The sequence below is a fragment of the Helianthus annuus genome, chromosome 13, assembly GCF_002127325.2.
Source record: "Helianthus annuus cultivar XRQ/B chromosome 13, HanXRQr2.0-SUNRISE, whole genome shotgun sequence".
NCBI lineage: Eukaryota > Viridiplantae > Streptophyta > Magnoliopsida > Asterales > Asteraceae > Helianthus > Helianthus annuus.
This window is the reverse complement of record NC_035445.2, coordinates 146,492,738-146,564,826: the sequence shown is the minus strand read 5'-3', so window position 1 is coordinate 146,564,826 and position 72,089 is coordinate 146,492,738. Positions and strand designations below refer to the sequence as shown.

At 37.8% G+C, this 72,089-nt stretch overlaps 2 non-coding genes and 1 pseudogene across 2 annotated transcripts; 2 read left to right on the top strand and 1 right to left on the bottom strand.

The window, feature by feature from the left end:
• Positions 1–16,488: 16,488 nt before the first annotated feature.
• LOC118486183 lies at positions 16,489–16,596 on the top strand. Its single transcript, XR_004878038.1, has one exon. It is a non-coding gene; the product is annotated as a small nucleolar RNA R71 (small nucleolar RNA).
• Positions 16,597–38,820: 22,224 nt separating this feature from the next.
• On the bottom strand, positions 38,821–40,698 carry LOC110901897 (annotated as a pseudogene).
• A 16,245-nt stretch (positions 40,699–56,943) lies between these two features.
• Positions 56,944–57,050, top strand: LOC118486196. The gene has a single exon (XR_004878051.1). It is a non-coding gene; the product is annotated as a small nucleolar RNA R71 (small nucleolar RNA).
• The last annotated feature ends 15,039 nt before the right edge of the window (positions 57,051–72,089 follow it).

Here is a 72,089-nt window from a genome sequence, read left to right as displayed (position 1 = left end):
ATCCAACCCCGCCGCTCCATCATTCACAATAGCTAGATCCACACCAACAACAAGGAGCCTCGCAACAAGGTGGAAGTGGTAGCGGTGCATTCGCTTTCGGAGAATGGAACGAGATGATGTCTTCCATTTTTGGACCGCCTCAACCGCGCTACTATAAGTCAGGTCGTGCTCCTTCTTGTGTATTTTGTGAATATGTGTTGTTTTGTTATGTTTATGGTCGGGTGGATGGGTGGTGTTAGTTTGTGTGTTATGTTCGGTTTGGGCGAGTTGGTGGTGTAATGTTTAAAAAAAAAATTAAAAAAAAACATAAAATGAAAAATACCAAAAAGAAATTTGTGGTTTGAGTGTTGAGCTTCAGTTGGTGTTAACGAGTTTTAGCGATCAAATCCTCCTAAAACCATACATTGGGGTCAATGTATCCCAAGTGTGGGGATGGCGGGAAATTTTTGAAGTTTTTGAAAATTTTTAAATCAAGCAAAACAATGTGAGAATTTGAACACCTTGGGCTAACCCCGAATAATGCACCGGCAACCCTTAATACCCTTTGTTCTTGGTGAGAGTTGAAGCCACACATGTAAATAAATAATACTTGTCTTTGATGAGAGTGGCGACGAGTGGGGGTGCATTAGAACTTGTGCCTTAATACGGTTTGAATCCTTAGTTGAATGTGAATGTAAAAAGGATAAGGGCAATAGGTAACCTCGTCTTGGTGAGTGCGAGTGTGGGATTTACGGGGTTGGACCTCATTAATTATATATATATGAGCATGGTTGCGAGAGGGGCGGGGGTTTGGACATTTAGTTGCCCAATTTTGTGCCTAAAAGCCTATCGTTTGTTACCCCGTAGCTAGTTCCTAAAAATTTACCCGACTTAACCCGGTCTTATAGTGTTAGTCGTGTTTTAGTAGTGTGTAGATATGTTATTGAAGGCTTGCTTTGACAACTTTATTTGTATGTTGAAAAAAAAAAGCAATGAAAAGAAAAAAAAAGAGAAATGATGTTTAGTTGTCTTGTACATAGAAGTTTAAGTTTGGTATTTGTTTCGCTACTTCATATATATTCCATTTCCTACCTATTCGCCTAGCCTCGTTACAACCATAAAAGTCCCTTTGATTTGCATTCGTATTTAGCACATGTAGGAGAAGGACCGATTTAGGAACAAGCCTATAGTTGTGAACCACCCGTTTGCCTTTTGTGTGACTAGCTCATAGTTGCTAGTGCTTACTTGTTGCCGAGAGGAGAGACATAGCGAGGGGTGCGTTATTTTGGGTGTTAAGAAAGGGTTGGTAAAAGGACTACATGTTTATGCTTGATTTATGTTGATCGCTTGTTTTGAAAATGGTTTGATGAGTTGCTTGGGACAAGCAACGGTTAAGTGAGGGGATGTGATGGGTGGTCCATAGGACAACCCTTAATGATGTTAAAAGACGAGTTTATCCCTCACTTGATCGTGTAATTATCTTGAATTAGGTAACTACGGTTGCTTATGTTTTAGGTACAGTTCGGGAGCTAAAAATGGATAAAACGCTGCTTTGGACGGATTGAAGTGGAACGGGTCGTGCATGGAAGGAAAGAAGAAACAAAACCCAAGATTCAGGGGTCTACCGTAACTTACGGTGGCTACCGTAAGTTACGGTAGCCCTGAAACCTAGATTCCTCCACCGTAACACAGTACAGATCTGCCGTAACTATTTGAGGTCCACCGTAACTTATGGTGGGTACCGTAAGTTACGGTGGAGATGACGGAAAAAATCGTAACTGCTCATTAAAACCGTTTTTGATGGTGTCATTTGACATTATCTCGTCATTGGACGTTTCTCTGGAGTTCTAGGGCGAATTTTGGCTTTGGCAAGTGTTTGTGAACAATTTCTAACATTTCGGTTTGTCTTTTGATTCATATGAACTTCAATCTTGATGTTATGATGATCCACCAAACAATGTCCGGCTAAACTTTCGGTGATCATCTTAGGTGAAGGTTTCTTATGACTTTTGTGTGATGAATCTTTATTTCTAGAATAATAGACTTGGTATGTTTGTTATGTTTATTATGGTGCATGAATGTTTGATTGTAAATTGTTAATTGGTATTGCAATTCTAGTCTAAATCGTACGTTCTTGGTGCCGTTGACAATCGAGATATCACGGGAAGGGTTAAGGTTGGATATTGGTTAATTGATCATCGGGTAACAACCTCGCGTTTATATAATCCGAGTACTTCGTTCCCTTTTATCACAACAAACGTTTATGCATGAGTTATGTCTATGTAACTCTTTCTAGTGGATTTGTGCACAATTGTTCATGGAAACCGGAACCTGAGATGGTCATTTTATCCTAATCTGTTAAACAACCAATTTTGATTTGCAATTAGCTAGTAATTTAGTTCTTAAAACCAAACAAACCAAACTCTTGAATTTTTATTTCTGCAAATTAGTTTAATTGTAGTTAATTCGCAAAGCTAGAGAATCAATACATTTTCCACATACTCCCTGAGTTCGATACCCATTTACCACTATCTATTAGTTGTTATTTGGATTAAATTTGCGTGTACTACGACAACACGTCAATGGTTCCAAAAAATCTTAAACTTTGTCACAAGCGCTAGCCATATCAGAAATAACTAAATTTAAACTATGACAACCACATGGAGCATAAAAGGCTCTAGGATTAACTTCTAACAATCGTTTTTGTACTCCCTTATGTTTTGCTTTCATATTCGAACTATTATCATAACCTTGACCTCTAATGTCATCCACATTAAGTCCTATTCTATTAAGTTCCTCAATAATAGAATTAAAAAGATCTTTATCGGTTGTATCATTCACTATTAAAAATTCTAAAAAGTATTCTTTAACTTCTATTGAAGTTGGCGAAATATCTAAACATCGTAAGATAATGGACATTTGTTATTTGTGGCTTATATCGGGTGTGCAATCAAGAATAATTGAAACATATTTAGCTTCTTTAACCTTTTTAATAATTCTTGTTTTGACCTCATTTGATAATAAATGTATTAGTTCATTTTGCATTCTGGGTCCAAGATAATGATTATGAATTTCCTTATTTTGTATGCGTCTAACATGTTCTTGCATTATCGGGTCAAATTCTGCAATCATCTCAATACCGGCTAAAAATAGAACCATTGTTTTCTTCATACAATTGTTCATTTGTCCCACGAAATGCTAAATTATGTGTACCAAGACTCTTTTACAAGGGCAATAATTCTTTTTAGCACATTTCTCCAATGTTCTTTTTCTTTATTTATTTGATTTTGATTTTGTTTATCGATTGTCTTATTTTTCACCAATCTTATCTCTAATTCCATCCATATTCTCATATTGTTAATATGTACTTTACTTTTTTCATGTTCTTTCAAATTTCCTACTAATATTTTTCCAATCGTTATTACCTTCTTTAGCTAAGCTACTAGTACATTGATTCACGTTAAACAATTTACAACAAAAACAAAACGCTCTATCTAAATCTATAGAATAAATCAAGCATTTTCTTTCTAGCGTTTCACCATTTGGTAATGTTCGCATATAGTGAGATGTATTAAAGCTTCTTGAGTTTTCATCTTATGGAAAATCATAATCATGAATTTTAATCGGACCTTTTTCTACGAGTATATCTCTTAGATCAATACTAATATTATTCCATTGACTTGGATCAACAAAATTTATAGGTATTTCATCGGTTGTAAATTCATCATTCGTAGGTTTTTCGTGGTTTGTAGGTTCATTACTTGTAGGTGTATCAATATTGTTTGTAGGTTCATTATTTGTAGGTGTATCACTATCACTATCGTTTGTAGGTTCATTATTTGTAGGTGTATCACTATCGTTTGTAGGTTGACTTGTTGTAGGTGTACAAAATTTTAGAAGTGCTCCCTTTTGTGATTCGATTAAAGCTTCTTGTTTACGTTTTTTTTTTCCTTTTTGAATGACCGGATTCAAAAGATCGAATTCGATTTGACATTGCTAAAATATAAATCTATTTAAGAGATGGATAATAAGCCCTAATTCCCTAAACAACAATTTTATTCAGAAAAATAGCAAATTATGAAAGAAGAATAAACTGCTAAACAACAACTTGATTCAGGAAAAAAATAGATATCTAACCTGTGCGGCTATGCCACTGACTTCCGAGTTCCGAGAATCTAAGTGTTGAGACTCTATGCCACTGCCTACTGAGTTCCGAGAACAGATGAACCACGGGACAACGTCTGCCACAAATCAAGAAGACAAGAACTATCGACGATTCAAATCAAGAAGACAAGGAACTTATATCAATTCAAATCGAAAACTGATCCACGATTCAAATCAAGAAGACAAGGAACTTATATCAATTCAAATCAAGAACTTATGTCAAATCAAATCAAGAACTGACATTAATACCTGTAACCAATGGCAATCGAGAGGATTGAGGCGACGATTGAGGCGAAGATAGCGTGATTTCCATTTTTCAACCTCACAAGCCGCCGTTCATTATTTCTTCTCTGAGAGACCGAGACAAGCGACGTTTCTGTTCGTCAATTTTGTGGGAGACCGAGACAACCGACTTTTTTGGGCCTTTTATTCACTAGGCTTTATTTCTTTGGGCTTCTTATTATTGTTTAGTATAAAATAAAGAAAATGGGCCTAATATATAAAGAACCGTCAAAAAATTTGGAGACCTTTCATTTTGGGTGGCCCTAGGCCTAAGCCTAGGGTTGGAAGCCCATTGGGTCGGCTCTGCTTAGTATTAATGTCTTTGAGTTACGTTTCTTCGTATCTTCGATATTATTCCAAGTTATAAAATTATTTGTTAATATAATAAATATTTTAACTTAAATTATATTTTTTTTTTAAATTTTGGAATAATTGTTAAAACAATCTATATTAACTTAATACTTCCCAAGTATTTATACTTGTATATTTTTCCCAAGGATGGGTGTATTTGTATTCGTATTCTTATACTTGTATATTTTTGCCATGTATTGGGGTCGTATTCTGGTGTGTATTTATACGTACGAGAATACATATTTTTATTGTATTCATTAAGTATCCATATACTTAATTTCGTATTAACTTTCCGAAATAATATCCTTAATAAAGGTCCACCAATGTATATTTCCAAAATATATATTGTAATAAATATTATTTAGAAAAAATTATTTATAATTTTTCTTTTGACAAAAATATTTGTATTTTCTCATAAGTTTCAAAATTAATATATTTTCAAGTCCAACTTGGAAAATATATATAAACTCATTTTTCTACAAAAATGATATATTTCATATTTATTTGAGGAAATATATCTTTCACCCCAAAGATATTGTATTTCATGTTTGTTTAAGAAAATATATATTTCTTAAAAATAATATATCTTCTAAAAATTTCAAGAAAATATATATTCATACTTGCCAGAAATAATATATTTTTCCCTTGTAAAAAATATGATATATTCTTGTAATAATTGTAAAAATCATATTTTCATTTCCTTGGTGTCCAAAATATTATTTACCAAAATGTACTTTGTGAATAAATTTTTCGGAATATTTTGTAAGTCTTATTCCATAGTTCGATTTTACCAATATTTTGTGTAGAATGTGTATATTTATTCCTCGGAATTTTGGTAATATTTTGGATTGTAATTCTTGGTATTTTGATGTGTTATATTATTTGATGTCCTAAAATAATATAACTAATACACCAAATATACAAATAATCACACACATGGTGTCATCTAAATATATATTTCCTAAATACATATTTAGTCACTTTTATTTATAAAAACCAACCTCCAAGAATTATAATTTTTTGTAACAAAAATTATGGCAAAGTTTTTGTAACAATTTATGGTTTAAAATACACTTGTAAATATTTGTTTAGAAATATTTTTCTAATTGTTTATATTTTTAGAAAATTTTGCCATAGTTTCCCCTAAAAATGGAGGTTTCCATGCTTTCAAGCATATCATTTTCTTTTGTAAAATCAACACAATCAATCCACAATCAACAATAAACAACCTGTACTTACCAATTTTGCCGCAAGCAAGTAATAACTACTACTTCATGAACTTGAATATTTGTAAAAATTTGTAGTAACTTACTAGTGTAATTAATAAGCCTTGTTATCCTTTAAGATGTGAGTGATTCTCTAAAACCTTCATTTTTAAAGAATATGGATCTTTACAACTTATGATCACATCTTCTAAAAATGTTTCTTTATGAAATTTTCTTATTACACAAGTGTTTCTACACTTGTTTATCCACCAAAAATAATGTTTGTTTATGTAAGAACCAAGATTTAATAAAACTTATATTTTTAACTTGGTTTCTTTAGAAACCATCCCTAAAATTTTTAGATCTACATGATTAATAACTTACTTTGATCATTTCTTAACAAGAAACAACTTTATTCTTTCAAGTTCATGATCTTTGTGTGGATGATCTATCATCCTACATCATTTCTATTCTCTCATCTTGCTAGATTATGTTTTTAATCATGATCTAGCAAGATCACATGATGATCAACATCATTTTCACAAGCAATCAACAATCATCAAGCATAACAACTCATATTCATCAAGATTTCTTCATATTTCAAGCTTATGTTCAAGTTTACTTCTTGTGATTCTTAGTGTTCTTCAAGATTATGATTATGATTCTTCTTTTAACCACTTAAAATGGAAGTAAAATAGCAAGATCAAGGGTTCTTACCACTAGCACAAGGCTAGGGATGATCAAGAGAAGAAAACAAGTGGGTAAAAGCAAATAAGAGGGGTCCTTGAACTTCCGTAAGCTCCTAGCTCCTTTGTATGTCTTCTAACACCTTTGTATGAGCTTGGATTGTATGAGAATGGGTGAATGATGGTGGATGTGTGGGTGTTTTGGGTCGGCTGAGAGCAAGGAGGAGAAGAGGAGAGAGTTTGTGTGTGTTAGTGTGTGTGAAAATGAAAGTTATGAACATAAGGGTTATACTTATAACCAAGTTTAGGTGTTTTCCAAAGGATATTATATTCTTAAGGTTGCAACATGATCTATTATAAAATTGAAAGAAAATCCCATGTGGGTCCACATGTTGGGCCGTGAATAGTGGGGGGGGGGGGGGTAGTAGGCTAGGGTAAAACTAAATTGGTTAGTTCAAGGTAAAAATGTAAGTATCTAGTTAGTTATATTAGTTACTAGATATTTTAGGAAGTGTTATGATGTTCGGGGACCATAACTAGCTTTGTAATGTTAAAACAGTGTTTCTAGTGTAAATTTGGTGTTCCGGGTAGTGTCCGGTTGCTCGGTTGGTTACCGGTTCGTTAAGGTGCTAAACTATGCAGTTTAGTGTGCTTTATGTACCCTTTTGTGACACTTTTGATTCCCGGCACTTAGGAAAGCATTTAGGACCATTTAACCATATTTCTGCATAATATTTGATTGTTTAAATGCTGATTTTGCTGAATTTGTGAGTTCTAGGCACTTTCCGGCACTTAAACTATCCCTAAAAAGGCAGTTTTGTGATCCTTACTTTCCTACACACTATACTAGTGTCATACTTGGTTTCTGGCCCATTAAGTGTCTCAACAAACTGTCTGTCTATGTACTGAGTTCTGTCAGCATTTTCCTGATTTATCTGATAACTATGCTAACGGTACCTAATGCATCATTTGAGTCAAATAAGCTTTCATGAAATAATGACATAACATTTGGCAATATATGATGCACATGTATGTATAAAGCAGTAATTAGAAAGCAGTTAATTGCAATTCAGCACAGTCATTAAGCACTAATCATTGTTAATTAATTATACGGATACCTGAATTTTTGACAGTTGTCACATATACGTCCTAAAATACACCCCGTATACAGAAAACGGGGCGCGACAACATGACACCAGGCCGCACCCAGTTGCGCCACGTGTCTGTTACGTGTTGGGGCTAGGGGTTGAGTCGACAAGGCTAGGGCCTACCCTAGCGTCCTCGCGGCACGCGAAGGCATTGCCTTCTATCTCTCGCGGGACGCGAGCGAGCCCGGATCAGACCATATAAAAGGGGCAAAAGGCCTCAGTTTACCTCCGCTCATTTCTTTTATTCTCTCTCAAATCTCTACAAGGCAAATATTATCGGGTATTATACCCCTAAAAAGCGAAGCTCTGCCTCGTTGTAAGTATTATAACCCCCGGTTACGTATTAGTTACTCTGCCCGATTGATCTAGAGCTCCGTAACGCATGTCAAGGCTCTGCCTGACTCAGTTGTTGGAGTTCTGTCTCGGGGGTATAGCTAATGTAAATTGGGTTATCTTACTAACACGTGTGCATTGTTTAATTTAATAGATTATAACCAGGAAGTCACCAGAAAGCAGTAGTAGTATCTAAATAGCAATGTGAGTACATCTACTTTTTGTAAACTGTATTTACAAAATCACAATTATTTTAAAGTATATTTAACAGTGATTGAGTCTATGTATTCTACAATTACTGTCGGTATGTTGGGGTTTTGTATACATTAGTTGTTACTACACAGTGAGTAGTAGCATGACCAAAAGTCAGGATTGACAGTACCGTGGGTGGTAATTGGGTAGATAAAAACATTGTAATCGCTCTCAATACTGTAATATTATAAAAGTTTGTTTTGATTAAACTGGGATGCACTCACCAGTATTTCTTGCTGATAAAATTTTTAAAACGCGTTTTAGGTAACAAAATATGAAAGCCAAATAGAAGCCAACTGGAGAGCACTGAAGGCTTGGAAAAGTAGCTATAAAAGTTATCTAAACAAGAAAGAAGTTTTATTTCAATAAATTGGGGTTTATCCCTATAAACATATTGTAATGGAAACTTGGGTTTTTCCCTTGTATTTATTATTTATAAAAGTGTGGTGTTTTAACTCTGATAAACTATTTCCTAACTACGGCTCTGATGTAAATTTCCGCTGCCAAATTAATAAACACCAATACCACTGATACTGTCCTCGCGGCCGCCCGCTCCGGGGTAGGAGTCGGGGGTTGCAACATGTGAAATCCACCACTTATGAACTAGCCAAACATATCATTATTCGCTATTTTGACCCGTTTGGTTGTTCGTGTTAAATCCATCACTTATGAACTAACCAAACACAACTTTATTCGCTATTTATCCATTCAGTTCATTCGTGCGAAATCCATCACTTATGAATGAACCGAATTTCACAAGTATTACTTAATTAATCGACATATATATCAATACAAATCTATTAATGAAATCCTACAAAGCATAAGCCATGTACCTTACAGTTTCCCTTTAAGTCGCGTATCGCTCCTGGCTTTATCACTCGCCTTCTCGCTCGAGTCGCCTATAGTGAACAACCCGACTAATTGTTAAATTGTCACTATAAGAATCATTATCACCAAATTTTGTCAAGAATCATTAAATATGATTCTCATCAAGTTTTATCGTACTACAATAGTTTAATACTTTCACTTAGGCAATTTATCAAACACCATGTGCGTATGATTTTTACCAACTATGTTAAATCAAATTTTAGCAAATTCCTAACCATGAAATCTCAATTCAACAAGTAGGTATGTTGATTATAGATGCTTTGATATCACTTTTCAGTTTCTTATGAATTCATATACCAAATTTAACTCTTTAAACTTCATGGACTCAACCTTATTCATCAAAACCCACTTATATCCATATGTGCATCCAACCCTAACACTCAATCATGGCAATTATTCTACTACCATTCATCAAGGGTTTGCTTCTAAGTATGTAAACATATCACATATAGTTATAACATCAAAATTTCATATTTGAATTGAAACTTGTGGTGATCAACTAGTATTATAACATCACCAAACATCAAAATTCGGCATACCTTGAATTACTCTAGCTTAGGTGATTAGTTATTGCAGTTCATGCACTAACTTTAGACCCGATTTCCCTTTCGATTTGAAGAAATTTATGATTTTAGGTTATGGGGAGCTTTACCCCCTTTCTTCCCCTGGCTCTGGTCGACCAAAACACACATCAGTGTGTGTTTTTGGTGTTTTTCACCTTTTTAACATTTTGTTTTCAAAGTTTACAAGTATGGACCCCTAAGTTTAGTTCTTGACCATTAAACATTGTAACTGGATGTTTTTAAATAACTTAATTCTTATTACTATCTAGGTTATTTTCCTTTAGCTATTATGTAATAATAATATATGTGACAACCCTCATAATTACATGTATCCGTACGATTAATTAATGTTAATTAAAGTGCTTGATGATTGTGCTGAATTACTTAACTGCTTTCTGATTACTGCGTCATACTTACATGTGCTTGTTAACATACTAAGTCTTGTGCAGAAAATTGACTAAATGGTCCTGTATGCTTTCCTAAGTGTTGGGAATTAAAAGTGTCACAAAAAGATACATAAAAGACACTAAACGGAATAACTTAGCACTTTAACAAACCGGTATCTAACCGAACAACCGGACATTACCCGGAACACTAAAATATTGCAAAAAGTATTGTTTTTATTTTTCTGAGCTAGTTATGGTTCCCGAACACTTAAACACCCTACATAATGCATGTAACACACTAAACATTAGAAATTACACTTAACCCCTAACTAATTACCTTTACCACAACAATTTTCATTTAACCCCCCCCCCCCTCTTGTTATAACCGGCCCCAAAGGGGACCCCACCCAAAAGATTGATTAAATCTTCCTATAATCTTCCCATAATCTCTTCTTGGAATTTGGAGGATTGTGTTTGTACTTAATGAAACATTGGAACCATTGGTTAATAAGACTTAGAGGTTATAAGATCAACTTTACCTTCAACATCTCACCACTTCAACACTCCCTCCTCCTCCCTTGAACCTTCGGCCGACCCTATCCCCCACCACCACCATTTTTGTTGTTGCAATCTCAAGTATTCCAAGTATATCTCAAGGCGTATCAAGGTGAATTAGAAAGCTCGGTGTTCACGGAACATGAAGGACCTCATTCGTTTGCTATTATCCTCCACTTTTGCTTCTTGATCTTCCCTAGCTTTAAGCTAGTTGTAAGCTTCTTGTTAATCCTTATTTACTTCATGTTTTTAGTGGTTAATAGATATATCATGATGAAACATATGAACATTAAAAGACTTGAATCTTGAATCATGAAACATAAGCTTAAATAAGATGAAACATGATGTAATATTTTTAGTATGATGTTGTTTGGTATATGTTGATGTTTGCTTGATGATTACTAGTGATATGATGATTGATCATCATATGGAACTTGTTAGAGAATGATTAAAAACATGGTTTAACAAGTTAGAGATGATTATGTGCTTTCATGAAATAATCATCTTCTAGTCTAAACATGAACTTGAAAGAAAAATGATTTTTCTTGAAAAATAATAAACCAAGTGAACTAGTGATTGATGTGCGTGAAGTGTGTTATATTTTAGGTATATATTTTAAGCCCTTTTTACACTTTTTAGCCAAGTTTTAAATTTATAAACACGATATTTACTAACACTAAACACACATATGGGTAAGTGCACCCATCGTGGACGTAGTATAGTGTTGGTAAGATACTGCGGTCGTCCAAGGACATAAGAGCTTTTAGTACCGGTTTATCCTCAACGACTAACCAAATCAAAATGTTAGAAAAAGGTTTTAAACTAAGAAAATAAAAGTAACTAAAATGCTGAAAAATAAAATAAAAATAAAAACAGATAGACAAGATGAATCACTTGGATCCGACTCGTGTGTAGTGTAACCTTTGATTATTTTCGCACTTTTGCACTTGTTTAAGAGATTATCTTAGTTATTGTAGTAGGCCCCTCTTTTGAAGGCGACGTTACCCTCAACCCAGTAGTTTGAGTCAACAAGGATACAATCCTAAAGGGTCGGATTATTGAAAGATAATGAATTAAGTTATTAATGCATAATGTGGTAGGCCCCTCTTTTGAAGGCGACGTTACCCTCAGCTAAGTAGTCTGAGTCAGCAGAGATACAGTCCTAAGTAGCTGGGTTAAAGTTTTAATAGTAGTTTAACTTATGAGGGGTTCAAAGAGTTTGGACACCCGCCATCCAATACCTTTGGGTATTGAAGGAGGTCCCACTAAATTTGACCCAGGTCCTTTGCAGGATCTATACACTGAACAATGGCAAGACTCTTACCAAACCGTTCCCCTAACCCCCGACCGGGTAGCCAACATACCTCCATATAGACCGTGGAGATATGAATGGTGAAAATCTTGTATTTTATAGAGATCGTAAAATAATGCCAAGACACCACGGATAAACGATAAGGAAGAATCACCTTCAACATAAGGAACTAGTAATTAAAGTCACTAACACAAAACCAATTAAAAAGTGCAAAAGATTAAAAATAAAAAGTATTACACTAAACACTTGTCTTCACCAAGTGATGTAAGAGACTTAGGCAAACATGGCTTGTGATTGTCAAGAACTCTTACGATCAATCTTGGATCCCGAGACGACTCACACACTCTATGATTGACAATGGATGATGGTGGTGGATGATGGTGTTATGGTGGTGGTGGGTGGTGGGTGAAGTGTGAGAGAGGTGGTGTGCCAAGGGATAGGTTGCAAGAGCTCCAAACACTCCTATTTATAAGCTGAACAGAAGCTCAGGCACGGCCCGTGTCCGCTGGGCACAGCCCCATGTCCATCTGACTCTCTCTCTTCATTAATTGTAATTCGCAATTACAATAAATGCGCCTGCAGGAAGTTGACCGCGCCCCCCGTGTCCGTTGGGCACGGCCCCGTGGTAGGCAACAGAAGCTTCTATGAGTTTGTCTTTTCTGCTGGCACTTGGGCACGGCCCCGTGCTCACTGAGCACGGGGCGTGTTCAATCTTCTGTCTTCTTTGTTTTGCTTGGGAAGATGCTGTCGGGGGTCGGGCATGTCACTTTCTTGTATTTATGTTAGATTTTGCTGTCTTTTTGCTTCTTTTGTTATTTTGAGCTCTTTTAATCCTGAAAATACAAAAGGAAGACAAAAGCAAAAGCATACTTTTTCCAACATTAGTACTAAAACGGGTTAGTTTTATGCTACAATTGATGTAATTTTTATGTTGCATTTTGTGCACATCAAATACCCTCACACTTGAATCTTTGCTTGTCCTCAAGCAAAACTCTTTATAATGTGGCTTTATTCACTCCCAAATGGAATGGGTAGAAGAGAAGGTTTTTGGGCTTGTCATAGATTGTCGGGATTTCCAAGATTATTTAGGTTTTATTTTTATTTATTTACAATTCTATTCGTTATGATTTATTAAAAACGTTTCTTAAGATAAATTACTTATTAGGGCATAACATACCTCTTTAAAATTCCATTTATATACAATTTCACATACCTTACGGGGAATCACTCAACACTCGGCCGAAGGTGTATTTTTAGTGAATCACTCGAGAGCGGCATGGAACTTACTCCTATCATAAGCTTGCCAAGCAATCAATCCTCCTCATTTTTAACTATATACCTTTGTAAATATCAAGAGGACTTTTTTTGGGTGAGGTGTTAGGCTTGGGCTAAAGGTGGGTGGTTGGGTTAGTGGTTAGTAAACGGGCGAAAAGCGTAACAAACGTCGGTTTTTGAAAGACTTTTTATTTTTCATTTTATTTTGATGAACCACTTGTTTCAAACAAAGTTATATCTGATGAACTTGTTTGTTTGGTTTCATCAATATATATATATATATATGTATTTTAAGGAAGAATCATTAGAAAACCGAACGTTGTTACTAAAAGAAAGGGTTAATAATAAAAAGGTTTAGGTGGATAAAAAGGGTGATTGTTTTGGGTTAAGAAAGGAAAAGGTTTAGGCTCAAAGGGGTTAACTAGGGGGATTTTGGGTAGGTGGTAAAAAAATGAAAAATAATGGTGTAGAAAGAAAAAGGGTTAGTCCTAATGCCTCCATCATTTACTTACTCGGGTTTAAGTTGGTAAGGACCGGGAATGTATTGTTGTGGCAAGTTCTAGAGTCGTACGAACCAAGCGGCTATTCACACAAGAAACGAAAAATGAGCATTTAGTGTAAAGATATGTATTTGTATGCTCGATAAAGGCTCAAAACTCACTTTTGTGGGAAAGGGTTTTTTATGTGATCAAGTATATATAATCAAATTTTAACTAAGTTTGTCATGCCTTTTCATAATTTTCTTATGTTGGTTCTTTTTATCACGATGCTATCGGTTGTAAACTTGTAAAAATATAACCTTATTAGAACTTGAATTTCCAACTTAAACTTAGACAAGTAAAAAAAATGAAAATTTTTGAAATTTTTTTTTGGGGTGATTAGCGGTTCCAATAGAATTTTGTATAAGGCTTGTTATTAGGACTTGCAAGATTCAAGGTTTTAGCATTCCCCCCCACACTTAAATTACACATTGTCCTCAATGTGTCCCAAAAATAAGTTTTTAGGTTGATTGAATGTGTAAGATGGTGTTAAAAGCAAAATTTTATGTTACTGGCATCCTGGACACGGCCCCGTGGTGACTGGGCACGGCCCCGTGTTCAGGTGCCAGCGACAAAAATTAAGGAAAAGAAACAGAAGCCTGGACACGGGGGCGTGTTCAGTGAACACGGCTCGTGTCCAGTTACCTGAACTGGGCAATTTTCTGGAGAGTGTGCAGCACAGGGCCGTGTTGAGCGGACACGGCCCGTGCTGAGCTTACTCTAATGAAGAAATTGTTGTCGGATGGCCCTGTTTTCGTGCATGGGGCTATGTTTCTTGTCTCCCTTGTTATCCTTTACCATCACGAGTGTGTTTTATTCCTGCAAATTAAAATTAAGCTAAAAGATTAAACTAAACTAAGGATAGTTCCGCGGAATGCCTCCGTGGTGCGCCACGTTTATAAGGGTCCTTGGCTAGACCCAAAGTGAGGTTATATGTTTTCCGAGCGGGATGTTTTGCATCCATTGTTGCACCGTCGGAGAGCATCATCCAAACTCGAATCAATAACCTTCATGTAATTGACCTGGTCATCGTCCTCTATTCTCTTCCCAACCCCGAACTTCACTTCCTTATCCCCATACTTCAAAGTGTGTGTTCCGTCATTCATGTCTACCACTGCTTGTGCGGTGGCTAGAAATGGCCTCCCTAGTATGAGGGGGACTTCAGTGTCTTCTTCCATATCTAGTATGACAAAGTCGGCCGGGTAGACGTATTTGTCGACTTTGACCAATAGATTTTCAGCGACACCTTGCGGGTATTTAACGGACCTGTCGGCAAGTTGTATACCCATCTTGGTAGGGCTCGTTCTTCCTAGGCCGATTCGTTTGAACATTGATGCAGGCATGAGGTTAATGCTAGCCCTAAGGTCGGCTAGTGCATTACGAATGGGGGATTCCCGGATCGAGCAAGGAATTGTGAAGCTTCCGGGATCAATTTTTTTTGGGGAAGTTTGTTGAGTACGAGGGCGGAGCATTCTTCGCCTAGGTTAACAAATTGCAATGATTCAATTTTCCTTTTATGAGTGAGGAAGTCCCTCATGAATTTTGAGTATTTAGGCATTTGAGTTAGGACTTCGATGAAAGGAATATTAACGTGCAATTGTTTTAGTAAACTTTCGAACTTTGTGAATTTCTCATTAGTCTTTTGACGAATTAACCTACCGGGGTACGAAACCGGAGGAGCCTTGGTGGGCTCTTGAAGTAGAGGAGAAGCCTTCTCTTGTTGGGGCGGTGGTGTGCTTTCCTCAGTTGGTGGTGGCGGAGCTTCTGCGAGACCCACGGTACGGTTTCTTAATGTTATGAGATGAACTTGTGCTTTTGGGTTTGTTTCGGTATTACTTGGTAACGCACCTTGTGGTCTCTCGGAGAAATTTTGAGCTAGTTGATTTATTTGTTTTTCAATGTTTTGTATACTAGCTTGTTGATTTCTAAAATTTGATTCCAATTGTTGAAACCGATCTGAGTTTTTCTTTTCAGTGTCGGAGATGAGGCGAGATATAGTATCTTCAAGCCTTTCTCGTCCACCTTGTTGTTGAGGGAAATTTTGTGACTCATTTCTTGGTTGTTGAAAGTTTGTTCGTTGATTTAGACTTTGTTGGTTACTACTATTGCCGGGTTCTCTCCAACCAAGGTTAGGGTGGTTACGCCATCCTTGGTTGTAGGTACCCGTTGGAGGACCCGACGCCCTAGGTCTATTATCAATGTAGTTTACCGACCTGGATTGATCATCTGTTTCTTTTATACAACTCCAATTTTCGTGTGGCCCACCACACCCTTCACAAGCCATAACCGAGACTGTTTTTGTTATTTCTAAGTTTTTAATTTTTGAAGAAAGGGCCTCGATTTGGGCTTGTAAAGAAGTGCTTTCATCAATCTTATGGGCGCCCTGGGCAATAGACTTATTGCCTCGGGGAGTGTGCCACTGAAAATTGATTAGAGTAATTTCCTCGATTTGATTGTATATTACATGCGGGCGGCGATTACCTAAAAGTCCCCCGGAGCTAGAGTCAAGTGTTTGTCTCGTGTGTGGCAACAACCCATTATAGAAGGTGGATACTTGTTGCCATACCGCAAGACCGTGATGGGGGACACTTTCGCAATAGCTCCTTGAACCTTTCCCAAGTTTCATATAAGGATTCCCCATCCTCTTGTGAATATGTATTAATTTCAGTCATTAATTTAGCCGTTTTAGCGGGAGGGAAATACTTATATAGAAATTTTTGGGCTAGTTCATCCCAGGTGTTTACCGAACCAACTGGGATGGCGTTGAGCCAAGCTTTTGCTTGGTCTTTTAGCGAAAATGGAAACATTCGAAGGCGGATGGCGTCATTTGATGCTCCATTGATCCGAAAGGTATCACATATTTCTAAGAAATTAGTAATATGTAGATGGGGATCCTCGTCCGCAAGCCCATGAAAGGTTGCGGAGTTTTGGAGCATTTGTATCAAATGTGGCCGAAGTTCGAAGTTATTGGCTTCAACATTCGGTGCATTGATAGTGGCACCGAGATTACCTACGGTGGGTCGTAGGTAATCCATGAGGGTACGTTGGTCCGCCATTGGAAGTGGGTCCCCCGAAACCTTCTCTTGGTTTTTAGCTTTAAGTCTTTTTCTGAGAAAGCGTTCGGGTTCTTCTAGAGGTTCTTTCATGTCTTTATTAGAACTGCAGCTCATACACTACGTAGAAGGTTCAGATGTGGCGTCTGGTTCCAAATCCTGCAATAAAAACAGAAAAAAATGTTGGTCAGAAAGTTCACCACGGCCCCATGCTCACTAAACACGGCCCGTGGTCGGAGATACAACGATTGTTTTCCGGATCCCTGTTACTGGGAAGTTGGACACGACCCCGTGTTGCACCGACACGGCCCCGTGCTCAGCCCTCTGTAACTCGGAAAATAAAAACTGCCAGTGACACTGCTGGGCACGGCCCGTGTCCGACCAGGCACGACCCGTGCTGAGCTCTGCAGAAGCTGAAAAATTAAGAAAATCCTAAAAAAATAGAAAGAAAATAAAAAAAATGATTAGGCCGTTGATTCTTAACTTTCGTAAAATCCTTGTGTCCCCGGCAACGGCGCCAAAAACTTGATGTGCGTGAAGTGTGTTAAATTTTAGGTATATATTTTAAGCCTTTTTTACACTTTTTAGCCAAGTTTTAAATTTATAAACACGATATTTACTAACACTAAACACACATATGGGCAAGTGCACCCATCGTGGACGTAGTATAGTGTTGGTAAGATACCGAGGTCGTCCAAGGACACAAGAGCTTTTAGTACCAGTTTATCCTCAACGTCTAACCAAATCAAAATGTTAGAAAAAGGTTTTAAACTAAGAAAATAAAACTAACTAAAATGCTGAAAAATAAAATAAAAATAAAAACAGATAGACAAGATGAATAACTTGGATCCAACTCGTGTGTAGTGTAACCTTTGATTATTTTCGCACTTTTGCACTTGTTTAAGAGATTATCTTAGTTATTGTAGTAGGCCCCTCTTTTGAAGGCGACGTTTGTCACACCCCAACCGATGGCGGAAACATCGGGATGAGACGTACAAACTGTTCAAAGACATCATAACACTAAATGTGACAATAATTAAAATTTCATTTATTAATATTCAAAGTTTCATACATAGTCAAAAAGGAAATAACAAACATTAAACAAAGTTTATTTCATAGGTGGGTTTCTAGGCCATCCTATTTATTTCTTCAGATCTTGATTCCTCATCCTGCAGTATGCATTTAAAATAAAGTCAACAACACATGTTGGCGAGTATACAAGTTTGAATATAGCATAATAGATTTAAAATAGTTTAACATGATCAAATCCACGTGAATACTTGAGTTCATATTAACAGTTATACTCGTAACGATGAAATCTATGTGTTCAAACCAAAGTTTAACGCAATTAACATAGCCTAACCCTCGAAAGGGTGGTAACATAGAATAAAAATCCTAACAATACCCATAATATTATGGGAGGGGCGTTACAACCTACAGCGCTGCCATTGTTAGGGGAGGCTTGCAAAGTTAATGAACACACAGTCATAAATGTTTAACATTAGCATAACATGATTAACATAAGTCAAATAGATTCACAAGAAATATGGATAGATAGTGCAAAAATGTTTAACATAGTGTTTTTGATATAGGAAATGCATACAACACCCAAAATGTGATAAAACAGAAAATGGGTCATGTATACTCACCTTAGAGTGCGTTGCGTATTTCTTGGAATAAGATAAGAATAATAGATTTTCCCCAAGAGGATGTGCACAAGAGAATTACCCTATTAAGTTTGAAGGATTTTGTTAAATATTGGGAATTTTGGAGATTATTATATGACAAGGCATTCATGAAAGTAAAATAGAATTAACATTTCTAATTATTAATCACATGCCTTACAATATGTATGACAAATAAAATAAATATTGATTTTTACCAAAGTGTTATAAATATAATTATCAAAAATGTTGGATTAAATAAATAACACTTCTGATATGTATATAATTATTTTAGATTAATAATCTTGATTAAATAATCTAATATAAATTAACAATTCTATAAATAATAAGTCTATTTATAAAATTCTAGTTATATAAAATAAGATAATAAATCTGATTTTAAATAATTCTGATTTAGTTTAATATAACATTTCGGATATAAAATAATACTTCTGATTTTATAAAACTGACATAACTAAATAAAATTCTGAAATACAACATATCTGTTTTCTAAATAAATATAACTGGTTTTATTATATTATTAAGAATCATATAATAACAAATATAAAACTGATTTTATATATTAATAGAATATAATTCTGATTTTATATTACCAAATACTATTAATAATAGTATATGTATATGTATTAACAGTAAATAATATACTAATAATAATAAGATTAATTGTAATAATAATAACAATATATAACAGTAATGGGATAACCGGAAAAAGAAAGAAAACGAAAGCGGGTCGGAACACGTTACCGGATCGGGATGAGGAGGTGGTGGCCGGAGACGGTGATCAGCGGTGGCAGGTGATGGTTCCGGCGAGCGAGAAAGTTCCGGCAACGAGTCGAACACGGTATCGGTTTAGTTTCGGTGGTTCGGATTCGTGATGAGTGTAAAGAAACGAGAAAGATGTGAGGGTCGGGTTTTATAGAGTTTGGTGGCGACGGTTTCGGAAACCGGAAAGTCGGGTCCGATCAAAACCAAATCGGAGAGACGAAAGGTAAAAGGTCGGAGAACTATTCTGTTTGGCGGTTACTTTGTTTTGATTTAAATTCGTAATTAATGAGTGAATAAAAACAATGCAGGTCCAAGATATTCACAAGTTGAGAGGCAGCCCAGCTGTTTAAGGCATCTGCTTGTGTACGAGGTCGCGGGTTCGAAACCCGGGTCACGCATACCTTTGGATTTAATCCCCTTTTTTATTAACAGTTAGTTTTAACTAACTGAGTTAGCCACTAACTGAGTTTTCCAACTCAGTTAGTGCTGCCCTTTAGTAATAACTAACCAGGTTAGGTTATTTAACCGGGTTTTCACTAACGGGGTCAGATTCGCTAACGGAAATGCCTAAAATCAATAAAAATTCAGAAAATGATTATTTATTTAATTTAAATTGTTATTTTATTTATCTAAAATATAAATAAAATAATATAATAATCATTTTTAACCCAGATTTCAATATTTTTACCGAATTAGCGTATAAATTCCCAATTTTTGTACGGTTTAGGGTAATCTCTTGGCAACGATGAATTAAAGAGCTGAAATTAAGATGTGATTCCACTGTTTTTACGTGCTTAACATAGTCTCAACAATACGTAGCATTCAAACACAAATTTGGATAAAATCATGCGTTTTCATTATGATTTCAAGTCTCGAGTACAAATTTTGGAATGATAACAAGTACGACAAAAGTACAACTTACAAAAATAGAAAGTACAAGCAGACTTGCCAAAAATAGAAAGATCGAAAATACAAGATGTTACAGTCTCCCCTACTTTAGGAGATTTCGTCCTCGAAATCTTAAGAAGAAGACTGATTCGTGTTCCCAAACTTGAAATGAAAATAACGCTCAAATATAAAGTTTCGTTGAAAACGAAAAAGAGTTGGCAACTACCTCTGAGGTAAGGAAATCACCCCTAGCTCATTGGTGGAGTTGAAAATTCAGAGAAGCTAATCGTCAAGGTAAGGAAATCACTCCTATCTTGATGATATTAGCATAAGATTCAGAACAAACCACATGACACACATAGTTAACAAGATTAACGTATCACTGGCATGTGAATAAACAGGTCAACCCATCGTGTACCGCAATTTAAAGACTTAACATGACCACTAGAATACGGGCGGGCGCTACTCCTATAGCACTACGCATAGTGCTATACATGTTAAGGTGTGGGTTAAAAGACAAGTTCATCACATAAGAATCACCCAGTAATCACGAATCCAGTATAACATATTAGTATGCATGTATCAAATTGAAATGAAAAACATACAAATGTAAAACACAAGAAAATTAAGATAGCATAAAAAGAGATTTAACGTAAAACATAATAATTGAGATAGCACATAAAGAGATTCATCATAAAAATATGGAGTGTCACGGAACGTAACATAGACTATTCCAAAGTGAATCGAAATCCTTTTCGAATTAAGGAGACGTGCTTTGGCCTAATAGACAAACACTCTCATCGAGGAGCGACTAACAATGTTTGTCCTTCCAGTTACTACACGTCCTTAATCGATTGGGAAAATCGAAACTTTGGCGAGATCGAAAATCAAGGAATGGGACTAGTTAAACAAGATGCGAGTTTCACCTCTAACTTGATAACATCGTACCCTAATGTGGTTGGTACTCATCCAAAGATGAGGGTCCACTAGAATATGAAATGGAAAACTCCCAACAAGGTTTGGATATCACTCCTAACTTGAGGGTAGATTTCGTGCAAAAATCAAAGTATAGCTGAGTGAAAATCATCACCAAGTGTGGGAATCACCCCTATCTTGATGAATCATTTCGATTGTGTTGTAAGAGTGTCTTCAAAGCTTCCAGGTGTGTATTGTGTTAGCCTTAGGAAAGGCTTGTATATTAGAAGTCCAAAAGAATAGAGGGAAGCAAGGAAGAGAGAAAGGAACAATGTCTTTAACAGCAAATAAATGAGAAAGCTCCTAAACTATAGACTAGGCAAAGCAAGGCATTCCTAATTCCCTATAGTTATGGCTCTGATACCAATCTGGTATCAGAGTACTCCTACTATAGACTAGGGAAAAGTATTCTTCCTAATTCCCTATAGGTATGGCTCTGATACCAATCTGGTATCAGAGTACTACTATAGACTAGGGAAAAATATAGGAATTCTACCTAATTCCCTATAGTTATGGCTCTGATACCAATCTGTCACACCCCAACCGATGGCGGAAACATCGGGATGAGACGTACAAACTGTTCAAAGACATCATAACACTAAATGTGACAATAATTAAAATTTCATTTATTAATATTCAAAGTTTCATACATAGTCAAAAAGGAAATAACAAACATTAAACAAAGTTTATTTCATAGGTGGGTTTCTAGGCCATCCTATTTATTTCTTCAGATCTTGATTCCTCATCCTGCAGTATACATTTAAAATAAAGTCAACAACACATGTTGGCGAGTATACAAGTTTGAATATAGCATAATAGATTTAAAATAGTTTAACATGATCAAATCCACGTGAATACTTGAGTTCATATTAACAGTTATACTCGTAACGATGAAATCTATGTGTTCAAACCAAAGTTTAACGCAATTAACATAGCCTAACCCTCGAAAGGGTGGTAACATAGAATAAAAATCCTAACAATACCCATAATATTATGGGAGGGGCGTTACAACCTACAGCGCTGCCATTGTTAGGGGAGGCTTGCAAAGTTAATGAACACACAGTCATAAATGTTTAACATTAGCATAACATGATTAACATAAGTCAAATAGATTCACAAGAAATATGGATAGATAGTGCAAAAATGTTTAACATAGTGTTTTTGATATAGGAAATGCATACAACACCCAAAATGTGATAAAACAGAAAATGGGTCATGTATACTCACCTTAGAGTGCGTTGCGTATTTCTTGGAATAAGATAAGAATAATAGATTTTCCCCAAGAGGATGTGCACAAGAGAATTACCCTATTAAGTTTGAAGGATTTTGTTAAATATTGGGAATTTTGGAGATTATTATATGACAAGGCATTCATGAAAGTAAAATAGAATTAACATTTCTAATTATTAATCACATGCCTTACAATATGTATGACAAATAAAATAAATATTGATTTTTACCAAAGTGTTATAAATATAATTATCAAAAATGTTGGATTAAATAAATAACACTTCTGATATGTATATAATTATTTTAGATTAATAATCTTGATTAAATAATCTAATATAAATTAACAATTCTATAAATAATAAGTCTATTTATAAAATTCTAGTTATATAAAATAAGATAATAAATCTGATTTTAAATAATTCTGATTTAGTTTAATATAACATTTCGGATATAAAATAATACTTCTGATTTTATAAAACTGACATAACTAAATAAAATTCTGAAATACAACATATCTGTTTTCTAAATAAATATAACTGGTTTTATTATATTATTAAGAATCATATAATAACAAATATAAAACTGATTTTATATATTAATAGAATATAATTCTGATTTTATATTACCTAATACTATTAATAATAGTATATGTATATGTATTAACAGTAAATAATATACTAATAATAATAAGATTAATTGTAATAATAATAACAATATATAACAGTAATGGGATAACCGGAAAAAGAAAGAAAACGAAAGCGGGTCGGAACACGTTACCGGATCGGGATGAGGAGGTGGTGGCCGGAGACGGTGATCAGCGGTGGCAGGTGATGGTTCCGGCGAGCGAGAAAGTTCCGGCAACGAGTCGAACACGGTATCGGTTTAGTTTCGGTGGTTCGGATTCGTGATGAGTGTAAAGAAACGAGAAAGATGTGAGGGTCGGGTTTTATAGAGTTTGGTGGCGACGGTTTCGGAAACCGGAAAGTCGGGTCCGATCAAAACCAAATCGGAGAGACGAAAGGTAAAAGGTCGGAGAACTATTCTGTTTGGCGGTTACTTTGTTTTGATTTAAATTCGTAATTAATGAGTGAATAAAAACAATGCAGGTCCAAGATATTCACAAGTTGAGAGGCAGCCCAGCTGTTTAAGGCATCTGCTTGTGTACGAGGTCGCGGGTTCGAAACCCGTGTCACGCATACCTTTGGATTTAATCCCCTTTTTTATTAACAGTTAGTTTTAACTAACTGAGTTAGCCACTAACTGAGTTTTCCAACTCAGTTAGTGCTGCCCTTTAGTAATAACTAACCAGGTTAGGTTATTTAACCGGGTTTTCACTAACGGGGTCAGATTCGCTAACGGAAATGCCTAAAATCAATAAAAATTCAGAAAATGATTATTTATTTAATTTAAATTGTTATTTTATTTATCTAAAATATAAATAAAATAATATAATAATCATTTTTAACCCAGATTTCAATATTTTTACCGAATTAGCGTATAAATTCCCAATTTTTGTACGGTTTAGGGTAATCTCTTGGCAACGATGAATTAAAGAGCTGAAATTAAGATGTGATTCCACTGTTTTTACGTGCTTAACATAGTCTCAACAATACATAGCATTCAAACACAAATATGGATAAAATCAAGCGTTTTCATTATGATTTCAAGTCTCGAGTACAAATTTTGGAATGATAACAAGTACGACAAAAGTACAACTTACAAAAATAGAAAGTACAAGCAGACTTGCCAAAAATAGAAAGATCGAAAATACGAGATGTTACAACGTTACCCTCAACCCAGTAGTTTGAGTCAGCAAGGATACAATCCTAAAGGGTCGGATTATTGAAAGATAATGAATTAAGTTATTAATGCATAATGTGGTAGGCCCCTCTTTTAATGGCGACGTTACCCTCAGCTAAGTAGTCTGAGTCAGCAGGGATACAGTCCTAAGTAGCTGGTTTAAAGTTTTAATAGTAGTTTAACTTATGAGGGGATCAAAGAGTTTGGACCTCCGCCATCCAATACCTTTGGGTATTGAAGGAGGTCCTACTAAATTTGACCCAGGTCCTTTGCAGGATCTATACACTGAACAATGGCAAGACTCTTACCAAACCGTTCCCTTAACCCCCAACCAGGTAGCCAACATACCTCCATATAGACCGTGGAGATATGAATGGTGAAAATATTTTATTTTATATAGACAGTAAAATAATGCCAAGACACCACGGATAAACGATAAGGAAGAATCATCTTCAACATAAGAAACTAGTAATTAAAGTCATTAATACAAATCCAATTAAAAAGTGCAAAAGATTAAAAATAAAAAGTATTACACTAAACACTTGTCTTCACCAAGTGATGTAAGAGACTTAGGCAAACATGGCCTTTGATTGTCAAGAACTCTTACGATCAATCTTGGATCCCGAGACGACTCACACACTCTATGATAGACAATGGATGATGGTGGTGGATGATGGTGTTATGGTGGTGGTGGGTGGTGGGTGAAGTGTGAGAGAGGTGGTGTGCCAAGGGATGAGTTGCAAGAGCTCCAAACACTCCTATTTATAGGCTGAACAGAAGCTCGGGGCACGGCCCCGTGTCCGCGGGGCACGGCCCCATGTCCATCTGACTCTCTCTCTTCATTAATTGTAATTCGCAATTACAATAAATGCGCCTGCAGGAAGTTGACCACGCCCCCGTGTCCGCTGGGCACGGCCCCGTGGTGGGCAACAGAAGCTTCTATGAGTTTGTCTTTTCTGCTAGCACTTGGGCACGGCCCCATGCTCACTGAGCACGGGGCGTGTTCAGTCTTCTGTCTTCTTTTGCTTGGGAAGATGCTGGCGGGGGTCGGGCATGTCACTTTTGTTCCCTTTCTTGTATTTATGTTAGATTTTGCTGTCTTTTTGCTTCTTTTGTTATTTTGAGCTCTTTTAATCCTGAAAATACAAAAGGAAGACAAAAGCATACTTTTTCCAACATTAATACTAAAAAAGGGTTAGTTTTATGCTACAATTGACGTAATTTTTATGTTGCATTTTGTGCACATCAGTGATCTTGTAGATCTAAAACTTGTGAATGATTTTCCTAAATAAACGCAGTTTAAAAGACGGTTTTTGAAAGATCATGATCCTTACACTATTTTGGAAATAAAGTAAGTATATGGATACTAGTGACACGTGAAAATGTTGTAAATAAATATTTTTGTAAAATATGTTCACAAGTTTTGAACATCTAAAAATCCCGAGAATAAGATTTTAAATAAAGTAAACACACTTTGGAGGGTAACTAAACCCACTAAACGCCTCACCAAGTTACTACGCGTTTTTATGAGACATCAAGTTCATGTTGGCTTGTAAATGGAATAGTTTGCTCTTGGTAAATTGTTGAATGATTTTTGGAAAAGAAAATGATATGCTTATTAGCATGGACGCCTCCAGTTACAAAGGAAACTATGGCAAAATTTTCTAAAAATTCCAATACATAGAAAATATTTTCTAACAAGTGTTACAAGTGTATTTTTAACTATGATCTTTCCACAAAAGTCAGAGTGTGACATTTGAATTGTGTGGTATGTGATAGAAGTAGTGAGTAGATAAACCGTACGTAGGATACGTGTTATGCATGCACGAAAAACTGATTGTTATCTGTACCTTATTAGGACGTGCTTGATTTCTGACTATTAGAGTAACTAATCTAACTGAGCAAACCAAGGTGAGTTCACACTCTCTACAAGGCATGGGATTCCCGATGGTTTGGGAATGGGTTTGTTGATGCATAGGATGTCTATTGACTACGTCTACATGAAGTCTTAGGTCTAATTAGGTCAACAGGGTTAAAAATGTCAAATTATGTATTTTATATGTAGGTTCGCTTTTATGTCAATATAGATAGAGGTCCGCTTATAGGTTCTTTAGTGGTTCGCTTATAGTGCCAAGTTGTAGGTCCGCTTTTGTGTCAGTCACATAAGCGAACCAGAGCTGCCTATATATAGCAGTGTCATTTGAGCGGATCTAAGGGGTATGTGTGTGCTCTGGAGCGAAACTCTGTCAAAATCACATTAGAAAGCAATAAAAGCAATAGACTTGAAAGGACAAGCTGTTGTAACCTTGCATATTCTGTTTCCGCCTTTATATGTGAGAATGAGCTACCTTGACTGACTTTTCGGGTCAAAACAACGGTCCAACAAGTGGTATCAGAGCTCAGGACGAGGAGTTCATACTACTACAGCTTATATCTGCAGAAATCTCTTACTTCTACTCACTTTCTCTCATACTTTTTCGGTTTTCATGGTTCCTACGGTTGAAATTGTCTGAAATTTGAGTATAACGTGTAAAACATACTAATAACAAACCCTAGAAAGTTTTAGGTTAAAATTCGGACTAAAAATGGTTAAAACAGGGTAAAAACCAAGATTCGCTTTTTCGGACAAGTGGTTCGCTTTTTCGGACAAAATCGACTAGGTTCGCCCGAAATTCACTAATGGTTCGCTTGTAATTCATAACTGGTTCGCTCGAACGGACAATTACAGGTTCGCTCGAACATACATTCTGGTCCGCTCGAACGAACAAGTGCTGGTTCGCTCGAACATCTGGTCCGCTCATTTGAACGATTACTGGTCCGCTTGAAAGGACATTTTCTGGTTCGCTTTTGTGACATTATTGGGTTAGCTCGAACTGTGATTTGCTTACTGGGTTCGCTTAATTGAACCTTATTGATCCGCTTATCTGTCATCTGTACAGATAGATTCGCTTTTGTGTCCTGATTTTCAAAAATTTCGAAAATTTTTTTTTTTCTAAGTGTTGGTTAATTTTTCAGGTACAATTACAATGGATGATATTTTCATGAATCCCTTCAGCAACATGTATGCTTTCACAGGGAGTTCTGGAAACAATGACACCTCTACAAGCAATGCAAACAAAAGTCCACCGAAAGAAAGAAAGAAGGAAGCTTGGGAGTCCGAAAGCTCATTTGGAACATTTAACAAACCTCCTAAGCTGATGGCTATAGAAGATTACAGCAGGTGGGCAACAAAGTTCGAAGACTGGTTGATGGCATTCGCTTTTCCTAGCTGGAAGAGTATGAAGAATGGTTACGCCGAAGGAAAGAAGAATGGTGAAGCATTGAGATCGGTTGATGAGATTGATAGTTTTGTGGCCGAGCAAAAGTGTGTGGCATTATTGTTTCAGTCAATGCGGGAAGACATCATTTCGCTGATAGATTACTCCAATGCTAAAGATCTGTGGGAGAAACTCGAAAAGAAGTGTCTTGGAAGCAAAGAGATTGTAAAGAACAAACGAAAGCTTCTTAGAAAAGAATTTGATCTTTTTGGATGTCTAAAGAATGAATCGGTGTGTAAAATGATAGAGAGGTTCGGTCATCTTAAACTAGAGTTAGCAAGACATGAAATCAAGTTTTCTGATGAAGAACTAGTTGATAAATTGTTCGATTCATTACCGGATGAAATGGATTGGAGATACTATGCACTAATGTTGAAGAACACGATTGCTCCGGAAAAACTGCCTCCAGATGTGTTGATTGAAAGACTTGAAAGTCATGAGCTAGAACTGAAGAAAACATATAAAGTCAATAACTCATCTTATCAGCAAAACCTGGATCTGTACTATCCTAAAAGCTTGATGCCGAAAGCTACTTCTCCAAAAACTGCATTTTCTGCTGAGAATGTTTCTCCAGCAAGCAAAGAAAGTCAAAGCAGTCCAAGCAGCAGAAGCCACAGTGGTTATCACAGTGGATCTTCGTCTTCTGAAAAACGTTCTGATGCAAAGTTTTCCTGTAATATTGCGATAGATCTGAAGAACGCACAGAATTTTGATGAAGAGTCGGCCAAGCAACAAATGGTTTTTCTGGCGTCTGTGTTAGAATCCTACGAAGGGTTGGTGGCTGGAAAGATCGGGAACACAAATCTGACGAAAGAAGATTACGATCAGATAGACCCCGAAGAAATGGAACTTATTGACATTCGTTGGGCGATGGCGAGTGCTGTTCGACGCGCTCAGCGTTTCATGGAAATTACCGGGAGGAAGACGATTGGTGGTCCGTCTACAAAGTTGGGGTTCGATAAATCAAAGGTGACATGCTTTAAGTGTAAGCAGAAGGGTCACTTCAAGCGGGAATGCAGAAATGCGTATGCAGATGAGTTAGAGAATCCGTTTCGAGACGACTACTACAAAAAGGCAATCTATCATCAGAATAAATCCGAGCCGCCCAGATTGAAGCAGACTGAAGATAACAGAGACAAATCAAGGGCTCTGGCTGTGATTTACGATGATGAGGGGTACGATTGGAGTAAGGAAGTTCTACCGGAAGAAGATGTGGTGGGTTACGCATTCATGGCAAGTAACGATGAACCGATTCCGTGGAAAGATGATCGTACTGAAGAGCAGAAGTATAGATACCGGAAGATGATTGCTGAAAATAAGATTATCAGACTTTCTGGTATATTTCTGGAGGAAAAAAGAGCAAATAGATGGGATCCAGATAGAGAGTGCTACCTTGATAAGTATGGCAACATCGCGATTGATGACAAAATGCTAGATATTGAAGCCATCATCAAGGAGTACAAAGAAGAAGATGAATATTGGCAGCACAAGTGGTGGGGAACACCAACTGAGAAGATGATTAAAGAAGAGAAAGAGAAATTGAGAAAGCAGAAAGAGGAGAAAGAGAAGAAAGAAAAAGAAGAAATTGAGAAAGTAAAGCAGGTTGATACAGGCTTGATCGATACTACGCAAGAGTTGACGGCTGAGAACCTGGGAAAGACGGCTGACAAGGTGCTAGCTGCGAAAGCACTTGAGGTAGACCCTAATTCTGTTACTGAGTCAAAGGGGGTGGTCAGTCAAATTGCGTCAACAAATGTGTCAGGTAACAAGATCGACGGAAATGCTGACTGCAAAAATTGCACCAAACAATGCAATTTTTGTAGCACTGTCACGTACCTTAACAATGAGAAAATCAAGAATCTGACAACGAAAGTTAAAAGTGTTGAGGATCAGATTCTAGGTCGTGACAGAACTGTAAAAGCTTCAACTGAACGGATCAAAGAATTAACAGCTCAAATTGAAAATGATAAAATTGATCGTGAGAAAATAAAATGTGAAAATGAAAATTTAATTCTTGAAAACCGTCAAATTTCTGAAAAGTTTGAAAAATTGAAAAGCATTGTCAAAGATAGTGATGATCGAAATGGCAAAACGTTTATAGAAAACGAACATCTGAGAGCTGTGGTGAGAATAAAAGAAGAATCAATTAACAATCAACTGGATGAAATTGCTAAATTGAAACTTAAAGTTCAAGAAGCTGAAATAGAAAATGAAAGAATTCAGTTGAAGTTAAACAGCTATAGCTCAGCAAGCTTTGTTTTGCAGCATATTGTTCCCAAACCTATAGGGAAAAACAAAGCTGGCGAGGATGAGTTTTCTGATGGAATGGGTGTAGGGTTTCACAAAGTTCCACCGCCAATTTTAGACAACTACACGAAAAAGCAGTCTAGTTTGGTGGAAATTGAGGAAGAAAGTGATGTTAAACTTCCTGAGAACATTGATGTCACGTTCACGTCTTCCAATGACGAGGGTGTCCAAAATGATGTGGTGAAAAGTGTGGTACACAAAGTGCTTAAACCGGATTGTGACACTTCTGAGGAGGATGGGTGTTTCTTGGATAAATACATTCCGAAACAAAAGTCCAAGAACAACTTAGATGAAGAATCAAACCTTGTCATGTACAAGATGATGGGTTCGGATAAGTTGTTTTCGGATTCTGAGTTTCCGATAGAGAATGTTAATTTGAACAAATTGACAAATGTTTTTAAACTGGTAGAAGTAGAGTTGTCAGCTGTGAACAATCTGAGTCGAAAGAAAGACAGGGTTTACAACAAGAAAACTGGTTATCCACCACGTTTTTACAATAACAACAGAAACAATTGGTCGGGTGGTTATCAGGGGGTAAACCATATCAGAAAAGAAATGTTCCAAACAAGAGGTTTGTAGAGAAGAAAAAGTTTGTGAACAGTTCGAGTTCATTGGCTGATGAAGAGAAAATTTTTTTTTTCAAAATCGAACAAAGAATTTTTTGAGAAGAGAGCTTCACAAGCTCAGTCTGAAGGCACGAGTCGGGTAGCTGATACTCGTACTTGTTTTAGATGTGAACAGGTTGGTCACATTGCACGAAAGTATACATATGTGAAGCCTAAGACTGAAGCTGTAAAGGTTCAACAAAAGAAGGTTGATATGAAGGGTAAAGCACCGATGGTTGTTGAAAAGAGAGTTGTTGAGAAGAAGATTGCTAAAATTGACAACTTAAAAATGAAAAATGAACCCGTAAAGAAGTCAGTAACTAAAAATGACACATTTTACAAAAGGGTTGCAGTAACTCAACAGGTGTGGAAACCTAAAATTGAATCAAAAGTTGAGAAGAAAGTTTCAACTTCTGAGGTGAAAAAGGCTGACGAATCAATTACGGTTGATTATGATGCAAATTTTCCACCTCTCAAGGCTGAAAATTTCAAAATTCAAATTGCAAGAGTCAAGGTTGCACCTAAGGCTGATGAGGCCTGGGTGGACTCAATGTTTGACTAAACAGTTTGAATTGCCGGAGCTTCCTGGTTAGCGAAGCATGAATCGGCATCTTTCTTGAAGTTGTTTAAATGATGATTTGTTATGTGCAGGATCTTCCAAAACTTGTATCCAGGTGGATCATGGATAGTGGAGCGTCAAGACATATGATAGGGAAGACCGCTTTACTGTATGATGTGAATAACATTAATGGTGGTTATGTGGGTTTTGTGGGTAATCAAGGAGGAAGGATCATAGGTGAAGGAACGTTATCGAACGGCATCGTAACATTTGAGAGAGTTAACTACATCGCTGAGCTGGAGAACAACCTGCTGAGTATCTCCCAGATCTGTGACAGGATGTATACTACTCATTTCACCGACAAAGAATGTTTGATCTTGAAACCAGGATTTGTAATACCTGAGGAGTGGATCATCATGAGGGCACCAAGAGTCAATGATTTGTATGTGTTGGACATGAGCGTCGCTACTACAACCACGGGTCAGGCTCATTGTTTTGTGTCCAGAGCAACGGAAAAAGAGTCAAGATTATGGCACCGAAAGATGGGGCATATTCACCTAAGGAAGATGAATCACTTGGTGCATAACGATTTGGTGACAGGAGTGCATGTCAAAGGTTTTCATCTGGAAGGGGAGTGCATAAGTTGTGTCAAAGGCAAACAGAAGAAAAAGTCACACCTTACAAAGCAAGTTAATTCAGTTTCAAGACCATTGGAAAGACTTCACATGGATTTGTTTGGTCCAGTGAATGTCAAGAGTATAACAGGAGATTCCTACTGTTTGGTCGTGACTGATGATTATTCCAGATTTTCTTGGGTTATGTTTTTGAAATCCAAAGTCGAAACGTTTGACAGGCTGATGGCATTGTTTAAAAGAATTGAGAATCTGTACTAGAGGCCTATCTGTAGAATTCGCAGTGATAATGGTACTGAGTTCAAAAACAGTAAGATGGAAGAATTTTGTGATGAAAGAGGTATACTGCATGAGTTTAGTGTTGCGTACACTCCGCAGCAGAATGGAGTAGCAGAACGCAAAAACCGGACGCTAATCGAGACAGCCAGAACGATGCTTGCAGACTCTAAGTTACCAATTAATTTCTGGGCTGAAGCTGTTTCTGCTGCATGCTATACTCTCAACAGAGTTCTTACTGTAAAGAAGTTCAATAAGACGTGTTTTAAGCTAATCAATAACCGCAAGCCGAATTTGAAGTATCTAGAACCGTTTGGGTCACCCTGTACGGTGATAGAGCCTAATGGAAAGTTTGGTCCGAAGAGCATTGAGGGAATCTTTGTTGGTTATTCAAGTCCTACACGGTGTGTCTTCGTTCCAAGCGAGAAGCGGATTATTGAGGCTGCAAATGTTGAATGTCAAGGTTACACTATGCCGCCACAGAATCCTGGTGATTCATGGCGTTATCATTATGACAAACTTTGGGATTCATTTGACTTGAGAGAAGAATCAGAGGAAGAAGAAGATTTCTTTGATGAGCTGGATATTTTGCAAGAGTATGAGTCGCAGCTCAGGTTCCCAACAGAGTATTCTGGAAGACCTCGGGAAACTTCAAATGACGATGAAGCAGGTCCTAGTAATGCTGGTGAAAATGATGATGAAGTTGCTCCTGGTAATCAGTCGGAGGTGAATGATGATCAAGAAGCTGATAACATGCCAGTATTTGACCATGGTGATTCAGATCTTGAGGGGGAGCAGATCCAATTGTCAAGTCAAACAAACCAAGTTGGTGAACAAGATGCAGAGCAGAATGTAACTAATCTGGAGGGAAATGTAGAAGTTCCAAGCGAAGTGATGCCGCGAACTCTTTCTTATCATCCAGGGGAGTTGATCATAGGAGAATTGCAATCGGGCGTTCGCACGAGACGTCAAATTGACCAGGGCTTAACATGTTTTTATTCTACAGTAGCACCTTTACAAACTGAATTTTCATTAAGTTGTTTTATCTCGCAGGTCGAACCGAGAACTTACAAAGAGGCGCTTACTAAAGACTCTTGGGTCATAGTGATGCAAGAAGAGTTAAGTCAGTTTGAAAAATTGGGGGTGTGGAAGTTAGTTAATTTGCCGGATAGTCAAAGGAAAATCAATGCAAAATGGGTTTTCAAATGTAAGAGGGACGATAGAGGAGTGGTTGTAAGGAACAAAGCTCGACTCGTTGTTCAGGGCTTTAGTCAACAGGAGTGGTTGTAGGGGATTGATGGTCATCTTCTGATAGTACAAATTTATGTGGACGATATAATTTTTGGGTCAACGAATGAGAAATTGTGCAAAGATTTCGAACAGGTGATGAAGCAGAAATTCGAAATGTCATCAATAGGGGAGATGAAATTCTTTCTGGGTCTACAAGTTGAACAACTTCCTGAGGGAATTTTCAGTCATCAAACAAAGTACGTGCATGATATTCTAGAGAAATTTGGAATGTCAAGTTCTACTCCAGCTGCTACCCCACTTGCGACTAATCATGGGATTCACCCAGATCTCACCGGAGACAGGGCTGATGAAACGTTCTACCGTTCCATGATAGGTTCTTTGATGTATCTAACTGCTTCACGTCCTGACATCATGTACCCAACGTGCCTCGCAGCAAGATTTCAGTCTAACCCGAGAGCATCGCACATGATTATTGTCAAAAGGATATTACGTTACCTGAAAGGTACTCCGTCATTGGGGTTATGGTATCCTAGGAAAGGCGACTTTACGCTTGAAGGGTATTCTGATTCGGATTTCGGATGCTGCAAAGTCAACGCGAAATCAACAACTGCAGGATGCCAGTTCTTTGGTCCTAGATTGGTTACCTGGCAGTGTAAGAAACAAACATCTGTGGCGCTATCTACATGTGAAGCGGAGTACGTTTTTGCCAGCAGTTGCTGCTCTCAGATCCTGTGGATACAATAACAGATGCGCGACTACGGTTTGCAGTTTCTTAACACACCTCTGTTTGTTGATAATGAGGCCGCAATTAACATTACTAAAAATCCAGTACATCACGCTAAAACTAAACATATAGAGATTCGTCATCACTTTATTCGCGATTGCTTCGAGAAAAAGTTGATACGAATTGAGAAAATCCACACTGACGAACAAAAAGCTGATTTGCATACCAAAGCTTTTGATAAAAACCGGTTTCAATATTTGTTAAAACTGAATGGTATGAAATTGCTTTCGGTGTCGGATGGAATTGTGAGCGTTGATGAGAGTACTGTTGCGGATGAAGACGAGAAGCAATCTGCGATGGTTTGTCGATTTTTTACGTGTTTTGGTATTTAGGGGGAGATAGATAGTTGTACATAGTTTATTTTCAGAAAAATACAAAAACAGTAAAAAATGCAAAAATACAAAAGCATGATAAAATTGAAAAAGAGCTTGTGTATATAGGGAAAATGATTGTACATCAGCTAGACAATTACAGTATGCTAAAGATTTGGAAAGTCTAAATGAATTAAACAATCTCACTTACGATGTGTCGATAGATTTTCGCACATTTAGTAAATTTATTCGGGATATAAACCTAAAATTTCAAACTGGTGAAATTCGTGGGGAACACTACTTGGATATATAGGTAACCCCTGAAATCTCGTTTGAAAGGTCCCATATTCTGAGATACTAGGTCTTTATACCCAGTGATATCTGGGGTATTATTCCGGGACTTCTGCTGTATGGAAGTACTGACCTAGTCCCCGAATAATACTTTCTGCAAAACGCTTGAAATATAGCATCGCCCTCAGCAAGCTGATGAAACAATAAAATTGATAGTCGCTGCTGTTGTAATGCTAAAAGATCCTCTAAAGGGGACACACCAAAAGTCGAGCCGTCATCTCTCTGCTGAACGGAAGTTCTGACCTGAGCTCTCACGGTTTCGCATCTAACCCCTTACAGATATCATCTGTGGTATACTCACCTGTAAGACTGAATATCTGGGATTCTGGATATGGGAGTATATTCAAGAGGTGGGACACATGAATTGAACTAAGTTCTAAGACACTTAAACGGTATCCTGAATAGATTGAAGTTTGTGTGAGAATTTAAGATGGATCAGTATATCGATAATCGAGGTGAATTGTTTAAGTCTGAAAATGTAATGTAGCTTAACGGTACTAGTAGTTTGTCTAAAAAGCTGATATGATTCCCTGACACGCTCGCCAAAAATAAATCTGTAAATAGTTTACTTTTCTGCAATTTAAGTTTTCTGTTATTTCATTTCTTAGTTTAGATCACCTTAAAATCCAAAAAGATTTTATTTCTGCTTTATTTTAGACAAACCAGAGTGGAAAGTTGATTGTCGGATTCTTGAAAGATGAAGCAGATGCAGGAGATTCTGAGCTGAAGATCGAGGAGAGCTTACATTGTTGGAAGTTTGATTGTTTTCTAAGTCACAAACAAGTTCATTAACTTGATACTTGTTATTTTCAGAAAAAGTTGAAAATGTTTTTACTAAATCAGTTTGATTCGTCAAAAGATCAACCAGGGTCATTAAATTGAACTTGGTAGATTAATCGGGTGATCAGGGTCATTAATTTGAACCTGAATACTTGAGTGGATGTTTATAACTGATTGAGTGTGAGTTTTATTGATTGAAAAGATAGATTGTGACGTTATTGGTTGAGTAACAGGTTTGGAGACTTCATTATTCCCAACGGAGGCAAATTGTCAAAACTTGAACCAGATATCTCAAGATCCCAGCATACTGAGAGGGGGAGTCTGTGAAAGGGGGAGACTGGATCAAATGCTAATGGGAAGATGAAAGTTAGAGCCAGGTGTTAATTTTGAAACATGTGAAGAATGCTTACAAGGAGAAGACAGAGTCGGAGAAAAGACCAAGATCAAAGACTATGGATCTGAAGACCGATAAAGACTACGTCAACATCCAAGGGGGAGTCTGTTGATGCATAGGATGTCTGTTGACTACGTCTACATGAAGTCTTAGGTCTAATTAGGTCAACAAGGTTAAAAATATCAAATTATGTATTTTATATGTAGGTTCGCTTTTATGTCAATATAGATAGAGGTCCGCTTATAGGTTCTTTAGTGGTTCGCTTATAGTGCCAAGTTGTAGGTCCGCTTTTGTGTCAGTAACATAAGCGAACCAGAGCTGCCTATAAATAGCAGTGTCATTTGAGCGGATCTAAGGGGTATGTGTGTGCTCTGGAGCGAAACTCTGTCAAAATCACATTAGAAAGCAATAAAAGCAATAGAATTGAAAGGACAAGTTGTTGTAACCTTGCATATTCTGTTTCCGCCTTTATATGTGAGGATGAGCTACCTTGACTGACTTTTCGGGTTAAAACAACGGTCCAACAGGGTTAAAGAACTAAAACGAAACCTGCATATCCTCCTTAGGTAGGATATGTACCGCCATCCTCCATAGGTAGGATGCCAATATTAATCATGTGTATCTCTATGGGTAGAATACGCACGTTCGTCCTCCTTAGGTAGGACAACAACCTTAAAACTTACTAGAAAAAAACTCTATCATTAAGTCCCTCATTTTTATATCGACTTAATCGTCGGGCCAATGGCGAGCGGGTCATTAGTTAATAGCGCTATTAGGGTTGACAAGCCTCACACCGTGCCGGTAGGACGGGCGTGTACTAATGGATCTGGGCACTCAGTCAATGATGATAGACATTGACTTAGGGCACAACTTACTTTGGTCAGTTGTCGATATGGTAATGGTCTAGTGGTTCACATGGGGAAGCCCCCACTGATCATGGGTATGGTTTGGGAAAAAAACAGATACTGGTTAACTCGTGTTTTACGAAACAACTCTTGGTTTTCAAAACAAACTCTTAAAACTAAACAACCAATTGTGAACTCGCTCAACTTTGTTGTTGACTCCGTGTTACATGCCTTGCAGGTCGTTAGATGTTTACGGAACTTGCACGAGGAGGAGAGGTCGTTGTGGGATATGGACTGTTATGTCCCATGCTTAACATTTGAACTTTATGAACTTATTGAACTTACGTTTTGGATTTACATCTTATGCTTCCGCTGTTTAAAATTTGAACTTGGTTAACTAGTTTTTGAACACCAATTATATTGCGTGGTTGGATTTTATCTATTTTAAATACATTGTTCAACATGATTGGTAGCTTGATCCTGGTCATGTCACGCCTCCAAGCAGTGATACTCCGCACGGTGGATTTTGGGTGTGTGACAGATTGGTATCAGAGCCATTGGTTATAGTGAACTTGGTTTGAAAAAGGGAAAAGCTTTTTGACAAAACCAAACTATAACCTGTACAGTGCTCAACGATTCAGAACGACGCTTCGCTCCACGTGCAAGACTCGACGCAATAGGTGGTATGATTTATGTTTATACTAGGTTAATGCCCGCTAATACGCGGGCTTCAACCAAAACCATATTATTTACTTTGAAATGAAATGTTTTGTACAAACGCATACATCGGAAGAAAAAAATAGAAAACTATTCAAATGCCGGAAAAAACTTCCTTGTAGACTACATTTGTTGTTTTACTCGTTACATTCCCATCTTTGTCTAGTATAAGCAACTTCACTCCGGCTCTGCTTTTAACTCTTGATCACGCAACATAAAGCTGACCATGTGAGAAAACTGGATATTTCAAATACAATCCAACACTTGATAGAGATTGTCCTTAACTTTTATTTTTAGTCATTGCAAAACATACATTTAAGGGGAATTGTCGTCGTTGAAACTTGATAGGAATTCTTTTATCCGACGGTGTCAAACTGATTCGTGGAATATATTGGATAAATTTCATGTGTGTTACATGGGTGGTCTTACAATAAATTTAAAAAAAAACATATTGTTTTAACTTTTAAAACCGTCATATGCCAATGAGCACGGAATAGTAGGCTTCTTCCAGATCGAACTTTCAAGCATGATTTGTATAAAAGGAATGTCTTTGGCATTTCTAGATGTAGGTTGCCATTCCACTGTTACTTGTTCTTTTAGGTGGACAAAAAGGTTGTCTTCAACGGTTCATCTTTAAGTCGGACATTCCGCCTTCACCCGACTTTTTTGGTGGTGGCTGTGAATCTGCAGTTGAATACATTTCTGATGTCAATGATTATATAGTGCATATTAGTTTTTTTGCTTACCAGAGAACTGCAGCTGCCTCTCGTTCCCAAATATAATGTGTATGGGGCCGTCAAGTTAACAAAAATATAAAAATATAGATGTGACCTTCTATATAGAAGAACACATCTTTTATGAGATCGACTTTTTTAGATGGAAGCAACACTACGTTGAGATTTCCAAACACATTTCTTTACTATTATAATTATTATATCAAATACAAAAAAAATTTACATTATCAAATATATATACTAAAAGAAAATTTATTTTTTCACATTATGAACATACTAAAATAAATCACTAATAGACAAAAGGTTAATGAAAAATAAAAATATAGATTAAAAAAATCGGATATATGATCGGGTATACAGTTCGAGTAAACGGGTATGTGGTTTCGGGTAATCGGTCGGGTATCACCTAATCCCATACCAGAACCATGTCCACGAAAAATATTAAAATTAATCCCATACCCGGCCCAATACCCGTCGGGTATCGGGTCTACCCGTCCCATTTGTGTTGGGTTTCGGGTATGCCCGTCGGGCTTGGGTATTTTTGCCATCCATACGTGAGATAGCCATGATTGCGCAATAATAACTATACAAAGGAACACAATTCAACATAAGATATCCATTAAAATATTATTGGCGAACACAATTCAACATAAGATATCCATTAAAATATTATTGGCCAACATATTTTAGGTTGTTAGATGTCTAACCTGCATATTAAATGCCACCATCTGAGCTCCATGCATCCAATCAATGGGTTGTAATTAGATGAGTCGAACTATATCTCCTTCAGATACACTATCAGAATATTCCTTTCACTGAACCTAAAGTAAGACAATTCATAGCATATCTTCTTTGTGAATAAAATTAAAAAGTTTGTGAAAAATTAGACAATACCTGACAATATGTGGCCGATGAATTTTTGCTGCTTTCTCAAGCTCTTGCTCACTTAAAACTAAGACGTCGGAATAGTGTGATACAAATCGACAATTTATCAAGGTCAACTCTCAACCACCCATCCCCTTCCCAACATGAATAGCAATTAAATTCCTGTATTCAGAGGCACAACTGTCATCTTGAAGTTCATCCTCTTCTTCCTCCAAATCATCCTACAAGAAGATAGTCGATTAGCATGGAACCCACCTTGTATTAAACAAATACAGTTAAGTACCTTAAAATCAACCGCACTTCTTGATTTATAGGTGCGAATTTCACCACCCTAGGCTTCTGATGAATCGTTCTCTTTCTATGAACCACTTCCTCTTATCTTACTTTATTTTACTTAGGAGGTTTAGTAGACACAATAATCCTTCTTTTCAAAGATTCCGGTCCCTAGAATTCCCTAAAACTTGCTGCATCAAGAGTAAACAACATGTCTCCAAACGTTTCAGTAACCATCTACAGTCCAATCATAAAGGAAAGAAATTAAATCATTGAAAGTGAATCTTTTAGGGTGTCATTTCAAGTCCTAAATAAATTATAAACAAAAACAAAGGCAAAGTTACTAACCGAAGCCACTTTAGCCTGAAGATCAGTAGTAAGGTCGTCTTTAAGAGTAATCACAACAGGGTACTCAGAAGCTATAAAAGCATGATTCTGTATAGACTTTAAACTCTTGATCAGTTGAACCGGAGTAGTCAACGTCCTATGAACACATAACCAAAAATTCATGATCAGCATACATGAATATATGATTAGTACAACAGTTGTTCCATCAGAAAACCATCAATGACCCAATTACCAGATTTGAAGCCGAGAAGACTTAAAAGCTAACAAAAAAATGAATGTTAAATTCTATTCATTAAACATAGTAATAATTATATAAATTCTATTCATTCAACATAGTAATACTTAGTGATATAATAATGAGAAATTTTACTTGAAAACACCAAAGAAAAAATTATTAACTATTAGAAAGATTTTAAATAATTATATTTGCAACAAAAATTCATCAAAATGGAAGAGGTACCTGAGTCTTATTTGAATAACAAATGCGTAAGCCCGAGGCAGAAATTGGTGGAGTGCAAATTTTTCTTGCAAAATGAAGCCATGTAGATCATCATCTATTGTTCTAGGCCTTTCTGAACTTGGGTTTTGCCTTTTGAGGATCATCAAATTCCTTCTAGAGCAAATATTAATGTACCAAATAAAACTTAAAAACCAAAGGTAACATAGAACATTGACAAAGCATGCTAAAACTAAACCAACATTCTTTATCCTGTTGGTGCTAGCAGATTAGTAGACCTTAAATGAGAAAACTTAGATTTTCTTTCTAGTAGATAATGGTTGGTCATATACAACAAAATAAGATTATTACAGAGAGTGATGTTGGGTGCTGAGCCATGAGTTATGTATCATCTTTTCTTGGCAAGCAAACGGAACCCATTTGTCAAAACCAAAAGCTTAGAGAGGGGCTAAACACCCTGCAACAGACAACTCCAAATAAATCAATATAGACCCCATACACCAAAATTACATCTACAAAGACCACCTAACACCTGGACCAAAACACATACATACCCATTTGCAACCAAAGTCAATTCCTACAACACTTTCCCAGTTCTGGATGTTATCTTCATGGAAACCTCACATAAACTGAAAAAATGAGTTTTGTATCATCTGGTTTGATTATAATTCGTCATATCACTTAAGAATGACTATATTATAGAGAGGAAAAGTAGTTGTTCACAAAGTCGAGATACAAATCAATATGGAAAAGAAAACAAAAAGAAGATAACCGTCCTCCATACCCTATAATCCCATTTGAGCGACTCTTCGTTTCCTGATTCGACACTTGCGTTCTCCTTCCTGCAGACCCTAAAATCCCATTTGAGTTCTTCCCAAAAAGTCGTCAAATGTGATCTAAAAACCACCAACAGAAACACAAAACCTAAACAATCAACACAACACTTAAATTGACAACAAATACACCATAAACCATAACTAAATATAAAAACCACCAACAGAAACACAAAACCTGATCTAAACAACAAATTGAGCCACCAAACATAACATTCAAACAAACTAAACAATCATCACAACAACTATACATCTATACAGTACATATACAAATACAATCATCACACCAATTTCTAGAAATTAAACCTTACTAACCCTAGAAAACACTAAAAGTTCACTAATTACATTAACATATCAACTGAATTTAGCAACAAACACTACCTTTAAAAAAAAGACTTAACCAAATCAAAATTTGAAACACCAATTTTAACATATTAAGACATACAAACCCTAGAAAACATGAAAAGCTCACCAATATCCGACCAACCAATGTGAGTAGGCTTCTGTTTATATGGCTGCCTTCCTTCAATCGGGCACCTGCAGCATACGTTTGAGATGCACGCTCACTGCCAGCAAGATCCACAAGACTCTGCAAGAGTCCAATTAGGTTAAAATCAACTTACCGAAAATAATCAATAACAAAGAGAATATTAAATTACGTACCAAACTTGCCAGGAGAGATTTTACACATCCTGATTAATCATGAAAACTGCTCTCAAAAGGCTGAAAAGGATAACCCTTAAACGATGAGATGAAGTGTGCACAAATAGAATGATAGATTATTCTAATGTGAAAGACATGAAACTTGCCATTTACTTCACATGAACCATTTATACACAAAAGAAAAGGCAAAAGCTGGTAAACTGTTAAGATCACCGGTCTGATTATCTGATGTGATCATACAAAATCGAACACTAAATCATACGAAAATCCTAATTGAAACCCTAAAACTCACCTTGAACACCCTTAAACTCAAAGGATTATCCGTCAATTTCGATAGAATGATGATTGAAAGATCGTATTGAAGGTTGTCGCCGATGGTACTAAGAGAGAGTGCAGAGGATTCTTGTTCGCCAGAGAGAGTTAGAGTTAGGGTTTCGGAGTAATGGTTTGAACGATTTTGAGATAATTAGAGAGAGAGAATAGACCTAGCGTATATGAGAAGCCAATTGAATCCCCATCCGAAAGATATGCCACTTGTTAAATTATTTGAGTTTTGCCACCTCATTGCTTATGTGGATGCTTAGTTGGCTTGCACCATTGGGTGACATGTGTCCCCCAATGGTTTGCTTTATTAGAGATATAGATTGTCTGTTAGATAGTTCACATAGTGCATTAGTTAACGTGATAACTGCTATTTGAACCTTGTGTGTTTACTCTCTTCTGCCGTCCCACGCTTACGCACTTTCGCGACACTTTTCTCAATTACGTTGCTTCGTCGTGAAGATCATGAACGGACGTGGAGGACGTGGTGGTATCAACCTGAGTCAAGCCCAGTTGACGGCTTTGATCAATGAACGAGTTGCTGAGGCACTCGCAGCAGCTCCAGTAGGAGGTATAACCTGCTATTTCGACCTATCCTAGGATGTTTAGATCCTACTCTCATAAACCAACCCTTGTGATAAACTTTGTCCTTCCTCACTCTCACGACAGGTCAACCTACACAACCTCTTGTGTGCACGTTCAAAACATTCATGGATTGCCGACCAAGTACTTTCAGCGGCATAGATGGAACTGTAGGCCTTCTTCACTGGTTCGAGAATATTGAGTCTGTTTTTGAGATGTGTGAATTCCCTGAAGATCGTAGGGTGAAATTTGCTACTGGAACACTCGAAGGTGCTATGTTAACCTGGTGGAAAGCACAGGTTCAACTGCTAGGGTTGGCGGTTGCTAATGCCACCCCATGGAATGACTTCAAAGATTTGATCAAAGAAGAGTACTGTAGTCGTGACGACATCCACAAGCTAGAGGTGGAATTTTTCAATTTGAAGATGACGGGGTCTGAGATCGAGGCATACACAAAGAGATCGAACGAACAAGCTATCTTGTGTTCTACTATGGTGGATCCTCCTATCAAGTGTATCGAGCTGTACCTTAAGGGTTTGGTGCCAGAAATTCAAAGCCATGTGACCTCAGCTAATCTTGGCACCATTCAGCAAATCATCCGGTTGGCTCATCGTCTCACTGATCAGGCAGTTGAGCAGAACAGGCTGCCCAAGCGTATTAGCGCTACTACTACTTCTGATGCTCCCAGTGATAACAAGCGCAAGTGGGATGAAAATTCGGGCAAGGGTTCTACTTCAGTTCAGTCTCAGTCCCAGCAGCGGAAGACAGATGAGTACAGGAGCCCCAGTCAGCAGTCTTCTAGGAATCAAGGTCAGGGTGGATACAAGGGAAATCACCCTAAGTGCAATCAATGTAATTTGCACCACAGCGGGCCGTGCAACAAGGGTCATTATCAGAGATGTAACAAGCTGGGTCATGAAGCCAAGGATTGCAGGAGCTCACATCCTGCGAATCAGAATCGTCAACAGCAGCCACAATCTCCACAGAATCAGTAGCAACAACAGCAGGGTAACAAGGGATGCTATCAGTGTGGTGCTGAAGGTCACTTCAAGAGAAATTGCCCCCAGTTGAACCAGAAACAGAACAACAACAACAATCAGGGGAACGAAAATAATAATGGGAGAAACAATGATGGCAATGGAGCCAGGGGACGTGTTTTTGTGCTGGGTCAGGGTGATGCGAGGAACGATCCCAACGTTGTGATGGGTAAGTTTCTTCTGGATGATTTCTTTGTTACTATTTTATTCGGTTCGGGTACCGATACTAGTTATGTGTCCTTAAAAGTTAGTCAAATGCTTAAGCGCACCCCGACGCTTTTGACCACCAAACACACGGTAGAACTAGCAAACGCTAAAAGTCTTGAAGCCACACACATAGTTAAGGGTTGTAATCTTGTTCTCGCTGATCAGACCTTTTCTATCGACCTCATTCCTATCGTTCTGGGTAGTTTCGACGTTGTTATTGGGATGGATTGGTTATCTCATCAGCAAGCGGAAATTCTTTGTAACGAGAAGATTGTCCGCATCCCTCGTTCTGGTAAAGAACCCCTCGTAATTCGTGGCAACAAGAGTAGTGCTGTTGTGGGCAACATCTCTTTCCTTAAGGCCCAGAAGTGTTTGTGAAGGGGCCACACTGCTATTCTAGCCCTCGTTTCTGATACATCCTCGGAAGAAAGGAAGATAGAAGACATACCTATTGTACGTGATTTTCCTAAGGTATTTCCTGAGGAATTACCTGGTCTTCCGCCTCATCGTCACGTTGAATTTCAAATCGACCTCGCTCCTGGAGCAGCGTCCATAGCTCGAGCACCTTATCGTCTAGCTCCATCAGAACTTGAAGAACTGTCCACGCAACTACAAGAACTCTTGGAAAAGGGTTTCATACGTCCTAGCTCTTCGCCTTGGGGAGCTCCAGTGTTATTCGTGAAGAAGAAAGACGGTACCTTCAGAATGTGTATTGACTACCGCGAACTCAACAAGGTGACCGTGAAGAATCGTTATCCCCTTCCACGCGTTGATGACTTACTCGACTAGATGCAAGGGTCGAGTTTCTATTCCAAGATTGACCTGAGGTCAGGTTACCATCAACTGAGAGTCCGAGACGAGGATATCTCTAAAACAACATTCAGGACTCGTTATGGGCATTACGAGTTTCTGGTTATGCCTTTCAGATTGACGAATGCACCTGCGGTCTTCATGGATCTCATGAACAGAGTGTGCAAGCCTTACCTGGATAAGCTTGTTATTGTATTCATCGACCACATCCTGATCTATTCTAAGAGTCAGGAGGAACACGAACGACACCTGAGACTTATTTTGGAACTCCTTCGAGCGGAGCAGTTATATGCCAAATTTTCGAAATGTGACTTCTGGCTTCACGAAGTCCATTTTCTAGGCCACGTGGTAAACGAGGATGGAATTCATGTGGATCCATCTAAGGTTGACTCGATCAAGAACTAGCATGCACCCCGTACACCAACAGAAATCTGCCAATTCTTGGGTTTGGCAGGATATTACAGAAGGTTTATCAAGGATTTCTCAAAGATTGCGCAACCTCTCACTTCACTGACTCAGAAGGGTGTCACCTATCATTGGGGTGATGCACAGGAGTCCGCATTTCAGCACTTAAAAGACAGACTTTGTAGCGCGCCTATCCTCTCATTGCCTAAAGGCACAGATGATTTTGTGGTTTACTGCGACGCTTCCATCCAAGGACTTGGTTGCGTGTTGATACAACGTGACAAGGTCATTGTCTACGCATCGCGCCAACTTAAAGTTCACGAAAGGAACTACACTACGCACGACTTGGAATTGGGAGCAGTTGTTTTCGCACTTAAGATACGGAGACATTACCTGTACGGTACCAAGTGCACCATTTACACCGATCACAGGAGTCTCGAGCATATCTTCAAGCAAAAGGAGTTAAACATGCGACAACGCCGATGGGTCGAGCTCTTGAACGATTATGAATGCGCTATCAAATATCATCCGGGCAAGGCCAATGTTGTGGCTGATGCCCTCAGTCGAAAGGATTCTACACCTAAGCGTGTACGTGCATTACTTCTTACCATTCACTCTAGCCTTCCCGCTCAATTACGAGATGCTCAGGTTGAAGCGTTGAAAGCAAAGAACATCAGGGCTGAGTTCTTACGAGGATCGAGGCAGCGGCTAGAACAAAAGGAAGACGGCGCCTACTATGTAACAGGGCGCATCTGGGTCCCACTTTACAGAAACTTACGCGAACTTGTGATGGATGAAGCGCACAAGTCTCGTTACTCAGTACATCCTGGTTCGGATAAGATGTACCACGACCTAAAGACTACATACAGGTGGCCTGGTATGAAAGCCAACATATCAACCTACGTCAGTAAATGCTTGACTTGTGCTAGGGTCAAGGTCGAATACCAGAAACCATCAGGCCCACTTCAACAACCATAGATACCTAAATGGAAATGGGAGCAAATTTCAATTGATTTCGTTACTGGTCTTCCTAGATCTCAACGCGGAAATGATACCATTTGGGTGATCGTGGATCGACTGACCAAGTCTGCACATTTTCTGGCTATCAAGGAAACAGATAAGTTTTCCACTCTAACAGACGTCTACCTAAAGGAAGTAGTATCAAGGCACGGAGTGCCAACCTCCATCATTTCTGATCGTGACTCACGTTTTACATCTGAGTTGTGGCGAGCTATGCACAAGTCCTTTGGTTCTCGATTAGACATGAGCACGGCATATCATCCACAGACGGATGGGCAATCTGAACGCACCATCCAAACCCTTGAAGACATGCTTAGGGCATGTGTAATCGACTTTGGTAATGGCTGGGAAAAATACCTCCCGTTAGTGGAGTTTTCGTATAACAACAGTTACCACACCAGTATCCAGGCCACTCCGTTCGAGGCATTGTACGGACGGAAGTGCCGATCACCTCTTTGTTGGGCAGAGGTTGGCGATAGTCAAATCACAGGCCCAGAACTTGTAGTAGATACAACCGAGAGGATTGCTCAGATACGACAACGAATGGCGGCAGCTCGTGACTGTCAGAAAAGCTATGCTGATAAGCGAAGGAAACCACTCGAGTTCCAGGTTGGGGATCGAGTGCTACTTAAAGTCTCACCTTGGAAAGGTGTAGTCCGTTTTGGCAAACGAGGCAAACTCAACCCGTGATATGTTGGACCCTTCAAAATCATTGAGAAAATTGGCAAGGTGGCCTACAAGCTGAATCTACCGGCAGAACTCAGTGGGGTTCACAATGTTTTCCATGTGTCAAATCTGAAGAAGTGTCTGTCGGATGAGACCCTCATAGTTCCTCTCAAGGAGATCACTATCGACCATCAGCTGCGATTCGTCGAGGAACCAGTAGAGATCACTGATCGAGATGTTAAGGTTCTCAAGCATACCAGAATACCTCTTGTTCGAGTTCATTGGAATTCCCGTCGTGGCCCAGAGTATACCTGGGAACGAGAAGACCAAATGAAACTCAAGTATCCCCAGTTGTTTAGGAAAAGTGCAACCACTACTGAGGCTGAAGCTACTGCAAAAATTCGGGACGGAATTCCAAACCACCGGGGGGGTGATGTGACACCCCAGGAAAACCAGGAAACCACACAACTTAACTAGCTTCCTCAGTAAACACATGCTAAAGTTCGGAACGAAATTTTCTTAACAGGGGGAGAATGTGACAACCCTCATAATTACATGTATCCGTACGATTAATTAATGTTAATTAAAGTGCTTGATGACTGTGCTGAATTAATTAACTGCTTTCTGATTGCTGCGTCATACTTACATGTGCTTGTTAACATACTAAGTCTTGTGCAGAAAATTGACTAAATGGTCCTGTATGCTTTCCTAAGTGTTGGGAATTAAAAGTGTCACAAAAAGATACATAAAAGACACTAAACGGAATAACTTGGCACTTTAACAAACCGGTATCTAACCGAACAACTGGACATTACCCGGAACACTAAAATATTGCAAGAAGTATTATTTTTATTTTTCTGAGCTAGTTATGGTTCCCGAATACTTAAAGACCCTACATAATGCATGTAACACACTAAACATTAGAAATTACACTTAACCCCTAACTAATTACCTTTACCACAACAATTTTCATTTAACCCCCCCTCTTGTTATAACCGGCCCCAAAGGGGACCCCACACCAAAGATTGATTACATCTTCCTATAATCTTCCCATAATCTCTTCTTGGAATTTAGAGGATTGTGTTTGTACTTAATGAAACATTGGAACCATTGGTTAATAAGACTTAGAGGTTATAAGATCAACTTTACCTTCAACATCTCACCACTTCAACACTCCCTCCTCCTCCCTAAATAAATAAATATGTTTGTAAAATATGTTCAAAAGTTGTGAACATCTAAAAATCCCAAGAATGAGATTTTAAATAAAGTAAACACACTTTGGAGGGTAACTAAACCCACTAAATGCCTCACCAAGTTACTATGCATTTTTATGAGACATCAAGTTCATGTTGGCTTGTAAATGGAATAGTTTGCTCTTGGTAAATTGTTGTTGATTGTTGAATGATTTTTGGAAAAGAAAATGATATGCTTATTAGCATGGACGCCTCCATTTACAAAGGAAACTATGGCGAAATTTTCTAAAAATTCCAACACATAGAAAATATTTTCTAACAAGTGTTACAAGTGTATTTTTAACTATGATCTTTCCACAAAAGTCAGAGTGTGTGACATTTGAATTGTGTGGTATGTGATAGAAGTAGTGAGTAGATAAACCGTACGTAGGATACGTGTTATGCATGCATGAAAAACTGATTGTTATCTGTACCTTATTAGGACGTTCTTGATTTCTGACTATTAGAGTAACTAATCTAACCGAGCAAACCAAGGTGAGTTCACACTCTCTACAAGACATGGGATTCCCGATGGTTTGGGAATGGGTTAAAGAACTAAAACGGAACCTGCATATCCTCCTTAGGTAGGATATGTACCACCATCCTCCATAGGTAGGATGCCAATATTAATCCTGTGTATTCTCCTTGGGTAGAATACGTACGTTCGTCCTCCTTAGGTAGGACAACAATCTTAAAACTTACTAGACAAAAACTCTATCATTAAGTCCCTCATTTTTATATCGACTTAATTGCCGGGCCAATGGCGAGCGGGTCATTAGTTAATAGCGCTATTAGAGTTGACAAGCCTCACACCGTGCCGGTAGGACGGGCGTGTACTAATGGATCTGGGCACTCAATCAATGATGATAGACATTGACTTAGGGCACAACTTACTTTCGTCAGTTGTCGATATGGTAATGGTCTAGTGGTTCACAAGGGGAAGCCCCCACTGATCATGGGTATGGTTTGGGGAAAAACAAAGATACTGGTTAACAACTCATGGTTTTCAAAACAAACTCTGAAAACTAAACAACCAACTGTGAACTCGCTCAACTTTGTTGTTGACTCCTTGTTACATGCCTTGCAGGTCGTTAGATGTTTATGGAACTTGCACGAGGAGGAGAGGTCGTTGTGGGATATGGACTGTTATGTCCCATGCTTAACATTTGAACTTTATGAACTTATTGAACTTACGTTTTGGATTTACGTCTTATGCTTCCGCTGTTTAAAATTTGAACTTGGTTAACTAGTTTTTGATCACAAATTATATTGTGTGGTTGGATTTTATCTATTTTAAATACATTGTTCAACATGATTGGTGGCTTGATCCTGGTCATGTCACGCCTCCAAGCAGTGATACTCCGCATGGTGGATTTTGGGGGTGTGACAATATGCATATGTATATACATATTTATATTATTTGATATTTTTTGGGGTGTAACAAGATATATATATATATATATATATATATATATATATGTAGAGAGAGAGAGAGAGAGTGGTGGGTGGTTGATGGTGGGGGTGGTGAGTGTTAGAGTGGGAGATATGAAGTTGTTTTTAATCTCTTTTTTTTATTGTATTAGAACGTGAAAAGATAATAATACCCTCATGTGCAGGGCACATGCCATATTTAACTGAAAGCTTTAACCGAGTTAGGACCAAAGGACGTAGAGTGTAATGCTTTAAAAAATGACTGTGACTATAATTATTGAAGTTAAAGGGTATTCGTTGCAATTCGATACAAACATAAAAGGCGAAAAGTGTAATTTACCCTAATTTTTTTACACATGTGTAAATACAACAAATTTACACGTGTGTTAATGGCAAACTTATAATGTGTATATCTTCTTTATTTATGAATACATGTAAATTTAAATGTGTACATTTAATTTTTAATATTGTATTCGAATAACAATGATAAGTGTAAAAACAATATTTGAATTTGAATTGTTTTTGACAAAATTCTCGTTGTTTTTTCATTCGTTCTCACGAATCTCGTAATATTTATCGTTCTCTAAATTACCCTCCTCTATATTTATATTACACTAACTTATAAAACAAGTAAGTTTAATTAAACATATCTTTTCCTTCTTATTATATTTCAAGCATATATTTACTTTTTAACTTCATTTACAACTCTGAACGTCATCTTAGTTTTATAAGAGACTACCTTTGATTATAAAATAAACTAGTTGGTTTTTCGTCCGCGCGTTGAGGCGGGGACCTAATGTCTGCGAAACGCGTGTCGGCAATCGCAAGCAGATACCATAAATAAAAATGACATGGTAAAGATAGTCAGTTCGTCCTAAAAAAACGATTTTAAATAATCTAATATATATTAATATGACCCACACGTCCTACACGTTGGAAATTCGGTTGTTTTCAGTTTAGTTATTATGGTACTAACAAATTAAAATATGGATGAGCTCAGTACAGGTACCAATCTGGAAAATCATCGAAATTAGGTACCGGCACCGAAAATGCTCGGTACCATACGGTATGGTAGTTGAGGTTAAAAACTGGTGAATACCAGTGCCGAACCGATACCGAAAATGTCAAAAGTCGGTACCACTCGGTACTGAAAATGTAACCAGTTTGGTAAATTTGATACCAGTACCGGTACCCGATACCATTTTCCCATCCCCTTGATGATGTTACTATTCATTGGGTAGTGTATGAAAAATAATCTAAACGGTACAATTACTTGCGTTGCTACATTATTACAGGATTTAATGAACTCGGTACCAACCGGTACAGAAAATACCGTTACCAAAAATCCCTAAAAGTGGGTACCGGTACCGAATATACCTGACATGGTACGGTTCGGTACCGATCGGTACTGGTACGGTACCGGTCGGTACTGGTACGGTACCGGTATTTGAGGTAAAAATCGGTGCCAAACCGATACCGAAAATGTCAAAAATCAGTACCGAAAATATACCAGGTTTGGTAAATTTGATACTGGTACCAGTACCCGATACCATTTGCTAATTCCCTTGATGATGTTATTGTTCATTGTGTTCAAAATTTAATTTAATATAATAATAATAATAATAATAATAATAATAATAATAATATATAGGTAATACTGTTCATTGTCTTCAAAAATTAATATATATATATGTAATTAATATATATGTAATATATAGGTAATACGATAAATAAAAGAAAATGTATATAATGAAAATTAGTCTAAACTAGCACCAAAATAAGAAGGTCCATACTTAGTTCATGAGGTCCTAGGAAAAGGGGCGTACAAACTGCGCACTTTAGATGGCCACATCATCCCACGCACATGAAACGCGCAACAATTGCCCAAATGCTACATGTAACAACTCTTTATGTATGTTGGCCACGCGCCTATTTCAGTTACTTAATGAAAACGTTGTCTACACTTTATGATTATCATCCTATATCTTCTACGTTACAAATGCATGTTAAACTTTTGATTAGCACGAAAACAGTCCAGTAAATTACGAGCTCTTGAGTTAAGCCTCCAAGGTCCTCGCGAACAAAGTGCGAGACCGGGCAAGAATACTTATAACGAGCCACACTTACATTTATTCGCGCTAACTTAACTAAAGTTTCTAACAACAATGCAATAATTGTAACACTTGACAAAATAAAAGGCAAACTTAATTCCATTCACAAAAAAGCGCGACCGTGCAACGTTTACATGTTTGGAAACTGTTGGGATTGAACCCTACCAGAGGAACAGATAATGAAATCCAAAACTGGATCACTACAGTGGATTAGTCATAAGCAGTTGTTTACATTAAGCTTTCCCCTTGACTGTGACTCCAACATCTGATATGCTCCAACTACTGCCCTTATCAACAACCGCTGATCTAGTAAACTACTGTTAAGACAAAGCACAGATGAAGTTTAAAGGCTGAAGCTCAATCTACTGACGGAATCCAAGCACTGCTGAAGAATTAAAGTTGATGTGTGCGAGGTGTTATATATATTAGGTATATATTTTAAGCCCTTTTACACTTTTTTAGCCAAGTTTTAAATTTATAAAACACGATATTTACTAACACTAAACACACATATGGGCAAGTGCACCCATCGTGGACGTAGTATAGTGTTGGTAAGATACCGAGGTCGTCCAAGGACACAAGAGCTTTTAGTACCGGTTTATCCTCAACGTCTAATCAGATCAAAATGTTAGAAAAAGATTTTCAAACTAAGAAAATAAAACTTACTAAAATGCTGAAAATAAAATAAAAAATAAAACAGATAGACAAGATGAATCACTTGGATCCGACTCGTGTGCTAGTGTAACCTTTGATTATTTTCGCACTTTTACACTTGTTTAAGAGATTATCTTAGTTATTGTAGCAGGCCCCTCTTTTGAAGGCGACGTCACCCTCAACCCAGTAGTTTGATTCAGCAAGGATACAATCCTAAAGGGTCAGATTATTGAAAGATAACTAATTAAGTTATTAATGCATAATGTGGTAGCCCCCCCTTTTGAAGGCGACGTTACCCTCAGCTAAGTAGTCTGAGTCAGCAGGGATCTAGTCCTAAGTAGCAGGGATCAAAGAGTTTAGACCCCCGCCATCCAATACCTTTGGGTATTGAAGGAGGTCCTACTAAATTTGACCCAGGTCCTTTGTAGGATCTATACACTGAACAATGGCAAGACTCTTACCAAACCGTTCCCTAAACCCCCGACCAGGTAGCCAACATACCACCATATAGACCGTGGAGATATGAATGGTGAAAATCTTTTATTTTATATAGACAGTAAAATAATGCCAAGACACCACGGATAAACGATAAGGAAGAATCACCTTGAACATAAGAAACTAGTAATTAAAGTCATTAATACAAAACCAATTAAAAAGTGCAAAAGATTAAAAATAAAAAGTGTTACATTAAACACTTGTCTTCACCAAGTGATGTAAGAGACTTAGGCAAACATGGCCTTTGATTGTCAAGAACTCTTACGATCAATCTTGGATCCCGAGATGACTCACACACTCTATGATGGACAATGGATGACGGTGGTGGATGATGGTGTTATGGTGGTGGTGGGTGGTGGGTGAAGTGTGAGAGAGGTGATGTGACAATGGATGAGTTGAAATGTCTCCAAACACTCCTATTTATAGGCTGAACAGAAGCTCGAGCACAGCCCCGTGCCCGCTGGGTACGGCCCCGTGTCCATCCTCGTCTCTCTCTTCATTAATTGTAATTCGCAATTACAATAAATGCGCCTGCATGAAGTTGACCACGCCACCGTGTCCGCTGGGCACGGCCCCGTGGTGGGCAGTAGAAGCTTCTAAAGGTTTGTCTTTTCTGCTGCTACTTGGGCACGGTCCCGTGCTCGCTGAGCACGTGGCGTGTTCAGTCTTCTGTTTTCTTAGTTTTGCTTGGGAAGATGCTGTCGAGGGGTCGGGCATTCCACTTTTGTTCCTTGTATTTATGTTAGATTTTGCTGTCTTTTTGCTTCTTTTGTTAATTTGAGCTCATTTAATCCTGAAAATACAAAAGGAAGACAAAAGCACACTTTTTCCAACATTAGTACAGGGTTAGTTTTATGCCACAATTGATATAATTTATATGTTGCATTTTGTGCATATCAAATACCCCCGCACTTGAGTCTTTGCTTGTCCTCAAGCAAAACTGTTTATAATGTGGCTTTATTCACTCCCAAATGGAATGGGTAGAAGAGAAGGTTTTTGGGCTTTGTCATAGAGTGTCGGGATTTTCCAAGATCGTTTAGGTTTTATTTTTATTTATTTACAATCCTATTCGGCATGATTTATTAAGAACGTTTCTTAAGATAAATTACTTATTAGGGCATAACATACCTTTTTTAAAATCTCATTTATATACAAGTTCACATACCTCACGGGGGATCACTCAACACTCGACCGAAGGTGTATTTTTAGTGAATCACTCGAGAGCGGCATGGAACTTACTCCTACCATAAGCTTGCCAAGCAATCAATCCTCCTCCTTTTTAACTATATACCTTTGTAAATATCAAGAGGACTTTATGGGTGAAGGGTTAGGCTTGGGCTAAAGGTGGGTGGTTGGGTTAGTAGTTAGTAAAAAGGGCGAATGGCGTAACAAACGTCGGTTTGAAAGACTTTTATTTTTTTTCATATTTTTATTTTATTTTGATGAATTGTTCAAACAAAGTTATTTTTGATAAACTTTGTTTGTTTATTTGGTTTCATCAAAATATATAAAAATATAGATTTTTTTTTTTTGAAGAAGTCATAAGAGAACCGAACGTTGTTTACTAAAAAAATAATAAAAAGGTTTAGGTGGGTAAAAAGGGTTGTTTTGGGTTAAGAAATGAAAAAGTTTAGGCTCAAAGGGGTTAACTAGAGGCATTTTGGGTAGGTGGTAAAAAAATGAAAAATAATGGTGTAGAATGAAAAAGGGTTAGTCCTAATGCCTCTATCATTTACTTACTCGGGTTTAAGTTGGTAAGGACCGGGAATGTATTGTTGTGGCAAGTTCTAGAGTCGTACGAACCAAGCGGCTATTCACACAAGAAACGAAAAATGAGCATTTAGTGTAAAGATATATTTTTTTATGCTCGTTAAAGGCTCAAAACTCACTTTTGTGGGAAAAGGGTTTTTTATGTGATCAAGTATATATAATCAAATTTTAACTAAGTTTGTCATGCCTTTTTATAATTTTCTTATGTTGGTTCTTTTTATCACGACGCTATCGGTTGTAAACTTGTAAAAACATAACCTTGTGAAGACTTGAATTCCCAACTTAAACTTAGACAAGTACAAAAAATGAAATTTTTTTGGAAAAAAATTGGGATAATTAGCGGTTCCAATAGAGTTTTTGTGTAAGGCTTGTTATTAGGACTTGCAAAATTCAAGGTTTTAGCATCCCCCCCACACTTAAATTACACATTGTCCTTAATGTGTCCCAAAAATAAGTTTTTAGGTTGATTGGATGTGTAATAGGGTGTTAAAAAGCAAGATTTTATGTTACTGGCATTCTGGACACGGCCCCGTGGTGACCGGGCACGGCACCGTGTTCAGGTGCCAGTAACAAAAATTAAAGAAAAGAAGCAGAAGCCTGGACACGGGGGCGTGTTCAGCGAACACGGCCCGTGTCCAGTTACCTGAACTGGGTGAATTGCTGCAGACTGTGCAGCGCGGGGCCGTGTTGGGTGAACACGGCCCATGCTGAGCCTACTGTAATGGAGAGATCGTTGTCGGATTGCTCTGTTTTAGTGCATGGGGCGATGTTTCTCGTTTCCCTTGTTATCCTTCACCATCCAGAGTGTGTTTTATTTCTGCAAATTAAAATTAAACTAAAAGATTAAACTAGACTAAGGATAGTTCCGTGGAATGCCTCCGTGGTGCGCCACGTTTATAAGGGTCCTTGGCTAGACCCAAAGTGAGGTTATATGTTTTCCGAGTCGGATGCTTTGCATCCCATGTTGCACCGCCGGAGAGCATCATCCAAACTCGAATCAATAACCTTCATGTAATTGACTGGATCATCGTCCTCTACTCTCTTCCCAACTCCAAACTTCACTTCCTGATCCCCATACTTCAAAGTGAGTGTTCCATCATTCATATCTACCACTGCTTGTGCAGTAGCTAGGAATGGCATTCCTAGTATGAGGGGAACTTCGGTGTCTTCTTCCATATCTAGTATGACAAAGTCGGCCGGGTAGACGAAATTGTCGACTTTGACCAATAGATTTTCAGCGACACCCTGTGGGTATTTGACTAACCTATCGACAAGCTGTATACTCATCTTGGTAGGGCTTGTTTTTCCTAAGCCGAGTCTTTTGAACATTGATGCAGGCATGAGGTTAATGCTAGCCCTAAGGTCAGTTAGTGCATTACGAATAGGGGTGTCCCCAATCGAGCAAGGAATTGTGAAGCTTCCGGGATCAATCTTCTTTTGGGGGAGTCTGTTGAGTACGAGGGCGGAGCATTCTTCGCCTAAGTTAACTAATTGCAATGATTCAATTTTCCTTTTATGAGTGAGGAAGTCCCTCATGAATTTTGAGTATTTAGGCATTTGGGTTAGGACGTCAATGAAAGGAATGTTGACATGAAATTGTTTTAGTAGACTTTCGAATTTTGCGAATTGCTCATTGGTCTTTTGACGGATTAACCTACCGGGGTACGGAACCGGAGGAGCCTTGGTGGGCTCTGGTGATGGAGGAGAAACATTCTCTTGTTGGGATGGTGTTGCGATCTCCTCAGTAGGCGGTGTGCCTTCCGCGGGACCCACGGTATGGTTCCGTAACTTTATGAGATAAACTTGTGCTTTTGGGTTTGTTTCAGTATTACTTGGTAACGCGCCTTGCGGTCTCTCGGAGAAATTTTGGGCTAGTTGATTTATTTGTTTTTCGATGTTTTGTATACTAGCTTGTTGATTTCTAAAATTTGATTCTAATTGTAGAAACCTATCCGAGTTTTTCTTTTCAGTGTCGGAGATGAGGCGAGATATAATATCTTGAAGCCTTTCTCGTCCACCTTGTTGTGGAGGGAAATTTTGTGACTCATTTCTTGGTTGTTGAAAGCTTGTTCGTTGATTTAGGCTTTGTTTGTTATTACTATTGCCGGGTTCTCTCCAACCAAGGTTAGGGTGGTTACGCCATCCTTGGTTGTAGGTGCCCGTTGGAGTACCCGACGGCCTACGTCTATTATGAATGTAGTTTACCGATTCTGGTTGATCATCTGTTTCTTTCATACAACTCCAATTTTCATGTGGCCCACCACACCCTTCACAAGCCATAACCGAGACTGTTTTTGTCATCTCTAACTTTTTAATTTTAGAAGAAAGGGCCTCGATTTGGGCTTGTAAAGAAGTGCTTTAATCAACCTTATGGGCGCCCGGGGCAATAGATTTATTGCCTCGGGGAGTGTGCCACTGGAAATTGGTTTGAGAAATTTCCTCAATTTGATTATATATTTCATGCGGGCGGCGATTACCTAAAAGTCCCCCGGAGCTAGAGTCAAGTGTTTGTCTAGTATGTGGCAACAATCCATTATAGAAAGTGGATACTTGTTGCCACACCGCAAGACCGTGATGGGGACACTTTCGTAATAGCTCCTTGAACCTTTCCCAAGTTTCATATAAGGATTCCCCCTCCTCTTGCGAGTATGTATTAATTTCAGTCATTAATTTAGCCGTTTTAGCGGGAGGGAAATACTTATATAGAAATTTTTGGGCTAGTTCATCCCAGGTGTTTACCGAACCAACTGGGAGGGCGTTAAGCCAAGCTTTTGCTCGGTCTTTTAGTGAAAATGGAAACATTCGAAGGCGGATGGCGTCATTTGATGCTCCATTGATCCGAAAGGTATCACATATTTCTAAGAAATTAGTAATATGTAGATGGGGATCCTCGTCCGCAAGCCCATGAAAGGTTGCAGAGTTTTGAAGCATCTGTATCAAATGTGGCCGAAGTTCAAAGTTGTTAGCTTCGACATTCGGTGCATTGATAGCGGCGCCGAGATTACCTATGGTGGGTCGTAGGTTATCCATGAGGGTACGTTGGTCCGCCATTGGAAGTGGGTCCCCCGAAACCTTCTCTTGGTTTTTAGCTTTTAGTCTTTTTCTTAGAAAGCGTTCGGGTTCTTCTAGAGGTTCTTTTATGTCTTTATTAGAACTGGAGCTCATACACTACGCAGAGGTGGCGCCTGGTTCCAAGTCCTGCAACAAAAACAAAAAAGAATGTTGGTCAGAAAGTTCACCACGGCCCTGTGCTCAGTGAACACGGCCCGTGGTCGGGGTTACAGTGATTGTTTTCCGGATCCCTGTTACTGGAAAGTTGGACACGGCCCCCTGTTTCACCCACACGGCCCCGTGCTCAGCCTTCTGTAACTCGGAATATTAAAAACTGCCAGTAACACTGCTGGGCACGGCCCGTGTCTGACCAGGCACGGCCCGTGCTGAGCTCTGCAGAAGGTGAAAAATTTAAGAAAATCCTAAAAAAATAAAAAAAATAAAAAGAAAATAAAAAAATGATTAGGCCGCTGATTCCTAACTTTCTTAAAATCCTTGTGTCCACGGGAGCGGCGCCAAAAACTTGATGTGTGCGAGGTGTTATATATATTAGGTATATATTTTAAGCCCTTTTACACTTTTTTAGCCAAGTTTTAAAGTTATAAAACACGATATTTACTAACACTAAACACACATATGGGCAAGTGCACCCATCGTGGACGTAGTATAGTGTTGGTAAGATATCGAGGTCGTCCAAGGACACAAGAGCTTTTAGTACCGGTTTATCCTCAACGTCTAATCAGATCAAAATGTTAGAAAAAGATTTTTAAACTAAGAAAATAAAACTTACTAAAATACTGAAAATAAAATAAAAAATAAAAACAGATAGACAAGATGAATCACTTGGATCCGACTCGTGAGTCAGTGTAACCTTTGATTATTTTCGCACTTTTGCACTTGTTTAAGAGATTATCTTAGTTATTGTAGTAGGCCCCTCTTTTGAAGGCGACGTTACCCTCAACCTAGTAGTTTGAGTCAGCAAGGATACAATCCTAAAGGGTCGGATTATTGAAAGATAATTAATTAAGTTATTAATGCATAATGTGGTAGGCCCCTCTTTTGAAGGCGACGTTACCCTCAGCTAAGTAGTCTGAGTCAGCAGGGATACAGTCCTAAATTGCTGGGTTAAAGTTTTAATAGTAGTTTAACTTATGAGGGGATCAAAGAGTTTGGACCCCCGCCATCCAATACCTTTGGGTATTGAAGGAGGTCCTACTAAATTTGACCCAGGTCCTTTGCAGGATCTATATATTGAACAATGGCAAGACTCTTACCAAACTGTTCCCTTAACCCCCGACCAGGTAGCCAACATACCTTCATATAGACCGTGGAGATATTGTCACGGCCCCCGACCCGGTTTGACCCGTTTCAGGAGCCGCGGGACAGAAAATCCCGTGGTATTTATTTTTGCAGCGGAAGTCTTAACAGGATCGTTTTAAACTTGAAAATTTTGCCCGAGTATCATTTATTTATACTTTAGGATAAACCCCGTAAATATCATAATTTCATTATTTTACAAACATGTTTATTTATTTTATTTGAGCCACCACTTCAAGCTTGATAGTGCTCCGTAGCACGTGTACTTAATTCAGTAGGTCACCTGGAACATGTTGTAAAAAGGTTTTGTCAGCGGGGAAATACTGAGTGAATCATTCATTTTGATAAAAACGACACATAGTTATAATTTACAGCATAAGAGCGATTACTATGGCAGTATCTTAATTATTATCTGGTCTTGCCACCCGTGTGACGATGGTCATACCACTATTGGGTCCAGTCACCCAATTAGTGGCGTTTTGTCACTGTTAGGTCTTATTAGCCTAACCCATGTTAGGGCTTATTGCCTAACAGTGAGAAATTAGTAATGTGCACAATACCCCACTAACCAGCGGTCAAGATAACCATGACTTAATCCCTGTAATTATAACGTTTGGAAAATACTTTGAGGTATTGTAAAATAGTTTGAGAAAAAGAGAATGACTCACAAACTATGAGAAAAGAGTTTATAAAAGAGGAATGACTCACATTGCAGATTTAACGGGCAAGGTATAAGCCTACTGATTAGCCTTGATTTAACCTAATCTAATAATTATGTACACACAATAGGTTAGTAACTTAATACAGCAGTTACGTCAATTCACGAGATCAAACCCTCACAATGATTAACAAGTGCAATACTTAATAATTCAATCGGTTTCACAACGAATAACAGAGCATAGTTCGAATTCGAACAACACTCAGATATTCAAGTCGAAATCACGACGAATACTCAAAGTAGAAGCTCAATTTGAGCAGCACTCGGACAATTGTTGGATAGTTATAATCGATCGGACGTTGAATCGTAATAGCGATCGAGTTATTACCCTGATTGCGGCAGCACTTCGTGATTCGTGTGTGTTGTGAACTGATTTGTGTATAACTCAACGTACGTTCAGAGAATTTCCATCGTTTCAAGCACAGAAATCAAGTGCCAATGTCTGCTATTTAAACACGAATTTGGGATTGCTTACGGACCGTAAGCCTAACCCTTTACGGTCCGTAAAGGATATAAACCGACTATAGGTTGCCACGCGTGGGACTAGCCTAGCTGAGTCAATGAAATTGACCAATCAGATCTACACAACGTTTAATTTGGATAAACGTCCAACTAGGGTTTACCCACCGTGAGTTTTAAGGGTCCTGATCCTGATTCCGATGATTCTGAAAATTCTAGGGCTAATGCAGAATTTCTTGGGTGTCTCAATTAGGGTTTTCTTATTGACTAATTATCGTCCTAATTATTGTTTTTAGTGACAGTTGTTACATCCTCCCCACCTTAAGAAAAATCTCGTCCTCGAGATTTACGGAAATAGATGAGGGTACTTTCGCTTTATTTCTGATTTTAGTTCTCAAGTGTATTCTGATCCTCTCTTTAAATTCTATTTGGCTTTGTCCAGCACTAGTTGTTTGTGCTTGAGAACTTGATCTTTCTATCTTATATTTGTAATGGTTTCCTTACCATTTAAAATTTTCATTTACCTCTATATCTTGAAGAGGTACTACCAGGGATTCGTCTGATAGACATTTCTTGAGATTGGATACATGAAACACATCATGTACTCCTGCTAACTCTTCTGGTAGTTGTAAATGATAAGCTACTGGTCCTAATCGTTGGATTACTAGGAATGGTCCTACGTATCTTGGACTTAGCTTCCTTTCTTACTGAATTTATAAATTCCTTTTTCCAAGAAATTACTTTCGATAACATTTTGTCGTCAACTTGAATTCCAACGACTTTTGTTTATTTATTTGTATCACGTTTCTAACTGTCTTCAACCTTTCCTTCGTGATACTAAATATGACAGTCGTAGTCACTTAGGTTGTTCAAATATGTATCTTAAATTCTTATGACCCATATGGATAGTAAACTTGTTTCCATACAGATAATGTTTCCTAATTTTAAGGGTAACTTATGGCTTCTAATTTTAGGTTTAAGTGGTATAGCTTTCTTTGTGCTTTTGCAATTGCCTTGATGCATACACAATTACATTTTTGTGTTGCATCACCGTATACTTTAAAACTTTCTGTTTCTTCTGGTAAGGCTAGGATTGGAACCTTTGTTAATTTATGCTGTAAGATCCTAATGGCTTTTTCTGGTTTAGGTTCTCTTTTTAACTGTTTTGAATTAGTGAAGGATATATTTAGTTTGAGTAATATTCCTAATAAACTGCCTTTAGCATCTGTCTAAACTTACAGAATTCCTAATTTCTCTTTAGGGATTTACGGAATCTTCCATTTAGTAATTTGCTGTTATCTTAGCAGGATCTAAGTGAATTCATTCATGATTCATCATGTATCCTAATTTTATCTTTGCTTCTCGCAAAATCTTATTTAATCTAACAGAGTTTCCATTTATCGTTTCAACTGTAAAAGTCTGCCTACGGCTGGTTAAGGGTAATTTTAAGGGCTTGGCAGAATGAAGTATTTATAAAACTTTGGTTTGCACCAGAGTCAAATAATACTTGCATAAATGTTAGTGAACTAAAACGTACCAACTATGATGTCAGGAATTAGTTCAGCTTCCCGATTAGTTAATTGAAAAGTTCTTGCGTTTTTCTTGGTAGTCCCTTCTGCAGGTTTCGTCTTCTCGTTTGCTGGATTGCCTAATTTCGGGCAGCTTGTTCTGAAGTGTCCAGGTTCTCCACAATTGTAGCAAGTTATTGCCTTCTTTTTCCTGCAATCCTCTTCCTGATGTCCTGGAATTTTGCAGTAATTGCAGCATCCTCTGCATTTTCCAAAATGTTTTCCCTTGCAGGTATTGCAAAATGGAATAGTGGAAAATCGCCCATTTTCTCTTTTCTTGAAATTGTTACTAGTACCTATATGAAATTCTTGGGAAATTTTCTGGGCTAAATCCTTCCTCCTATTTTCTTCTCGAGTGCGTACCAATCCGTCAGTTAGAGTCTTAGCTAATTCTACCGCATCGTCAATTGTGCGGGGTCTCGCAGCTTTGACAATGTCACGAATCTCACTAATCAAACCCCAGATATAGCGAGAGATAAGTACCGGTTCTGGCGAAGCCAAAGTAGGTACAATTCTGGCATACTCAAAGAATTTTGAAGTATACCCTCGACAATCTACATCTACCATTCGGTGACTTAAAAACTTATTCGCCATCTGCTCTTTTTCATATTCGGGACAAAATTTTCTTTCTATTAATTGCTTAAATTCTTCCCAACTCATGGCATAGGCCACTTCACTTCCTTTAGCTTGTAACACTGTATTCCACCATTCTAACGCTTCTTCCTTGAAAAGGTGCGAAGCGTACATAACCTTATCTTCCTCAACACATTTACTTATTCTAATCACTGCCTCGGTTTTCTCTAACCAACGCAGTGCCGCAGTTTCCCCTTCGTTACCTGTGAACTCTACAGGTTTACAGGCAAGGAACTCCTTGTAAGTGCAACCAGGCGTTGCAGCTTTCCTTTTCTTAGGGAGCAGAGCTTGTCGTAGTTCCTCATCATGTTTAACATGATCATTGCCTCCGTTTACGCTATTACTAAAGTGATCTTCAGAAATACGTTTGCTAGGAATGATTTGCTGTGGTTCTATTGGATTTTTAACAGCAGCAACGATTGCTGGAATAGCGTTGGCTATCCCATGAGCTATCATTGTTGGAATAGTGTTAGCTATCCCTTGTGCAACAATATTTTCTATATCCTGCCTAGTCATATATTGATCCCCTGATTGTTGCTCAGATTGATTAACCTCGTTGACTGGTTCGTTATTAGCGTTTTCCATTGGATAACTAATTTATGGATAAATAATTAGTATACCAGAAGTAATTCCAATGTCACCCTTAATTGCACATAACTACGTAAAAAAACCAAAATTTCTAAATATTTTTATTATATCATGCCTCTATATACAGCCATTTTATTATTTATTTTACACATACTGGTTTTACTATTTCTATTATACAACCACAATTTTATAAATTCCCTATCCTTATGTCAAATGATATTCTAGTAATGGTGTTCCCTCTGATCGTATTTCTAGGAGATCTGTTTCTCAATCTCTTGGATCCTATTCCCAACATTCATTAGTTCTTAATCAAAGTGGCGAAGTCTAGCTATATTCTTGTTACTTTTTGGTGGATTTGGTTTTGGATCAAACTGAGGAAAAAGCTTATAGGGATATTTTTGAATCTGTATTTCATTAGTCAACCATTTGTCTATTCCTAAAGGCGGCGAGTGGATCGAAGAGTTTGGAATAGCTGGTTCTACCTCTATTAATATTTGTTTTTCATTAACAGACTTGATAGAATTGTAATCTGTCAATGAAAAATCAAATTCTTCCTGGGATGGTATCTTCTCAATTTGCTTAGAGCTTTCCACGATTTCTATTTTCTTAGGTGTGGGTTTTTCGAGAGGTACAGTGTTGAATTCTATAAGTTCTTCTCTTTCTGCTATATATCTATTGAAATCTCTGGAAACTTCTATTCTTACTGGATAGTGATTTAAATTCTGAAGGGCATCAGACAAGTCATTCATGCTGTATAGCAAAATACTAGGTTAAAATTTATGACAAAATTTTATAGAAATATTATCTCATGCTGGGTATCTACCAAAACTACGGAGAATTTAAAACATCCTAGGTTTTATTTGTAAATTTTATGATCTCCCGAATAGAACTTCTAGACTGTAGATGTTAAAAATACTAAAACTTAAGTCAAATTATTTTTTAAGAATTTGTATTATTTGCTACATTGACTAGTGTATACAGATCTGTCCATGATTAGTCAGATAAAGCAAATAATCACAGAATAGCAATTAATAAATTTAGTATTCCCTAAATACTTAATTGGCTTAAATCAGTGGCTTGATCAGTGGCTTGATCAGTGGCTCTGATACCACCTTTTCCTGTCACGGCCCCCGACCCGGTTTGACCCGTTTCAGGAGCCGCGGGACAGAAAATCCCGTGGTATTTATTTTTACAGCGGAAGTCTTAACAGGATCGTTTTAAACTTGAAAATTTTGCCCGAGTATCATTTATTTATAATTTAGGATAAACCCCGTAAATATCATAATTTCATTATTTTACAAACATGTTTATTTATTTTATTTGAGCCACCACTTCAAGCTTGATAGTGCTCCGTAGCACGTGTACTTAATTCAGTAGGTCACCTGGAACATGTTGTAAAAAGGTTTTGTCAGCGGGGAAATACTGAGTGAATCATTCATTTTGATAAAAACGACACATAGTTATAATTTACAGCATAAGAGCGATTACTATGGCAATATCTTAATTATTATCTGGTCTTGCCACCCGTGTGACGATGGTCATACCACTATTGGTCCAGTCACCCAATTAGTGGCGTTTTGTCACTGTTAGGTCTTATTAGCCTAACCCATGTTAGGGCTTATTGCCTAACAGTGAGAAATTAGTAATGTGCACAATACCCCACTAACCAGCGGTCAAGATAACCACGACTTAATCCCTGTAATTATAACGTTTGGAAAATACTTTGAGGTATTGTAAAATAGTTTGAGAAAAAGAGAATGACTCACAAACTGTGAGAAAAGAGTTTATAAAAGAGGAATGACTCACATTGCAGATTTAACGGGCAAGGTATAAGCCTACTGATTAGCCTTGATTTAACCTAATTTAATAATTATGTACACACAATAGGTTAGTAACTTAATACAGCAGTTACGTCAATTCACGAGATCAAACCCTCACAATGATTAACAAGTGCAATACTTAATAATTCAATCGGTTTCACAACGAATAACAGAGCATAGTCCGAATTCGAACAACACTCAGATATTCAAGTCGAAATCACGACGAATAATCAAAGTAGAAGCTCAATTTGAGCAGCACTCGGACAATCGTTGGATAGTTATAATCGATCGGACGTTGAATCGTAATAGCGATCGAGTTATTACCCTGATTGCGGCAACACTTCGTGATTCGTGTGTGTTGTGAACTGATTTGTGTATAACTCGACGTACGTTCAGAGAATTTCTGTCGTTTCAAGCACAGAAATCAAGTGCCAATGTCTGCTATTTATACACGAATTTGGGATTGCTTACGGACCGTAAGCCTAACCCTTTACGGTCCGTAAAGGATATAAACCGACTATAGGTTGCCACGCGTGGGACTAGCCTAGCTGAGTCAATGAAATTGACCAATCAGATCTACACAACGTTTAATTTGGATAAACGTCCAACTAGGGTTTACCCCCCATGAGTTTTAGGGGTCCTGATCCTGATTCCAATGATTCTGAAAATTCTAGGGCTAATGCAGAATTTCTTGGGTGTCTCAATTAGGGTTTTCTTATTGACTAATTATCGTCCTAATTATTGTTTTTAGTGACAGTTGTTACAGATATGAATGGTGAAAATCTTTTATTTTATATAGACAGTAAAATAATGCCAAGACACCACGGACAAACGATAAGGAAGAATCACCTTCAACATAAGAAACTAGTAATTAAAGTCATTAATACAAAACCAATTAAAAAGTGCAAAAGATTAAAAATAAAAAGTATTACACTAAACACTTGTCTTCACCATGTGATGTAAGAGACTTAGGCAAACATGGCCTTTGATTGTCAAGAACTCTTACGATCAATCTTGGATCCCAAGACGACTCACACACTCTATGATGGACAATGGATGATGGTGGTGGATGATGGTGTTATGGTGGTGGTGGGTGGTGGGTGGTGGGTGAAGTGTGAGAGAGGTGGTGTGTCAAGGGATGAGTTGAAATGTCTCCAAACACTCCTATTTATAGGCTGAACAGAAGCTCGGGCACGGCCCCGTGTCCATCCTCGTCTCTCTCTTCATTAATTGTAATTCGCAATTACAATAAATGCGCCTGCAGGAAGTTGACCACGCCCCCGTGTCCGCTGGGCACGGCCCCGTGGTGGGCAGTAGAAGCTTCTAAGGGTTTGTCTTTTCTGCTGCTACTTGGGCACGGTCCCGTGCTCGCTGAGCACGGGGCGTGTTCAGTCTTCTGTTTTCTTAGTTTTGCTTGGGAAGATGCTGTCGAGGGGTCGGGCATTCCACTTTTGTTCCTTTTCTTGTATTTATGTTAGATTTTGCTGTCTTTTTGCTTCTTTTGTTAATTTGAGCTCATTTAATCCTGAAAATACAAAAGGAAGACAAAAGCACACTTTTTCCAACATTAGTACTAAAAAAGGGTTAGTTTAATGCCACAATTGATATAATTTATATGTTGCATTTTGTGCATATCAAAAGCACTGCCCATTCAAGGTCTGATCACCCTTTGAAGAAAGCACTGATGCTCAAACAACAGTGGTTGACTACATCAGTGGAATGAAGAATCGGTGTTTATACGTCAGTGATTAGAATGTAATCAGTGTGTGTATGGTCAGTAGTTATGGAACAGTAGATAGAGTCTGTTAGTTTGTTAGATGTCGCTTTCATGGTGACGTCAGCTGAGATGCCTCAGTGGTTTGGTTTGCCTATAAATGGAGCAGTACCCTGTACTGTTACATTTGATTGACTGAGTGGGTTCTTCTCCTCTAGTCCAATCCTTTCATCTTGTGTAATCAACCTTGGAGCATCAGGCTGAGGGGGAGTTTAGTTTTGTAAGCATGCTTTGTAATCTTTTGCTTTGATTTGTAATCTTTAGACTAATGCAAATCATGTGTTTATCAAAACTATTTTCTTCTTTGATTATGTTTATCAAGTTTGTTGTTCATTTCCGCTGCACTTAAACTCTGTTCATTTCTATTGATTTGTTCAAATTATACAAACAAACACAATCATGACAGCCTCCGATCCTAATAATTGGTATCAGAGCCTGGACAGTCAAATTCGATCTAACAATCAATTTGACATAACAGTTTAGCTCAAAATTCATTGATACTAAGGGTGATTGTATTTAGTTGAAAAACATAGTAATGAGAAATCATGTTCAAAATGTTTATTCAGATACTCTGTAAAACAACCAAGATGTCATAAGGCACACAAACTTCACATAACAAGTGATATCATGCATAAAACACCTATAGTGCTCAGATCTGAAAATATGTCTGATAACTATGGTATAATCATTTCCTTTACAAAATTGATTTCAAGTGTTAATATGAAGTTTGTGCTATTTCCATCGTGTTTTATACTAAGGTAGGAACCTCTTGTCAACAAAAACCTAGTTTCTTAAAAACAATAGTGTTTTTGTTAACATAAAAGGAGGGAAATTAAAACTTTAGTTATTACATCTTATGTGTTGAAAAACAGGTTGAGAATCCTGTTAAAAAGGATCAAATCAACTCTGTTAAGACCACATTGAGAAAATCAGATGAAAAACAGAATAAATCATATGTGATGTGAGATCTGACATAAGCATATGCAAAATGTCTAAGTCTCTCCAAACATGGCTGTAAAATGATTCTGGTCTGAGTATTTTTCCAATAAAAAACCTCCCAGTAAGTATTCTAGTACTTATGAATGGGAAGGGTAAAAAGGAAGAAGAAAAATAACACTACTCAAAGGTGTGTTTATCTCAAAACTTTTGAAGTCAAAAGAAAAGAGTATAAATATAAAACACTTAAGAGTCTAAAGTTGGGTAAACAATGGTCATCAAGCAATTATGTGCATTCATTGATTCAAGGAAGTTCAGGTAAAAATAGTATCTCCAGTGATTGAACATAAAAGAGGACTTTGCAATCATTTGATAAGAAGATGTTCCCAAACAGTGGTAACTACAAAACTACTGCGATACTCATATTCTAATTCAAATAATTAGACACAAAATGAGTAGCCTTAGTATAAAGGTTTTCATCATCTGGGATACTAAACCACTATCAGAAATTTGTAAAAGCTTCAAAAACATGTGGTAAAACCTAGAAAATAAATCCATGAAAAACTGCTGACAAATTAAACTTGATAATTTGCATCTAAAATGTAATTTGTTAAGTATAGCATTTCTGCAGATGTATATTAACAAGTGTTGGACATGATATTGTGTTTACACAAGACAAAATCAATTCCCACATCTAAACAAGCAGATGCTCACATTTTATTTGTCAAAAGTTCAAACACTGTTGCACTAACAGTTGCTGAGCTAATGGTCTTTCATTTTCTTACCACTGTCTTTCCCCTAACTACTGTTGTGCCTAAACATCTACTTTCTAAAGTCTGTCCATTGCAGTCAACCCGCTCTCTCATATTCTTGATAAGCACTGTTGTTCAAAATCAGCGTTCTATCCACCGATAGTAAAAATCACCCACTGTTTCATTTGTTACCGTTGTAACTATTGATGGTTGATCCATCAGTGGCACTCATAACAACTGTCCTCCATTATTTAATCTTTCATCAGGGGTTGGCACGTGTTCATTTTTTAGCCATCAGATCGTTGTAACCGCTTCCACATCAGCATTCACTTTTTCCCTAAATAAAACCCTGACCAAAACCCCAAACAGGGTTTCATTGTCGAATTGAATTCCAAAAATTCCCTTCTCAAAGCAGTTTCCCACTCTTCATTCCAAAATCATTCTTCGATCTTCTTCATCAAAATGACGAAATCAAAATCGAAATCAAAATCAAAATCATCTTCTTCCTCTGCTTCCAAAGACACCACTCAAATGGCCGCTGAACCCATCGAAATACCATACAAAGCCCCTCACAACTTTGCTAACAGCAGATGCTCCCATTTACCAACAAACCCAGAGAGAGTTCTGGAAAAATGCTATTCTTGAAAAACAAGATAACATCGTCATAGCCATTAACTCCTCTATACAGGGCAAGGCGATTCAAATTACTCCACAATCCATTTCAGAAGTCTTTAAACTCGATGATCAGAAAGGTAAAACCTATTTTTCTAAAATTGAGTTGAAAATGATTTCTTGAATAGGGGGTATGCAGAACAACCAAAAAGAGATACCTTACAAAAAGGCTATTTCCCTTATGCACCAAGGTTTCTATTTCACACCCTTTTGATGTGTGTTTCAAATAAAACAACTGCTTTTAACGAAATACCATTAAAGATCCAATGTCTGGGCTTTGCTATTTTAAATAATTGAAAACTACAACTATTCCCATGAGATCTTTAATGACTTGGTAAAAAATGTTGATAGCAAATCGTTTTTGCTTTTTCCAAGGTTTCTAAGCTACTATTTTGTACAAAAATTTGGAAAAGAAAATGAAAATTTGCTCAAACAAGGTACCTATTTTCAAATAAAAAGGTTTAACACCTAAGACATTCTCTAGAATGTTAACACCTTCAAAAACAAAAGCAGAGGTGCCTGAGCAGAATTTAGCAGTTACAACTGCTCCTCAAGTATCAGCTGCTGAGCCCACTGCACCAGGTGATCATAGCAGCATAACCACTGCTTTGAAGCCCACACCTGCCGTTACCAAAAAGACCAAAAAGAAAACATCCAGAAAGCCCCCCAAACCCAAAACAAAGGCACCTCTGGAAGATGAGATCCCAGAGCCACTGCCAGTGACAACACAAATGTCACCAATAACCACTTCTGCTACTTCCTCACAACAGATGGAAGAAAGATCTCCACCATTGCCTCAAACTCATCCTGCATCCTCACAAAAGGATCAGGTTGTAAACACAGGGACCCCACAATATGAAGCTCTGAATTCAATTGAATCCATCTTCCTCAGTCCTAATCCTAAGGACATGTCTCTTTCAACACCCTTATCTTCACCCCTCACTTTACCACAATCCATAATACCTTCGTTGCATGCAGTTGATATAGCTCAGACACAAACCAGTTCCTCTCAATCACCTATAACTGAGAGTATACTCCCACAAGTGATTGGGTCTGATGTTTATACCTCTGCTATCCCAGCAACAACTGAGGAGGTTACACTGCAGGAGTTACAAGTAACTCCTGTTAGTAGTTCAAGTGGAGCAACCACTACAAATGTTGAATCCACTGGTTTACATTTGGACAGTGGTTACATTCATAAGACTCCCTTGAAGGCAATTTCTTCAATAGCACCTCTGAGAACTACCAGTGACTTTGTTATGCCCACTGGTACCTTTAAAAGGCTATCAAGTGCTGAAGGAAGAAGACCCCAGTACCAAGAACAAGGGGCATCAATGAATGATTTTTGGGATTCATTTCCTAAGTCACACATTGGTACAACCACTGCTGGTGGGGAATCAGATGATCCCATTAACTTGGGTGATGATTCAAAATATTAGGAATTGACGGGCTGAGTTGAAAATCTTGAAACTTCAGTTGCTGAAATAAAGGATATGGTGCAACAGCTGTTAAAAGCTCAAAAAGCACAATCCACTGCTGTTCCAGCTCAGGCACCTGCACAACCTGCACCTGCTGCAAATGAGCTATGGAATGCATTCCAACCCTTGCTTGAAAAACAAAAACAAATGGCTGATCAGCAGCATGCAATACATGTACAAATGCTGACAAACATGGTGGAGTGAAGGTTTAAAGATACTCAGTCAGACATCAAAGCTATCAAGGCTCACATTCAAAGTACCACTGGAAAAGTTCCTCCCACTGTCCTCTTCATGAATGAACCCTTTCCAGATAATGCCAAAAAGGGGGAGAAAATCAAGTGGAAGAAGAAGGGAATTGAAGATGGTATCTATATTGAACCTGAAAAAGATAGCTAGACCAAAGCTGCCGTATCAACACACACCACCTCACCACACACCACCACAACCACTGCCCTACCACCATCATCATCTATGATCACATCACCACCACTAAAACCAAACTCACCACCAAAAACAGCCACCCCATCATCTCCTCCTGCCAAAAATCAGAAGACAGCAGATGTTACAACATCTATTCTAATGACAACAGTTGTTGAAACACCAGTTGTTTCAACAACTGTTAGTCAGACACTTTCCACCACTCAAACCACTACCACTTCAAACACATCATCAACTACCAAATCACCACATGCTCAAAAGCAGAAGACAACCACTGACACATCAGTAGTTGTAATGACAACAGAGGTTGAAACACTAGTTGTTCCAACAGCTGTTAGTCAACCATCCACCACTGCTCTAAACATTTCTACATCACAACCAAAATTTCCATCACCCAAACGCACTTACACCAGAAAAAGAAAAACTACTCAGGCAAATGAGGACAAATATAATCCTATTGCTGCAAAATATCCACTGGAACTGGAAGCTGTAAAAAGTGAGATGAGACAATTCTACACCGAGGATGATCCTTCAAAAAGAAGATTTCCCTCTCTTATAGGCTTCATAGTCCCAGAAAATATGGATGAATATCTCAAGCTCAAAGCAAGGCAGGCTAAGATAAGAGCCAAAATTGAATGTGAAGGTCAAAGTGACGAAGCCATTTCTGAAAAACTGGAATTCTTGCTCACTAAAGTCAAACAGATGGAAGACTATGCACAAGATCTGAGCAAAGAAAAGGCAGATCTTCGAAAAGAAAAGAGAAAAGAATATCTTGCATACATCATGAAAGAGAAATTCTATCCAGCTGATGAAAAACAGTTTGAAGAATGACCAATAGTTGCTTTAAAGCATGAGGCAAACAGAATTGAAAGGATAAAAATGATCCAAGAAAGAAGAAGACAGCTCCAAATTGGAACAAATACAAAAAGCTCATTGCTGACCTTATATCTGAGTACAAAAGAAAGAAGCAGGAATTGGTGGATGCTAAGGTGGATACTGCTGAAGCCATAGCAAAATGGATAAAGCAGTATACCGATGAGGCTTATGAAAGGCTTAAGAAAAGGAGGATAATAGTCTCAGACACTCCAAACAAGCCAGACTACAAAAAGCTAGAACAGCAGATTAGTGCTCTTAAACCACTGATCACATCAGCAAATAACCCTATCCTTGTGAAAAACCAAGAAAAAGGAAAACTGTTGACCAGTGAAGAAGAAAAAGAAAAGGAAGCTGAGTACTTTACAGAAGCCATCAACAAAATGGATCTATAAGAAGATAGCTCAGTGAAACTTCAAAACCTTGTCAAAAAGGTATTAACTAAACCTGCATCACCAAACACTTCAGCAGACATGACATCCATTGAGCTAGATCAAAAGAAGAAACAAGAGCAGATTGAAAAGGAGACTGCAGAAGATGTAGCTGCAGTAAATGATGTCATCGAAATGGCCTTCAAACAAACGTCTGCTGAAAGTTCACAACTTTTCACAAGACCAATATCTCCAAACTCATCG